At 40.0% G+C, this 65,257-nt stretch overlaps 2 protein-coding genes across 4 annotated transcripts; one reads left to right on the forward strand and one right to left on the reverse strand.

Moving 5' to 3' along the window:
* Positions 1–1,600: 1,600 nt before the first annotated feature.
* DNAJC10 (DnaJ heat shock protein family (Hsp40) member C10) lies at positions 1,601–38,167 on the forward strand. 3 transcript variants are annotated; one of them, XM_008178295.4, is made up of 23 exons: positions 1,601–1,737; positions 2,684–3,056; positions 5,666–5,831; positions 7,717–7,767; positions 11,848–11,930; positions 12,122–12,253; positions 13,387–13,480; positions 13,759–13,836; positions 16,089–16,132; positions 16,523–16,660; positions 17,647–17,736; positions 19,109–19,222; positions 20,667–20,781; positions 23,508–23,635; positions 23,941–24,057; positions 25,567–25,668; positions 26,255–26,410; positions 27,729–27,862; positions 30,075–30,128; positions 30,751–30,898; positions 32,507–32,626; positions 34,053–34,172; positions 35,288–38,167. In XM_008178295.4, exons 2-23 carry the CDS (start codon positions 2,853–2,855, stop codon positions 35,297–35,299), a joined length of 2,400 nt encoding a protein of 799 aa, XP_008176517.2. In that variant the 5' UTR covers positions 1,601–1,737; positions 2,684–2,852; the 3' UTR covers positions 35,300–38,167. The 3 variants fall into 3 exon arrangements, with proteins under 3 accessions (XP_008176517.2, XP_023970516.2, XP_042716586.2); XM_024114748.3 differs by having other exon boundaries at positions 1,683–2,218; XM_042860652.2 differs by having other exon boundaries at positions 1,685–2,145.
* A 10,991-nt stretch (positions 38,168–49,158) lies between these two features.
* Positions 49,159–51,443, reverse strand: LOC135974360 (uncharacterized). Its single transcript, XM_065561947.1, has 2 exons — positions 50,720–51,443; positions 49,159–49,725 (listed from the first exon to the last, which is right to left on the reverse strand). The coding sequence occupies exons 1-2, from the start codon at positions 51,294–51,296 to the stop codon at positions 49,250–49,252; spliced, it is 1,053 nt and encodes a 350-aa protein (XP_065418019.1). The 5' UTR covers positions 51,297–51,443; the 3' UTR covers positions 49,159–49,249.
* Positions 51,444–65,257: the final 13,814 nt, after the last annotated feature.

Here is a 65,257-nt window from a genome sequence, read left to right on the forward strand (position 1 = left end):
CTCCCCACACACCAGCATTAATGAAGATTTGGGAGGGATGGGTGGTGTTACTGGCTCTTGAACTTTATGGCTGCTCTGACCAAATACCCATACAGCAATCATGAGGCATTACTGAAGCCCTACAACTATAGTAATGACCCAACTTATTTATCTGACCTCTGTAATGAGAAGTGGATTTAGCTCTGAATAAATAGTCTATTCGGACAGATTGTAAACCCCTTCTATTGCTGAATAGTTATTCATATTAGCAATTCCAATGAAGTCACTGGAAATACTTGTGAAAATAACTATGCATCAATGAGAGTAAGAGGTTAATAATCTAGTCCCTCAATAATACAATACTGATTTTTTAATAACCAAATCCCATCTCATCCTCTCTGTCACTCTCGTCTTCATTCTCACTCATCTGGCATCTCTCTCTCACTCTTCAAGCACGATTCTGTATTACATAGCCTAGAAATGTCCCCTTGACTCCACTTACCTAACAGTGACTGCCCCTTCTTCTTCCTGCCCTTTGCCTCCATGTTTCATGAGTGCAATTTGCCTTCACTGAGTTACACCAGAACTGAATTTGGCCCTGCTGGTCACATCTCATGCAGCAGCACTGCTCCTAAACAGCATGACATTCTGAACGTGGCTAGGGTGTAGGACAGTCCTAGTTTTGCAGTAGGAATGGTTTTCATTTGTTTTGAGAAGTCTCCAAAAAGCAAGGAATCCCTGGGAAATTATTACTGCTGTATACAGTGTGGCAGCACTGATCAAGTAGGGAAACTAAAAATCAGAAACATCAAAGGGAAATTTAAAATAAACGGAAAGAAAATGAGCCCATGTGGTTTTGATTAAATGCTCTTGTCTGGAGGGGTTGTGTGGCTTATTTGCCCCCTGTTTTTAATATTATTGACTCCTGGGACCAAGGGGTTTGGTGGGTTGGAGGGGGATCAGGGCTGGGGCACGGAAGGGGTTCATTAAGATGAGCAATTATCAGCAGGAGGGGAAAAAAGTTTTGTAGTGATAATCAAGATGGCCCATTTCAGACAGTTGACAAAAAAGGTGTGAGGATACTTAACATCAAATTGGATCTATTTCCCCATGTTAAGTATCCTCACACCTTTTTGTCAACTCTCTGAAATGGGCCATCTTGATTATCACTACAAAACTTTTTTCCCCTCCTGCTGATAATTGCTCATCTTAATTAACTAGCCTCTTAGAGGTGGTTGGGCAACTCCCACCTTTCCATGTTCTCTGTATGTGTACATAACTTCTTACTGTCTGTTCCCTTCTATGCATCCGATGAAGTGGGCTGTAGCCCACGAACGCTTATGCTCAAATAAACGTGTTAGTCTCTAAGGTGCCACAAGTGCTCCTGTTCTTTTCACACCGCTTCTCTGAAGCCTGTTACACCAGACACCCAGCCCCGCGCGGCTCCCTGGGGCCGGGCCGCGCCCGCCCAGCCCGGCCCAGGGGCTAGCGCAGGAACAGCGCTGACAGGCCCGCTCGGGCCCTGCCCCCGCTCCGAGCCCGGCCCCGCCGCAGGAGCCGCGGCCACGTCAGCCCTCCCGGCCTGGTGACTCAGGAGCCGCCCGGCGCCACCTGCCTCCGGCTCAGAGCCGGATCCGGCTCCGCTACCCGCCTCGCTCCTCCCCCGTCCCATGCTGCTCCGCGCCGGCCCCTCCTCCGCCGCCGGCCCGCAGCCGGCCCCTGCGCACCCCGCCGGGGAGCCGAGCGCCGCACAGACCGGTAAGAGCGGCCTGCCTGGCCCGGAAACCCGCCTCGTCCCCGCGCTGCTCTGCCTGTGTCACCAGCGTCCTCCCTGGGCCGAGCATCCCGCCGCTCCAGCCCTGCCCTCAGCCACCCCTACCCCGCCTGGGCTGCCTCCCCTTCCTCAAGCAGCTTCCCTCTCCCCATCCCCGTACTCCTCCCCTCTGTTCCAGATCGCCTCCTCCACAGCATCCGCTCCCCATTTCTACCCTACCCTCCCAGCCCTCTGCCTTCCCCAGCCTGTCACACACTCATCTGCTGTATAAACTCCCCCCGGTTCAGGTGCTAAAGGAGCTATCTTTGTTCTTAGCCTGTTTCACACAACCTGCATAGCCCGCCTATGCTATGCACAGATAGACATCATCACCCACGGCTGCGTGCATCTAGGTACATGACAGGCTGCATGACTCTGAAGCCACTCTAGGCCAGCTGAAGCCATCTGAATGAGGGAGGTTTTTAGGTTCGTTTTGATTTTTAAGAGGTTTTAAATGTCTAACTGAAACACATTTCACTCCTGGGATGAAGGATTGTTTTAACATTGCACAATTACTTTTAAACTACTTGCTCCCACATGCAGAAATAGCTCCTCCTCTTGTCCTCAGTGAGTGAGACTAGGGGGAAAAATATTAGGCAGGAAAAGCAAGCAGAAGATAAATATATTCCTAACTGGTAACCATGTCTGGGCTTTAATGTCTGTCAGTGGGGGCTATTCACATGAGTAAAGCTTTGCAAAATTAGCCCATACCAGAGAAGGAGTTAATGACCATTAACACTTAAATTAAGTAGAAATATCAAGAAGTTGATCAATTTTTCCTGTTACTAATGTTAGGTGCATTCTGCTAAAGCTGTTAATACGTTTCTTAATAACTTATCAATGTAATATAGTGAAACCTCTACTAAATGGCTTTCCCCCCCTTCTTTACAGGTTGTAACTTTTGCAAGACAGTTATCATGTGACTGTGGATTATGACAACCAAAATCTTAGAAAACTCCTTGAATTAAACATCTATATCTTTTGAACATCTTGGAACTTATTGGACACTCTTTGAAGTCTGTCTGAATTGTAACTTGTATAACTTTTTAAAAGCTTCATAATGGAGTTCTTATTATCCAAAGGAGACTGCATTAGAGATTTGAAAAGAACTTTATTATTTTTAGTTTTAACATGTCTGGTAGCTCTTGTTTGCACTGATCAGGACTATTATAGTTTACTTGGAATATCCAAAGAAGCAAGTAATAGAGAAATAAGACAGGCTTTCAAAAAACTGGCATTAAAGTTACATCCTGATAAAAATCAGGTAAGTAAAATCTTTGTGTTCCTGTGAGCTAATTTGCCCAGTGTTAACTTGAAAATGGACTTTTATTTGCTTTTTTAACAAATTTGAAACTTTGCATCTTTGTGTCTTAGATTTTTGAAGTGATGTAATAACAGGATACTTAGTTTAGACTAGCTGACTGTCCTGCAAAGAAAAACAAAAGTAAAAGAGTGGATATATGGCTAAGTTGAACTGAAGTCATACTGAGCCATTGCAGCTGAAAGGCGTGATAGTTTATACAGTTTCTCCAGTGCTTTCTCTTATTTAGACTTACACTGCCTCTTTTGGTTTTAGCTATTAATTACTGTTCTTAATAAATATTGCTGAGCTATGTCATGTCAGTCCTGTTTGGAAACTGAGTAGGGGAAAGCAAAAATTCTGGGAGGGCCTGTGGATGAGAAGGGGAAATGGAGGGACCCCTGGAGAGACAGGAATCAGATCAAATTTTGAAGACATTACACTGGTTGAGAGAAGTCTGTTAGTGTAAATTCAAATACACTAAGGAAACATTTTTTATTTTTATTCTCCTATATGTTACTCAAGACTTACTGGAATAATTAGACTAAAAGTCTTGGAGTAGGACAATACAAATGCCCTGCTACTGATCCTGATCCTGCTACTTGTTACATGCATGTGGAGCCCGAATGATGTCAGTGAGGGTCCATGTGGACACAGGGATCTGCCTGCACAGAGCAAGCTGCAGGAGTGGGGCCTAAAATGCAAACGTTGATACTATACTGTTGAACTTGACATCAAGGAGAAGGACTTTCACCAAACATTTATAACTTGAGTCTAGGAAGCAAGTGTGTATTTGACTATATACTCGGTACTAACATCTCAATGGGGAAGAGAAGAGTGACTGAACATGGATTAACTGTTGAGGAATATGTTATCGTATATAGCCTCTAATTAAGAAGACTTAATTTTATTATGCCTTTCCCCCCCACAATAAAGATAAAAACGGATCAGCTGTAACCTACTATATGTGGCTGATTCTTGCTATCTCAAAGAGCAATTCAGGGATAACTGATATATCACTTGAAATAGAATTGCTTATTCTCAACAGTGTGTGAAATGCTCTCTCAGCTACTTTATAGGTTTTAACTGGACTCTCTACTTATACTTTCAAAAGTATTAAGATTCCTAAGTAGTATCTATAATTTCCATAAAATATGGAAATATTACTATGTAAGAAAGATTTCTCAACAGACTACCTTCTGCAGAATTAAACATACATTTTGTTTAGACTCTTAGGGCTTGTCTATACTTACGCGCTGGTTCGGTGGCAGGCAATCGAACTTCTGAGTTCGATTTATCGCGTCTTGTCTGGACTCGATAAATCGAACCCAGAAGTGCTCCCCGTCGACTCCAGTAATCCTGCTCGGTGCGACGAGTACGCGGAGTCGACGGGGGAGCCTGCCTGCTGCGTCTGGACCGCGGTAAGTTCGAACTAAGGTACGTTTACTTCAGCTACGTTATTCACGTAGCTGAAGTTGCGTACCTTAGTTCGAATTGGGGGGTTAGTGTAGACCAGGCCTTAGATTACACTGATTCATGCATGTAACTCCCGGTAATGTTAATAGCAGCTGTGCACGTGCATCAGGCAGAAAATAGTCCCTTTATAACTTATTTTTTAGTATTGCTGTACATTAATGTAGTAATTTAAGTCAAGTTTTTAAGTAATAATGGGAAAGGTGAGAGAATTAATATAATACTGGTGAGCTAGTTCTCTCAGTCAGCACAGGACCAAGAGAAGGGATGTAAAGTTAGTTGTAAACCACCTTTCCACTTTCCTGATTCTGGAGCTGACTAGAAGCCAAAATGGTCCTTGATGTAATTAAAGGAAGCCTAAGGATTGTTCTGAATTGTGCCAGCTACAGCATTTGGTCTGTCCCTAGAGGATCACTCGTCTCTAGCCAAGGACCACTGGAGAACATTATATTCCATCTCCACCCCAGGCTGCCCACTTTGTCTCCATCACTTCCCCTACACCTGAGTGGGGATGGGAAAGAGGAGTGGGAGGTAGAGATTGCTTCTGTGTCATGGGAGTTCCTAGCTGCAGTTGTTTTGTGCCACCAGACTGATGCAAATAAAGTAGAGCCAAAGGCCAGCGCGTGCCCAAGTTTTATTTCTATAGGAAAATGGTAAATCCTCAGAGGGCATGTAAGTGTTTTCTTAAGGGAAAATTGCACTGTAATAACATATTGCAATCACTACATCTAGTTCTAAAGAAGTAAATCACTAATATATTTAAGTGTAAAATAAACAGAATAAAAACCAAACAGAAAACTTGCTAGCTTGACAGTCTGGTGTAGAATTCAGCTCACATTTGAGTGATTAGAAAAGCAGAGACTTTCAAAGTTATTGTAAGATCTTCAAGTGTGAGTTGAACTCTCTGTGCTACTCTACCTTGTTATCAATACTGGTTGTCTTGCTTGGCGGCTTCTATCTGATAGCAACTTCCATTGAGAAACAATTTACAACATTCATAGTTATGGAGACATTGAAACAGATGTATTGCTGAAAGTTCATTTAATATTTTTAGTTATAGATTAGACAAATATTTAATAATTGTGGTTTTCCTTTGATAGAATGATCCAGATGCTCATGAAAACTTCTTGAAAATAAATAGAGCATATGAAGTATTAAAAGATGACGAGCTACGGAAGAAGTATGATAAATATGGAGAGAAAGGTCTTGAAGATCACCAACAAGGAGGTCGATACGAGAGCTGGAACTTTTATCGCTATGATTTTGGTAAGATGTGTGTTTGTAGTTTGCTTGTCTTTTACAGTCTTGAGTAAATGCAAAATTGTCATCTGTGCCAACTCTATGCACATACTGTCCTCTTGGACCCTCTCTTCCTCTTTCTAGCCTCCACAGCTTTTTTTTTTTTTTTTTTTTCTCTCTCCTTTCTCCCTACTGACTATGTTAGCCTTAAGGTATCTTGTTAAAATAATTCACCAAACAGCAGTAATAATACAGTCAGCTTGGTATGAAATCCACTCATTATACTAAGTATTTGCTTTTTTACTGTTCATTATCATTTACTGTGTATTATAGTGTGTGTGTATATATGTGCGTATTATATGTGATAAGTGATCTTTGTTCATTTGCAATCAAATACTAATATTGTGTCGTATTAACTTCTTAATACAAGGGGAGGGTTTTCTCTTTAATTCCTTCAGATGATTTTTCTATATTGGAAACCCATAACAAATATTTTCCCTAATTTACATTTTTTTATTTATTACACCTAATACATAAAGATCCCAATCCTGCAAAACAGTTAATTCCCATAGAGTCTTACTGGAGATCAATGTAACTATACCAGGAAGTAAGCATACACACCAGAGCAATAGGGTTACACCAAAAATGATTTTTAAATCAGTTCTTCAAACAAAAATTGTCCAGATATTTGCTGGGAATTAGACCGCCTTGTCATTTCAGAGCTATTGTGACACAGGTAGCTAACCTGGAAAATAGGCAACTGAGAGACTGCAATGATGATTTCTACCATGCCATAATGATTTCTACCATGCCATAAATATGGAAGCTGAAGTGAGCCCCTATTTTGGTTAATTGGATAAAAACCTCACAAGTGAAGGATAGAATTCCTACACTTGTATTTTGTTAAAGCAGTCTAACCCTGAAAAAACTCAGAATACAAAGGGAACATTTTATAAAACAAAAACCCTAAGAACTACTTTAATGTTTGTGTATACCTAAATTAAATAAACCAGAGACGTGCACATTGCATGAAATTGAGAGTGATTTCAAATTTCTTTAGAGGTTACAATAATTTAAAAATTTCATGTGTTTGAGTCTGCACTTCTTGACAAAAGTGGTTGATTTAAAATGTCAGATTTTTAACTTTTATTGAACATTCATTTTAAGTTTATGTACAGTTATGCTTATTTTCTTTTTGTTCTGGATTTTTATTTTATTGTGAATTTATTGCTTCTGTATGGCAGTGACTTGATAACACCGGAGGAGACTGAAGTTCTGTCTTATTTATTTGTATTACCTACAGGCCTCAACATTTGGGCTTATTGTGTTAGGCACTGTACAAACCATACTGAGACAATTCCAGCCCCCAAAGAACTGACAATCTGAATAGATAAGACAGACAAAGGGTCAGAGAGGTTTGGGGCACCAAGAGGGAAAGTGAGAAAGGTCAAACAAGCAGGCCAGTGACAGACCTGGGACTAGAACTTAGGTTTCAAAGGTCTCAGTGCTGTGCTCTATCAACTGAATCATGCTGCCTCTCAAACCCTCATCAGGCACTCAGTATTGTGTCTCATCTGTGACAAAGATGCACCACGTCTTTGTGTGTACAGCCAGTTCAGTCTCCTATGCCTACTTAATGATTGGTTTGTCTGCTGAAGATGCTAAAAGGTTCCCAGCTGTGATGATGGCTATTGTGATGTCTCCTGGGAATTTAACTGAGACCAAATGAATCTTATACATACCACTGAATTACATATCACATGGCAAAATCTTTCACCTTGCTAATATGCACCATCTTTTGTTTTCTACAAATTTCATTTTGTGCAAGCAGCACAGGAGTATTTCTGGATTCTTTTATGTAAAGATTGCAAAAGAAAAACATAGTTGCTGACTTTGTATTTTTTCTTACTAGGTATTTATGATGATGATCCTGAAATCATAACATTGGATAGAGGAGAATTTGGTATGTCTGTCAAGTCATATGGGTTCGCTAATATTTTAACATTGTGTAAATATTATTTTCAGACTGAATTTTTTCATGGTATACATAGATTATAAATTGTCAGAGAAATTGACCAGAGAAAATGTGCACATTATTTCCAAAGATAAAAATGTTTTTGAGCATCATGGGTCAATTAATAAATGCTATGCAGATCAATGCCAGTCAGCGTTTTAGATTGAATTTGAAAGTGTGTAATATCTGAAGGAAGGGGAAATTATTTACCTTGTAACTTTGTTTCTCCAGATTTATTATCCTGCAGAATTCTCACTCTTTGGTCTTTTGTCTTGAGCACACATCTCCCACTAGGCAGTTGATCTCCAAAACTAGCAATTCAGTCAGTTCTACTTACCCGCAATTCTGCTTGTTTGAAGATACCGTTTGACAGGATTCCTATTTTGACATTCCTAAATCTTGGCTCCCTAATGTCAAAAATAAAAAGTCTTAATCCAGACACCAGGAGAAAGCTCATACTGCTCAATGATGGGAGGGGGCTTTTGTTTTTCCCCTCTCATATTTATTGTCAGTGTTTACAGATATTTGATGTGTTTTCAAAATAAGATGCTGTGTGTACTCACAGACAATTAACAGTGTTCTACTCTTACTTTCTGGAAATTAGTAAATCTTAACTATCTTTTTTATACTTCAACATTATATTAATTCAGCAGTTTTCAGTCAAACATACTGACATCTTGTAGCACAAACAATAATTCTCAGGCAAAATAGAAGAGACAAAATACAAATGAATTAGAGCCAGGATGTGATAGTGATTTTTTTATACAGATACCTGAAGAGACAGCTTGTTTTTCTTAGATACGCTTTGGCTCAGATTCCTTAGATGTGCATGCAGTGTACTGCTGCTACTCTTTGTCAAACAAATGTGTAATAGATATAGTAGAATCTACATCTAGGATGAAACACACACATATACTCCAAAACAGTATGAGTTAGTGCCTGGAACTATATGAGGATTAATTATTTAAATTAAAGGGGAATTAAATCCATCCTCTAACCAAGATACAGAACAGCCCTATGCCCCCTCAGCATTCATTTTCACAGCAGCAGCCATCACTCTTGTACACCCCATACTTTGTGATCATTGGATTCAAGCAGTTACCAGTGATTCAGACCCCAGCCAATCCCCCAAATCCCTGCTATGACAGGCTTTGCAGAACCAGTACTGAGAGCCTTCTTGTGCCACCACCTTACTGCCCCTTCCCCATGCCACTGAACCACTGTTTCTGCTGTTCTGAGGACCTTTTGCACCCTCTTCTATGATGGGTGATGAATTAACCTTTGGTTAATGATAATCTAATGACAATTTATTTTATAACAAATGATAATTTATTTTATAATAAAACAATGTAATTTTCTATGTATAACAGCTTCCATGTTAAAATTCTGGATATATGAATTTAAACAAAGTTCTGTTTAAAAAAAATTAAAGGGAGATAGACTGTCATAGAAGTGAAATTAAGTTGGCTTTCTCCTCTTGTTAGAAGTAATACCTAAAGATAAACATAACTAATATAGAATGTTGGGGAAAAGTCATTGTTTTCCCACTTGTATATGTTTGACAGCATTTTGTGTATAGTTTTCCTTATATAGTCAGCTAGGCTTAGAACCTGCAAGCTGAACCACTAAGGTACACCATTATATCCACATAGAGCCTCATGAAGACAAAGAGGTTCCACAGGAGAACACTGGCCACCTGCAGAAACAGGACTGTAGTCAATTTCCCCTGTTCATTTAGGTGTTTCACACAGAAACAGCAGAGAGATTTTTAACATAGGAAAATGTGACTGAAAAACCCCACAAAAGTTAGGGACTCTGAGCCATGTGATTTGACTTCAGTGGTACCCCTTTAGTAATGAGTTTTCTAATATACATACATGCTTTGACAGGGTAACAAGCCTTGTGGATGGGGGAAGCGGTAGATGTGGTATATCTTGACTTTAGTAAGGCTTTTGATACTGTCTGGCATAACCTCCTCTTAAACAAACTAGGGAAATACAGCCTATATGGAGCTACCATAAGATAGGTACATAACTGGTTGAAAAAGCGGTCCCAGAGAGTACTTATCACTGTTTCACAGTCAAACTGGAAGGACATATTGAGTGGGGTCCCGCAGGGATCAGTCCTGGGTACAGTTCTGTTCAAGATCTTCATCAATGATTTAGATAATGGCATAGAGAGTACACTTATAAAGTCTGCAGACCATACCAAGCTGGGAAGGGTTGCAAGTGCTTTGGAGGATAGAATTAAAATTCAAAATGATCTGGACAAACTGGAGAAATGGTCTGAAGTATAGGTGATGAAATTCAATAAGGACAAATGTAAAGTACTCCACTTAGGAAGGAACAATCAATTGCGCACACACAAAATGGGAAATGACTGCCTAGGAAGGAGTACTGCGGAAAGGGTTCGGGGGTTATAGTGGATTGCAAGCTAAATATGAGTCAACAGTGTAACACTGTTGCAAAAAAAGCAAACATCGTTCTGGGATACATTAAGTGGTGCATTGTAAGCAAGACATGAGAAGTAATTCTTCCCCTCTATTCCATGCTGATAAGGCCTCAGCTGGAGTATTATGTCCAGTTCTGGGTGCCACGTTTCAGGAAAGTTGTGGACAAATTGGAGGAGTCCAGAGGAAAGCAACAAAAATTATTAAAGGTCTAGAAAACATGACCTATGAAGGAAGATTTTAAAAAATTAGGTTTATTTAGTCTGAAGAAGAGAAGACTGAGAGGGGATATGACAACAGTTTTCAAGTGCATAAAAGGTTGTTACGAGGAGGAGGGAGGTAAACTGTTCTCATTAACCTCTGAGAAAAGGACAAGAAGCAATGGGCTTAAATTGCAGAAAGAAGTTTAGGTTGGACATTAGGAAAAACTTCTTAACTGTCAGGGTGGTTAAGCACTGGAATAAATTACCTAGGAAGGTTGTGGAATCTCTGTCATTGGCAATTTTTAAGAACAAGTTAGACAAACACCTGTCAGGAATGATCTAGTTATTACATGGTCCTGCCTTGGGGCTGGACGAGATGAGACTCAAGGTCCCTTGCAGTCCTACACTTCTGTGATTCTATGCTCCCCTTTGAGACTAGTTATTAGGTAGTTGGCCTCTTACCTAAGCACATTAGATTGATTTGAGCCTGCAATTTAAATTGCATTTTCAGATGTAAAATTAAACCTCTCTTATTTGAAATAGATTTTTTTTATTCAATTCAGGTTTGAGCATTACTTACCATATGGCAAGAGTGCAAGTGATTGTCAGGAGATAACGTGTAGCTGATGAGTAGAGGTAGTGTTTGTATTTTGTTAATATAACTAAGTTTCTATAATCCTTCTGATATTTAACATATATATTTAATCTGTTGGAGTGTTTAAATTACTACTCTAGTGCAGGGGTCGGCAACGTTCGGCACGCGGCTCGCCAGGGTAAGCACCCTGGCGGGCCGGGCCAGTTTTATTTACCTGCTAACGTGGCAGGTTCGGCCGATCGCGGCCCCCACTGGCCGGGGTTTGCCGTCCCGGGCCAATGGGGGCGGCGAGAAGTGGCGCGGGCGAGCAATGTGCTGGCCACGGCTTCTTGAAGCCCCCATTGGCCTGGGACGGCGAACCCCGGCCAGTGGGGGCCGCGATCGGCCGAACCTGCCACGTTAGCAGGTAAATAAAACTGGCCCGGCCCGCCAGGGTGCTTACCCTGGCGAGCCGCGTGCCGAACGTTGCCGACCCCTGCTCTAGTGTGTTTACTAGCTCAATTAGATGTAAACAAAATTTCATAGTTAAGCAGGGGGTTTCACTTCAATTATGCCTTTCATGTGTCCTGCATATGTCAGTGTGAGTGTAAATGGAGTTGCAGTCATTACACTATTCTAGGTATTAATGATATCCACTGAATCAGGGAATTGAACTCGGGCCTTAAAATAGGTGTGTATTTATTCTCTCTTTCAGACTCTCACTCTATGTAGATGCACAACTTAAAAGGAAGCTTTTATCAATTCTTAACTTAAGTATATTTTTGTCTCCTCTTGTTAACCAGATGCTGCTATTAACTCTGGAGAACTCTGGTTCATCAATTTCTATTCCCCTCGATGTTCACACTGCCATGATTTAGCCCCTACGGTATGTATTTACAGTCAGCATCTTAATTCTGAAAATGTATTTCAAGTAGACACTTTTTTTTCATTCGAGTAAAACTTTTTGTCAAGTTTGATTTGCATGCTGAAGCTAAAGTCTAAAACAGCAGAAGAATTTTGAAAATTGTTTCAAAAGAAAATATCCCAAGTTTTCTTTTTTCCCCTCCTTCTTTTTAGTGGAGAGAATTTGCTAAAGAAATGGATGGACTAATACGCATTGGAGCTGTAAATTGTGGTGATAATAGAATGCTTTGTCGGATCAAAGGAATTAATAGTTATCCAAGTCTCTATGTTTTCAAAACTGGAATGGTGAGTAATTAAACTGTTTTGTTTTTTTTCCAAGTTTTATAAATAATGGACATTTATATGCTCTTTCTATCTTGTGCATGTATTTGTGTTTTATTATGTGTTTATATTTTATATAAAAATAATTAAAATAAAGTTAAAGAATTCTAAGGAAGAATACTAAACTAAAATACATTTTATCATTGATGCTATAGCAGTAAAGAATTTTTCTTTATAATAGTCTAATTTATTCTTCATCATTTATAAAAAAAATTATTTGGACTTTCATTCACCATGAACAGCCCAATTACACTAGACAATTTCAGTTTTGATCATGTTATATTACAACTAAATGAGGAAATAAATAAATACCTCTCAAACAGTTCTCTTCAGATCATTTTGCAACAGAGAGACTAAGTATCACTTCTTCCATTTTGGGGAAATTGAGACACTGAGGTTAAATGATTTTTTTAGGGCTGTACAATGAGTAAGTGATAGATCCAGGAATTGAATACAAGGCTTTGAACACCCAGACCAGTGCTCTCTCCACTGAGCCACACTGTCTCTATCACAGTTCTGTATTGGAGTTTCCAACAATGTAGGATGATATTTAAATATATGCAAAACTCTGCTTTAAGCTTAAGGAACTTTGACAGTATTCCTTTAAAAGACACCCGCCGGTTATTTTTTTACAAAATTTCTTCTACTGTAGCAATATGCTGTACTGCATGCTACTTAGTCTGGTTATTGAGCATTCAGCACATAATGCTACAGTGGAGAGAATGTGTAAACTTTTGAGGAAGTTAAAGTAGAGGAGATGTATATTAACAGAAGTCTGGCACAATACTCACTTCTTTTAAACAAACAAACATGACTATGGGAACTGATATTTCTGAGGTCTTATAATCCTTATATTTCTGGACTAAATGAAAGCCACATATAAATTAGACAAGGGCCTGAGTCACAAAATTCAAATTTAAGGTTGAACTCCAAACACACTAAAGTTTGGAATGGAGGGTAAAAGCATTTTGGATCTAGGATTTTGGTTAAGGTCCATCTGCAGCGTAAATAATAATTTCAATTATTAATTACTGTGTAATGATTTCTGTAAGTTAAATTTTGCGTTAACACTTTTTTTTTTTTTTTTTTTTTTTTAGAATCCAGTGAAATTTTACGGAGAGAGATCAAAGGAAAGTTTAATGAGTTTTGCCATGCAGTATGTCACAAGCACAGTGACAGAGTTATGGGCAGGTAATGTAATTTGTTTGGGCTATTGATCTTTTTATTTTGTTTTTTAAGACAAGGAGGTATTGCCAGTATTATATCTACATTTAATTGAGTGTGTGTACCCAGTATTTCTTACTCAAGGTTGAAATTTGTGCGTGTGCACACACACACAATACTTGAAATTAAAAAACTGTTTAATTATAATTGTGCTAATAAGCATGCTTGTTTCATAGTTTACATGAATATTTTTTCATATTTAAAACAAAACATCAAACAAATTGTATTTTGTGCTTTTTTTGTAGGAAATTTTGTTAATGCTATTCAAACTTCATTTGCCTCTGGTGTTGGCTGGCTGATCACTTTCTGTGCTGAGGGTGGAGGTAAATATATTAAATAAGGCAAACTGATTGAAGAGAAAACAATTCTCTTTTGTTTTTCACTGACAGCGACACAATTGCTGCTGCTTCTAATGAAGATATTAATGGGGTAAAATTCACCCATAGCGTGGAAGGCCAGCACAAGGCCATATGGACCACTTAAGCCCCATTATAGGGCTACTTGGGAAAGGGAACGTTAATGGAGGAACTGTAGAGTGGTGCTTGCGCACCCTATATGTGTCCCAGGATGGGCCTCTGTCCTGGGCCCACAATGGGGCCTGGCCATAGGATCCATACTTCTGCAGTAGCCCCCACATCCCATGCAACTGACACAGACAGGTTTTGGCTGCTGTTACAGCTCATAGGCTTCAACATCAGATACTAAAAAAGTACACAGCATCCCTGCTCATTGGCCCTGGATTGGTGGGAGTGGTGGACTTCCCTCTCCAATCATAATGCAAAAAAGATTGAATAATGATTAAATATTTTAGGCATTATGTAGCCCTTGCACAACCTAAGTTTGCATATCGCAAACTACAAATATGATGATCAAATAATTAAAAAAAAAAAAGGGGGATGGGGGTAATCTTTTTAAATAAATCAGTGGTGGTTTGGATTGGCACCCTTCCCAGAGCCCTCCCCATCTAGTGTCCCCTCTCCCGCCATTGGGGACATTTGTACTAGCAGTCACAGATGAGCCACGTGCCTTTGCAGGCAGTCATCACACCATCCTCTCCATAAATTTATCAAGCTCAATCTTGAAGCCAGTTAGCTTTTCTGCCCCCACTCTTCCCTTTAGAATGCTGTTCCAGAACTTCACTCCTCTGATGTTTAGAGACCTTTGTCTAATTTCAAGCATAAACTTGTTAATGGTCATTTGTTCTTGTGTCCACATTGGCGCTTAACTTAAATAACTCCCTTCTCCCTCCCTTGTATTTATCCCTCTGATGTATTTAGAGAGAGCAATCACATCTCTCCTCAGCCTTCATTTGGTTAGTCTAAACAAACCAAGATCTTTGAGGCTCCTCTCATAAGGAAGGTAGGTTTTCCATTCCTCTGATCCTCCTACTAGCCCTTCTCTACACCTCTTCCAGTTTGAATGAATCTTTCTTAACCATGGGAGACTAGAATTGCACACAGTATTCCAGACGAAGTCTCACTAGTGCCTTGTATAAAGGCAATAACACTTCCCTGTCTCTACTGAAAATACCTCGCCTAATGCATCCTAGGATCACATTAGCGGCCCATAGTCATCCTGTTATCAACCAATACACCCAGGTCTGCCTCCTCCTCTGATACTTCCAACTGATAAGTTCCCAGTTTATAGCAAAAATTCTTGTTGTTAGTCCCTAAGTGCGTAATCTTGCACTTTGCACTATTAAATTTCATCCCATTTCTATTACTCCAGTTTTCAAGGTCATCCAGATCTTCTTGTGTGACATTCCAGTCCTCCTCCATTTTGGCAATACCTCCCAACTTTGTCTCATCCACAAATTTTATTAGCACACTCCCACTTTTTGGGCCAAGGTCAGTAATGAAAATGTTAAATAAGAATAGTCTCAGGATCGATCCCTGAGAAACTCCACTAGTAACCTCCCTCCAGCCTGACAGTTCATCTTTCAGTATGATCCATTGTAGTCTCCTCTTTAACCTGTTCCTTATCCATCTTTTAATACTCATATCAATCCCCATCTTCTCCAATTTAACTAATAATTTCCCTTGCGGAACTGTATCAAGCACTGAAATCCAGGTAGACTAAATCTACTGCATTTCCTTTGTCAAAAAATCAGTTATCTTCTCAAGTTATTACTTTTCAGAAATGTTTGTGGGGTTTCTAATAATTCTAATGAAATCTCTTTCTATGACAATTTGATACATAGGTAGATATTTTTAAAACATTGCTCAGGCGAGAATCAGTTTACAAGGGCAGGAATCATAAGCCATGTAAAACACTGCTCATATTTCAAAATGAGAGAGGATTCTCTACTGATGAAGCCAATATAGAATATTTTAATTCACAATTGTCATCACATAGAAAGTAGCTTCTCAAGATTTTTCACTTGAAAAGCTACAAAAAAAAGTGTTTTTTTTGTTTTGTTTTTTTAAAAGCTAGCAAACATGCATTGTGAAACTGTAGCCTGCTTCCTCCTGGGATTTTTGGTGAGGAGAAGAAAAACTCTAAATTAGAGTAAGTTTAATGATTTGATCATTTAAGGCCTTGTGTTTACAGGTAAATCATTATTTTCATTTTCCAGATTGTTTGACTTCCCAGACGCGCCTTAAACTAGCTGGCATGTTGGTAAGCAGTATTTCATTTGAAGATGTTACCCATTATATTTAAATCAGAATTCCAAAAGGTGAAATCCTGATGCCATAGAAGTCAATGGCAAACTCTCACTGACTTCAGTGGGGCCAAGATTTCACGCAATAACTTTCAAACAGTTTGTTTTCAAATCACCTTTATGTTTGAGAGCCATCTCATCATTGAACATGATATAATGGAACCAAATGTTTAAAAGATTTCCTAAAATGGAGTACATGACTATCAAAGTATTGTTGTGCTTCCCTGTAAGTCTTCCTTTCCCCCCATCTCCTAAAAACTAACTAGTTGCCTCTTTTGTCGTTGCAGAAATTCTTCTGACCTTGAGTTTCAAAATAACACACTCAAATTGTTGCTTTTTTATTTCAGGAAGGCCTTGTTAATGTAGGCTGGATGGACTGTGCCACCCAGGGTGAGCTTTGTGATAATTTGGATATCTCATCTAGTACTACAGCATACTTTCCACCTGGAGCCACCTTAACTAATAAAGAGAAAGGAGGTGTTTTGGTATGAGTTATTTTTAAACAGTTTGTGTCTACATACAATATGGTGGTGGTGATGAGAAAGTGGATTATAAACATTCACCAATCAAACAAAATTGAATTTATTACACTGAGAAATGTTTGTTCCCAGTTTTACATTTAACTTATGTGCTAATGGTAAATTTGATATATATTGAGCTAGATACCCTTCTTAAAAATCTCAAAGAAACGTGATCTATATGCAATGAAAATGGACTTGCATTGCCTGTCACTATGGATATGTGCTGTGTTGTGCTATCCTCCTATTACCATATCACCTTAAACCTCTTGTTTCAGTTGTCTTGAGGTTAATATTCTTAATTTATGCAAGAAAATCACCAATCTGAAACGTGACACTCTCTCATATGCTATGGCCACCTAAGCCCTTCTGCAAAAGTGAACCTGAAGAGAAAGTAACAATCACTGGAGCTACATTAAATCCACCAGCATTGAGTTACTACTTCTTATGCACTTCCTGATGTTTGCAAAATTACAGAAATACAGTGATCTGAACTATACCAATAGTACAGTAAAATAGAGATATGTTGCCAAACAAAGTATTTTGTGAGTTGAGGCCATGTCTTTGTTTTAGCACTCATGTTGAGAAAGCATGTGGTATTTTGTGGTTTTAGTGTGGGTGATGGGGAAAAAAGCAGTGTGTGTGACAGTGGGATTTAGTCTCCTATGTGCCTAAATCACATTTAAAAATAAGACTCAGGCATCGCAACGCTGAGCACAGTGTGCCTAAATACATTTTAAAATCTGGGCCTGAAAGAGCAGACTGCTTAGAGTACAGTGTTCTTGTAATAGCAATTAAAGGGAAGTTTGAATCAAGTAACATATATTGATTAACAGCTTTTTTCAGTTGATGAATGGGGACTAATCAGGTTAATTCTGTTGAGGATTGCTAATCAACAATATGTTTAATGTTTATACATTTTATATAATTAGAGTGACTTTTTTCTCTTCTAGTTTCTTAACTCCTTGGATGCCAAAGAGATATATTTGGAAGTAATGCAGCATCTTCCAGATTTTGAAATGCTCTCTGCAGCCTCATTAGAGGTAACGTTTAATAAATAAATAAATAAATTTCAGATTTTAAGTTTAAAAGGCCATATTCAGCAAAATAGTCTCTTGTCTTTCTGAAAAGTTTTCACCTCCTATTGGTATAAACAATTCTTAAAATTACTATACCCAAAAAATATTTTTTTCTCTAGCTTACTGTTTGACAGCCCTTTTATCTGTATTGAGTTTCATTGTTTCCTCTATTTGCAATCGGGCCTTTCACACAGCAACTGGGGAAAAGAAGCATTTTTTTAAAACAGGAAAATATGACTAAAACCATAAAAGAACTCTGAATAGTGTAATAATTACAGTTTTTCTTTCTAATTGACTAAATTCCTAGTGGACTGTTTCAACAACTAAATCTAGTTTCATTGATATCCTAATCATTAAAGACTCAATTGAATGGGTTTATATGCCTTAGTGTATCCAAACTAAGGCCTGGTCTACACTAACAAGGTAAGTCTATCTGAATTACGCAAGATACCTAACATAAGTCGACGTAGCTTAGATCAACTTACAGCGGTGTCTACACCACGCTGTGTCGATGGGAGATGTTCTCTCGTCAATGTACCTTCCACCTCTCGGGGAGGTGGAGTACTGAAGTCGACAGGAGAGCATTCTCCCATTGACTTATGTTGTCTTCACCAGGACCGCTAAATTGATGCCTGCTGCATTGATCGAAGCAGCACTGATTTAGCCAATAATGAAGACAAGCCCTAAGCCTCAGTCTCCTTTCACTAAGCTAATAATATTGTTTGCTGCAAGTGGTTCTTTAATGTGTCGGCTCTTTGCAGCACATGATGTTTAATTATTAACCAATCAGGATGCTTTTAAACTGTGTTATTAACCAATTAAGTTATCAACTTGCACTAAGTTATTAACTTATTTGCTGTGAGAAAATAAATAAATAAATAAATATAAAAAAATAAATATTTCCTGTCATACTGTTCAATATGAATTGTACTATAGTAAATGAAACAATGAATTCACACTCCTGTGGCTCTTTTGGGTAATACTGATCACTACTTTGGCTCTTGAACAACTGAGGTCTGAGTATCACTGCTTTAAAGAGAGAGTGCAAAGTTTAGCAATTTTGATCTAGTAGGAGGGAGGCAAATTGTAAGCAAGATTAAAAAGATATAGAAAATAGTTTTTAGATTTTCTCTTTTAGGGTGGTGCTCTATTGAAAAGCTGTTAAATTTATATCATTTTGAAGGGCAATGCAATGTGTGTTGGAAACTGGTTTAGGTTCTGGTGAATTACTTAAAATTTGATTTACAGTATCATAACAGAAAACATGGATTTAACTTACATAACTGGCAGAAACTGGAAACTAAGCATTTCTCTCTCGTTGACTTCCCATTTTAAGGACCACGTGGCTCATCACCGGTGGCTGCTTTTCTTTCAATTTGGTGAGAGTGACAAGTCAAATGTGCATGAGTTTAAAAAACTGAATTTTCTGCTTAAAGATGAACATATTCAGGTAAGAATACTCATTTATGTAGCATTATGCCCCCTAGCTTCCCATTAACAAGCTGTTTCATGTTATCTTCTTTATCACCACCTATCAGTTGTAAGTACTGAGACAGATTTTGCTCTCACACCTGTCTACATCTGGGGTAACTCCACTGATTTCAGAACAAAATCTGGCCTCTTAAGTAGAACTTGAGTATGTTAAAACATGAAAGAACGGAAAATAATTACAACACAAATTCTCCTTAACCTTCCTTATTGTATCAGACTGTTGCATGGGATAGGTCAGGGGTCAGCAACCTTTGGCACGCGGCTCGCAAGGGTAAGCACCGGTTTGTTTACCTGCCATGTCTGCAGGTTCAGCTGATTGCAGCTCCCACTGGCTGCGGTTCGCCGCTCCAGGCCAATGGGGGCGGCGGGAAGCCGCGTGGGCCAAGGGATGTGCTGGCCGCTGCTTCCTGCCGCCCCCATTGGCCTAGAGCCAGGATGAGCCGCGTGCCAAAGGTTGCTGACCCCTGGGATAGAGGATTCCTGCTGTAGGCACCCAAGCCCTGAGTTGGATGTCTAAATCAAAGTGATTTTCACAGTACTGAGCACTTGCAGCTCCCATTGAATTCAATATCAAATATGCTGCACATTAACTAAACCAAAATGGACTTAGGTACTTACGTATGGGTTAGGCACTTGTGTTTGAAAACTGGTTATAGTCCATATTTGTCTCATTTCAACAGTTACATTTGATATGTCTGTGATAAACGTAATGCAGTTTTTTCTTTACAGAAGATGAAGACATACTTCAAACAAAAAAGTCTTGCAAAACTTGAACAGTATTTTAAATATTTACCCTATAAAGATTTTATAATTTTATTTGTGTGTGCTTGAGGCTGGAACTAAATTAACTTTCATTCTTAAAAGTAATTCAAAGTAGCTTTTGTGTAACCAGGGGAAGTTTGTATAATTAAAGACCATAGATCATACAGTTCTCTAATGTAAGTTCATAGTAATTTCCATGGACTTCAGTAGTTACTCTGAGAAGAGCAGAATTTGGTCCCCTAGTATTTATCTCAGATGCTATGTTCTCTCAACATTTTATTTGGAAGAAATTGGATTATTTTAGTTTCTATGCCCTATACCTGTCTTTGAGGTAAGAATTAGCAGTGATTAGCTGTGTTGCAATATTAAATTGTTTTGTTTTTATAAGCTTTTCTCTACCTAATTGTGCTTGCGGTACATAATACGTCTGTGTGAACTGAATTACACCTTAAACATTGTATCAGTCATAAAACTGGTCAAAGATCACTAGCACTTATAAAAGAATATTGCATTTATAACTGACAGGAAGTACCATTTTTGAAAAGCATCTTAATTTATGTCAACTTTCCAAATATACTAATATAAATAAATTAGATTCCCTTATTCAAAAAGAAAAAACATTATTGTTTGTTTAATAATAGGTTGGAAAGATTGACTGTCTTTCTGCACCAAGTGTCTGCAGTAATCTTTATGTCCATCAGCCATGTCTAGCAGTCTTTAAAGGAAAGGGAACTGAAGATTATGAAATTCATCATGGTAAGGCAAACTGACAGAAGTTTTAAGCTAATGTGTAATTTTTTTAGATGAAGTCTTTTGCAGACTGAATTTGTTTTTCAGAACAATTGTTTTCACAACTCTAATGATATTACATCATAATTTTGCTTTAACATTGCCTATTGTCTTGTTATATTATTCTGTATACTTTTTTCTTCTGTAAGCAATCCTCAAACACCAAAAGATTCTCCTCCTACTTATTCACTTTTTAGTACTCCCTCTATTTCAAAGACATCATTACAGCCTTGGAATAAGAATGGGAATTTCTGAAGCCAATCACTGTTGCTCTTTGCTTTGGCAAAGGTAGCTGAAAAATGACATAAGGCACACCCTTCCCCATATGCTGAACATGCTGCTTGCACAATGCTTTTGGCTTCAGAATCTTGGGACTTGATCTCTTATTTTACATGTGTCCATTTGCTAATTTCACATCCACCCACTGTTGTCACATTCTGGGGTGAAATCCACACCAGTGAAGAGTTGTATCACCTCTTTCCCTGTAACCCCAAGTGCCTCATAATGCCTTGTCACTGGCTCTCTGCCTGGAACTCCCACAGTTAGCAACAAGCATGTAAGTCTGTATTGGGCTGACTTGGACCAATGCCTGCAATACCACAGATTTTCACTGGCTTCACCTAGCCTTGGTTAACAACTGGGATGATGAGTCCACACTGTCCCCGGCCCTGAATTTTCCCAAAAACACACGTTTTGAAATGTCCAGCCCTGTCCTGGAACAATCAGAGGGATATTAAGGTTTGTTACCCTTTTAAGGAATCATATTCAACACTTTACTACTTTACCTGGAATTACAAAACAGTTCACACCATTGGGTTGGCTTAGATTTAAAAAAAAAAGGGGGGGGGGATTTCAAGTGAATTCAAGTATAAGACATAAAATTAGAAATGGTTACCAGCAAATAAAAGTGAAAACACGCATTTAAAACTTAATCTAGCAATTTTTAGTTCAAGGCTTTTTGTAAGACCTACAGTCTTCCAGCAAGATAGTGACTGACCCTCCCCGCGATCAGGATCTGTCCCAGAGGCCCAAAAGGTTTCTGGTGCTTTTGTCTTAGGTAAAAGAGAGAGAACTTGGGGTACCTGCCCCTTTCTTTTATAGGCCATTGAATCTTTGAAATGGATTCTTCTGAAGGATACCCCCTCGCCCCTCCAAAAAGTAAAGTTTATCCAAAGCAGCGGGAGGAAGGCGACTTGGTGTCTCATGATAAAGGAGGCTCCAGGCTCTTTCTTCCCCCATTTGTGTTTGCAAAAATGAAAATTGCTCTGTGTCCTGCCATCTTCTCCCCCTAGTATCTTGAGGACGCTGTTTACTACTAATATGTAAATTGAGATAAACACGCATTCCTTTGTTTAGGATAGACCTGTTTAACAATGTTTGTCTAGGCAGGTCTGTGTGGTTTTGAATATGTGCTAATAACATACAGCAGGAATTCATAACTTTACATATAATATTGCTGCATACATTTCACCATGATATTATTGACCAGTGAGTTATTAGTTTTACTACATTAGTGTGGAGTGTGAATACAGGGGTGCTCTCAGTCACAGCCACTTTTGCCATGTATGCTTAGGTCCTCCAATGCCCACCAGTAAATAATTCCAAACCTACAATGTTGAAGTGTCCCCTTGAAAGAATTCTGAAATGCTGTAAAAATGTAGGTATCAACTCAGGGCTGGAATTGCAGTTCATGTAAATCAGTATAGCTCCATCAAATTCAATTGAGTTATGCGTGGTTACACCAGCTGAAGATCTGGCTCAGGCTCTGAAGCATGAAGAGCATAGCACACAAAAGATCTCAACCAGAAACTTAGTCTGATAAAACCTCCTACTGAGCTAAAGCCATTGCTTTAGAAGGGACCAATAGAGCTCCTGTCAAATAGGTACGACGTTTTTGTAGCCAAATTCTATATAAGATGCAAACAACACAAAGAGAATTTATCTTATTTTTAATGCTGGTATGACTGCAATCAGTGCCGATTCATCTAACCTTTTTCTTGCAAGTTTTTAAAGATAGCTGTATCTTCTCTTAGGAATGACTCCTTTTAATTTGTACAGAATAGGTGGCATCTATAACCTTTGCCACAAATTGTACTTCTCCTAGTTATTAGTTTGGTTATGAGAGAATAATGTTGAGGGTCTCATCTATCTAAACTGAGTGAGAGCAATATTAAATTGCATCATCACTATGCTGTGACCTGAGACATTGCTACTTTGAGTTTCTTCAACTCAATCATTTTCAAAACAAAAAGCATTTTCCACAAAGAACACTAATTTTATATTTTATCCTGGCTAGACATTTTATGCATTAAGCATTTTCATATCCAAATGTCCAACATGAATTGCCATACTTGTTCCCTACACTGAGCAGACTAGTGAAATGATCCTTACATAAGTTGAGGTAAGATGATAGCTGTACAGTTTATTTAATAAGGCCTTGTTCAAAGACCTCTGAATTTAACTGAATAAGTCCCATTGACTTCAGTGGGTTTTGAATCAGGACCAGTGTGGCCAGTGACAAAGTTTGCATTTACCAGCTCTTCAGCCTGATCTCTGGTATAACATTCGTAATAAGACAAATCATACACTGTTAATGAAACGTGCTCCTGTTTCTGGTAAATAAATAGAGTAATCATAAGAATATAGATATTAAGAATAACAGTGAGTTGTTTTGGGGGGGGCGGTATTTTTAGGAAAGATGATCCTATATGACATAGTTGCATTCGCCAAGGAGAGTGTAAACTCTCATGTTATCACACTTGGGCCTCAGAATTTTCCTGGCACAGAGAAGGAACCATGGCTTGTTGACTTCTTTGCACCTGTAAGTATTTGATTGCTATATTTCTTTTCCTTTTTTTCTAAAATATGTAAATATTGTATTAAAATACCAGCATTGTTTTTGAAGATGATATTCTATAGCATGAAGTACCCTAATAATTCATTAATCCAAGGTTGCGACATTCCTACATTTATTGGAGTCTTGTTTGTCAAGACCACACACAAATTGCTCAGCATACTGTGAGACATCAATATATGTATTCACATTTCTGCAGAGAACTGTTTACAGGAGAGTTATATGTTCTTTGCTTTGTTTTAACAGTGATATTATGATTTGCATTTTTTTAGTGGTGTCCTCCATGTCGAGCTTTGTTGCCAGAGTTGAGAAAAGCATCAAAGCACCTTATTGGTCAGCTTAAATTTGGCACACTAGACTGCACAATCCATGAAGGGCTTTGCAACATGGTAAGCTGCAAGTATTAAAAGGTCTTATTCAATAAATGCTGTTTTCTTGTACTTAAAATTTCAAAACACATCCAAACATGGTGCTCCATTATCAAGGCTTTTTTCAAGAGAATAAACTATACAGGTCTCTTAAAAGAATCTGTAAACTTAAAATGTGTTCTGTGAGAAGATTAAAGTCTTTCCTGACCACTAAGGAGGTCGGACAAGATTTGAATTCCAGTGTTGGGTTATTCCCTTTTGAGAGAGAAATGAATGAGCACAGACTCAGTTACTTGTTCATAATCTAGTTACAAAATATACACTGGTCCTATTATTGCTTTGAACATGGAGAGATAAACAGCAAGAAGTTTCTGCTGATGGAGCACCATTTTCAGAATGCCACAAAGAGTTCAAGTTCCCAACCAGCCTACAGCTACTTTGTAATTTGCCAGTATAAATCAGGAATTTTGGAGGTCACAAGAAATACAGGACCAGTCCATGTATTTAAGAAGGCGCTTTCCTTAGCATTTTTGTCTTTTTATTGCTTAGGCCTTTCCTGTATCGGTGCACTGATTGAATTCAAGAACTGATTTTTAAAAAAAAAAATATATATATATATATATATATATAGTCAAACTGGTGGAATCTTCTAATGCAGTGTTTCCCAAACTTGAGACGCCGCTTGTTAAGGGAAAGCCCCTGGCGGGCCAGGCTGGTTTGTTTACCTGCTGCGTCTATAGGTCCGGCCGTTCGCAGCTCCCAGTGGCCGCGGTTTGCTGCTGCAGGCCAATGGGAGCTGCTGGAAGCGGCGCAGGCGTCCCAAGTTTGGGAAACACTGTCCTAACATATGCACAATTAACCAGGATATTTCTGGTGTTATAGTGAAAAATTTAAAGTCGTAAGATACATGGGGAAATTGGCATAGAATTGAAAGCCTTAAAGATAGAGGAGTTTCCAATGTACACGGATACTGAAGGACTTAAATCATTGAAGCAAAATTAATGTACAATTATTAGTACAGTACAAGCTATTTTACCTGAATGTTGGAGAGGGGGTACATCTGAAAACTTCAAATAAAGGTTTTTGATTGGTTTGTTTAGAGAATTAGGAGGGTCAGGTCAGAAGACTTAGAAAAGGCTGTAGTTTTGTTCCCTTAACCATGAGCACAGTGAAAGGAGTGTGGGATGGCTTTTAAACTCCAACAGTACAGCCTCTTAAACAAGCCAGCATCCTTTTCACTATGAATTAGGGTTTGGAGACCCCAGTCCATATTCTTTTCTAGGCCTTCCAAACTCCCATTTATCAAAATCCAACAAATCATAGAAATGTAGGGCTGGAAGGGATCTCAGTAGGTCATCTAGTCCATCCCCCCCACGCTAAGGCAAGATTAAGTATATTATCTAAACGTTTGAGGAGTTGTACTGTGCAAAGCAAACTGGCTAGCAAGAGTATGGATCATTAACGGTCCTTAATGGATTGGCAGCAAACAGGAACATTCTTTGCAATTTGTTTTGTTGTGTTTTTCAATAGCATAACATTAGAGCTTACCCAACAACAGTGGTGTTCAACCAGTCCAGTGTTCATGAATATGAAGGGCATCATTCTGCTGAACAGATCTTGGAGTTTATACAGGTATGTGACTCTCACATTATACACATGCTATTTTGGTGTAAAACATTCCAAGATATCTTTTCTAACCAGCTATCCTAGTATCACTACCTGATATTCTTAAAATAAGAAATTGTAGAGAAAGAGGAAGGATGGTCTCCTGAGTGCTAGTCTGGAAATTCAGAGACCTGAGTTCAGTTCCCTGCTCTGCTACACACTTTCTCTGTGACCTTGAGCAAGTCCTTTATGTCTCTATGCCTCAGTTCCCCGCCTGTAAAATGGGGTTAATAACACTTCCCAACTTTATAGGGAGGAGAAATACATTCATTATTGAGAGTGCTCAGAGACTGTGGTACCCAATATATGTACCTAAGATTGCAAGTAGTTTTATCACCTTTGTGAAATAAGGTGCAGATCTCTACACACTCAGTCCATTCTTCAAAGGCTGTTAACTTATAGGATTTATGAGTTATTGACACTTAAAGACAAACAAGCTTCCTTTGTGAGATGAGCATGGTAGTATTATGTAATCAGTTTGTATTTGATAGTACCGCATACAGGATAATGTCATTGTAGGTGAAATGTAAGTCTCATTATTTGTGTATTTTAGGATCTCATGAACCCTTCGGTGGTCTCCTTAACACCAGACACTTTCAGTGCACTAGTTAAACAAAGAAAGCGGAATGAAGTCTGGATGGTTGATTTCTATGCTCCGTGGTGTGGGCCTTGCCAGGCTTTAATGCCGGAATGGAAAAGGATGGCCAGGGTAAAGTGGAAATCACATTCTAAGTTTTAAAATGTCCTATTTAATTGAAGTATTAGACTGTTCAATAAATTGACTTGGAGGAGTTACCATAAGTGAAAAAGACTAGTGATTAATATAATGGACAAAATGATAAGTTCCTCCATGGTAGTTTTATGTTGTTCCAACTATGGTGATTTTTTTTTTTTTAAAGTTCCTGAACATTGCTAATGTCATCCTAAATGCCCATAATCAAGCTTTAGAATAATTTTCCTTGAAGTTTGATTAATTCCTTATGTATTGTGAATTACAAGGTGACTAGGTATGTGTGTTTAAAATAAAAAAAGGTAAAAAGACTCATTTATGTACACTGGATCAGAAATGGTTTTAAGTAACCATAGCCGTTTTCCCCCTCTAACTTCCTGAATGGGAATTATTATAATTATTTGTATTTAAAGTAGCACCTAGAATCCAATCAGGATCTGGTTCTGATTTCAAATTGATGTCTAAAATATGAATTAAAGGTTATTTATATTTAAAAAAAAAACCTAAAAATATTCTTTTTTGAGGGCTTTTTCAATTTGTGTTATTAAACAGTATTTCCAGGATGTTTTAAGTCTGATTTTCAGTGATCTGAACTATACACACTTCAGTATTCAGGTCTGTGCTTACTTTGCATGGCCATTGCTATATGTAGTCATTTGCATAATAGTATTGCAAATCCTTGATTTTTGTGCAGTCACATAGCCATTTGGTGCCAGTTAGCAGTGTGTTTAGACAAACCATGACTCTGGACATGAACAGTATAACTTTGATTTTCATGAACAACAGTCAGTTATATGAATGCTTTTCTCCAACCAGGGTGTGGGGGATCCCATAACAAAAGTGATGTCAATTAAGAACAAGTTGACATCCCTTCACATGCCAATGCCTTCAGTGCATTGGAAGTCGCTTTACAGTGCTTAGAGGGACCAAAAAAAGCAATTCCGAGCACCATACTGAAGCTTATGTACTGTACCTACTGTAATTTTGAGATGTCCAATTTTATGAACATTTATTATTATGAATGTCTCATCTCCAGTTTGTTTACAAAATAGGGGTTCTACTACATGCATAGTATTTCACGTGCAATGTATGTATGTAATTGCACACACAAAATTACCATTTAAAAAAAGGAAAGAAAAAAAAAAATCAGCCGTTTGCTTTTTACCTGCTGAATACTCCAGAGGTGAGGACTGCAATAAATGCTGATGTCTAAATTCTGAAGTATTCACCTCTGACAGATTCATATGCCATGAACTAACCTAAATGACTAGAAAGTGCAATATTTTTTCTTTTTCAGTTGTTAAATGGATTAATCACTGTTGGCAGTATGGATTGTCAAAAATATTTTTCTTTCTGTCACCAAGAAAATGTACAAGGATATCCTGAAATAAGACTCTTTCCTCAAAAATCAAATACAGGTCATCATTACTAGTAAGTAAATAACTGTTTACCTTTGGAAAATATTTCATGGTTTGTATTTCAAGAGTTATGCTGTCTTCAAAATGTATTAAGGAGGGTCTGGTAGGGAAAATAGTATCTTTCAGGTGGTAAGTCAAAGCCATTGGAAACTCATAAGTTTTATAAGTACTGTATGAATGATTTTATTCTCACACATTCTGAGATTTTCAGTTTTATAATACTAAAATAGTGCAAGAAATTAATTTAGTTTATCTAAATAATTGTTTGGGGTTCCTATGTTTTATTATTCAGTTTGCCAGAGGTTTTCATGAGCAGCGTATTCATTAGTAACATAAAAATGAATTACATAACTTCAAACAGTTAGTCCTTTGCTATGTCAGTGGCTAAATATGTAGTTAAGACAGAACAGTGCCATAGATCCTTAAATTTTCCAGTCCTTTGTCTTCTGCAGAAAATATCAATAACTCTGACTCACTGTGCATATTTTGGGGAGGGGTCGGCAACCTTTCAGAAGTGGTGTGCCAAGTCTTCCTTTATTCACTCTAATTTAAGGTTTCGCGTGCCAGTAATACATTTTAACCTTTTTAGAAGGTCTCTTTCTATAAGTCTATAATATATAACTAAACTATTGTTGTATGTAAAGTAAAGAAGATTTTTAAAATGTTTAAAGAAGCTTCCTTTAAAAATTAAATTAAAATGCAGAGTCCCCCAGACCGGTGGCCAGGACCTGGGCAGTGTGAGTGCCACTGAAAATCAGCTCGCGTGCCGCCTTCGGCCTGCGTGCCATAGGTTGCCTACCCCTGCTTTAGTGCAACCTGACCTTTAAAAATAGATCAGTATGGGTATAGATATTATATATAAATAACCTTCTTTGGCATGTGTCTGATATCAACATTATAGAACTTTTGATCTCACATGTCCAGTGAGCCCATTCACCATACCATTTCTTTGGGACAATGACAGAAAAATGCTTAATAGTGAAAATACTACTGCTATGGAAAGTGAAATCCGACCATTTAAAAATTTTTTGTAATCTCTGATTCTTTATGATACATGATAGCTTTGTAATATCAAACATTTTACATTTCTGACCCCAGCACCTCAGAGGAAATGGAATATTGAAGAAAGATTAAACTGAATTGGGAAAGACTAATGATTATTTATACAATTTAAGGGTTCCATCACACGCTCATTGATAGTAAATTATGTATACTATATTGAGGGCTGCCTAATAGGCTGTTGAAGCTTTGACTGTTGGACTGCCTTTGATGCAAGTTGATTTTATTCTTCTTCTTTTATATAAATCTCTCCCAAAGCACTAAAATTCCCCAGAAGAGGTATTTTATTTTCCTTTTTTGGGAAAAAAAATTATATCTTTAATAATATCAGATTTTGCAGGAAGCAGGATTTTGTAATTAAGAAATATGTTAAAATATACTCTGGGGATAAAGAGTACCCCTGGAAAGAAATGCCACTAAGAACTGTTGGATTAGATTTGACTATGAATTTATATTTTTGTGAAATAAACTCTCACACAGCCTAGGATTGTTAGTTTCACTAATTTGTGTGAAAATTCCATTGAGCAAACAATTGCCTACTGTATTTACAGTTATACTGTAAATAAATACATCTTTGGACTACTAATTAGCTTGTTTTCATAGTCTAAGCTGAGAGAAATGCAGAAGTTAATAGAATGAAAAGTAAAATTAATTGAAAATATTTCCATTGTAATAATAATATGTTCTCTTTAATATAGGTTCAAATTGTTTTTGGTTTTTTTACTTAATTGTGTTTTCCACTTGATCATGTGGTATTTTTTTGTCCCACCTATATAAGATGTAGCAAATTTAATCTGGAAATGTTACCAAAGACACAATGCTCACAAGCCTTTTTAGCTGACAAAAATTCAATTTGACTGAAGTACTAAATTTACCTTACTCTCCTTTAATTTAACATAACATAGGATCAATCTTTCCTTCTCTTCATGTTGCAGTACTTTACAATGTGTATCATTGACTTGTATTATTCAGATTTGAAATTAAAATAGCTTTTTCAATATCTAAATTATAGTAGAAATATATTCTAAAATGTATGTATTCAAATGAATTTTACACCAACCTTTGTGAATAGTTTGTCCTGGGTTCAGATTTAACACCGCTACAAAGTCTTTCAAACCTATTCAAGCTATTGTATAATTAGTATTTTCTTGTGTGTTCTCTCGTAGTAGTTACAATGGTTGGCACAGGGATTCGCATTCGTTAAGAAGCTGGGCACTTGGGTGAGTTGTTACATTAAAATTTGTTCACAAGCTAAGCCAATGGTTGTGTCTAGGAGAAGCTAGCACCCAGATGCCATGGAAACAAAGCATTAGAAATGCCTATATAGATGAATATGTTGCTTCACAAAACAGATGCAGGAATTTCTGTACTCTGTTGGATCAAGCCTTAAAAGCATTGTTTAAAGAAGGTATTCTTAGCTTCCTACAACAGTGAAGGTAGCGTCACCTTCCTGAACCCACAGTTAATATAAAGCATTATTGTAGTCTCGGAACACAGCTCTTTGACTTCCCAGATTCAGACTAAATACCAAGTTCAGGTTTTCTGAAGAAAGGAAGAAGATATTTCTATTGAGGAGAAAAGACCAATTATATTAAATGGACACATGTCTGCCCTCCCCACACTCAAATTAGACAACATCCTCAGTTTTTGGTTCAAGGAGGGATGAGATAATGCTTAGATGCCTATACCGCATGTAAACTAAAGGGCCTTTCAACATAATAGTCTTACGGTGTTTATCTACATTTCATTATAGCTGTTCCCTAATTTCTGGTAGTGTAACTGGAATTTTAAATATATTTAAGGTTTTTAATTTTATTATAAATGTTTTTCCCCTCTCCTCAGATATTTACCTCAAGTATCTGTAGATCTGACACCTCAGAGCTTCACAGAAAAAGTTTTGCATGGGAAAGATCATTGGGTCATTGATTTTTATGCTCCTTGGTGTGGCCCTTGCCAAAATTTTGCTCCAGAATTTGAGGTGCTAGCTAGGGTAAGTTTTTAACCTATTGACACCAGCAGTTAGTTTCCTTCTGATAAGTAATAATAATACCTATTTCTTATACAGCTTTTCATCAGTAGACATAGTAGCAGTTATATATGCCGCTGCCATGAAGTAAAATGTTTATTTCAAAACTATAAAACTTAGGGCATGTCTACACAGTGAGTTACCAGACAGCAAGCCGTGGTGTGAATCTACAGTGCACCAACTTCCCGCACAATAATTCATTATGTGGACAAGCCTTTTATTTCCTCATCTGTTTATTTCCTCAGCACCATTAGATACTTGCATATGTGATTGGAGAGAAGGTCTTCTCTAAACTTAGAAAAATCACGTCCCTCTTCCCTGTAACGGAAGGGAACCATAATTTCTGTAATTTAAGTATTTATTTACTTTAAATACTTAGAAATTATGGTCCCCTTCCTTTACAGAGAAGAGGGACATGTGATTTTTTAAATAGGCTTGCCAATTTTACTTCTCACCACAGTAACTAAGTGTTTCATGAACACTAATGAGTTTATCATCATTACCTCTGTGAGGTAGGCAAGTATCTTATTTTACAGATCAGAATCTGTGGCACAGGCAGATTCAGGGACTTGTCCAAGGTCAAAACAAAGAAGAAAATCCAGGTCTCTGTTCAGTGATTTTGCATTCCTTTGGTATATAAGAAAGATGTCCCAGTAGTTCATGTCTTCATAGGGAGACAAATTGGTGACAGCTGTGTCTAACTGAACTCCAAAAGACAGACACAGATTTGAAAGTTGTAGGGATGAGATTCTGTACTACACCTTTCAAAAGGAGCAGCACAGAACTTGCAGAGCAAGGCTAAGGAGAGGCTAAAGTGGCAGATGCAGGACTGCTGTAGGAGATGCAGCAACTCCAGCATAATTTCAACAGTTCTGGGGGGTCTGACTAATTTACAGTAATCTCCTGGGGCTGCCCTGTAGGCCGCAGCACTATGGACACATCTCTCCCATATCCCTGGCACACATTCCCCTGCATTGGGGCTTATTAAAGGGTACGCAGAAAGCAGCCTTTATGGATGTTTTTATGTGTCCGCAACTCTCATCCTAGATCTTTCCATTTGAAAAGTGTTAGTCAAACCTCTGTTTGTTTACGGTTTTTCTTCTTTCAGTCTGAAAATAAAAAGCAAAATCTTTATTCACTCTGTTTAGTACAGTTTTCAAAACTGTTAAATCACACCTCACCCCTTCTACAGCCATGCGGAAGCCTACACCACCACATTCTCATTCATATTTTTAGCATTCTAGGTAGATTAAAGTTTGCACTGGTACATTTACACAAACTGAAAATTACGCCCCTACTTGCAATGTAGATATACCCTAAGTCTCACTGAAAATCAAGGGGATTTAGGCTTCCAGGTGCCTACATTAATTTTAAAACTGGGACTTTAAGCATCTTTTTAAAATGTTACCCTTTATCTGCACTTGGTAGAATGAATGGACATATTTTATACCATCCTTCTTTGTTGTGTGTTTTTCCTACCATTCCAATTTATAAAAAGTTGTCTGAGTCATGTGGAAATTTTGAAGTTTGCTTATTCTAATGGGGTTTCTAGTAAACAATTTTCTTTTTTAGACTGTAAAAGGAAAAGTAAAAGCTGGAAAAGTTGACTGTCAAGCTTATGCTCATACTTGTCAGACGGCTGGCATCAGAGCCTACCCTACTGTTAAATTTTATCCCTACCAAGGAGCAAAGGTAAATATTAGTTTAAATATGGTTCACACAATGGGGACACATGAGGGGAAGTACTCTTGCTTAACTGGTCTAGCTCCAATACTGTTTAAGATTGTATTGTGCTTAATTTTGTATTGGAAATTAAATGTTGAAGTGTATTATAGTTCTTATTTTGGATTCTATCAATACTGATTCCCTAACCTAATCTATCTAAAGGAAATGAAATACTACAAATTGATGCTTTTTTAATGATACTTGGAATTTCTGTAGCAGGAAAACACTAGTGTAATGAGAGATAATAGTCATTGTGTCTGATGGGAAAGGAAGCTGCTATCTAGACAAATTGATAATGCAAAGTAAGGAAAAATTGTAGAGCTAAATGGGCACCATTTCATTTAGTGAGAAATGTCACAAGTTTTCGCTCCTAAGTGGAACAAAAGGAACAAATTTCAAAATTTCCTGCAAAACAAAATTTAAAACATTTTTGATCCAGTTGAAAATGCTTTGCTTCAGTAAAACAGAACATTTCATTCAGAGTTTGATTTTTATTTTGTGTTCTATAAAAAGTGAAACAAAATTGTGTCAAAACAGAAAATTGAAACGTTCTGTTTTGAGATGATTGAAATATTTTTTCAAATTTTCTTTCCAAACAAACTTCTGTCAAAAGTGACATTTCCACCAAAGATCATGCTTTTAACAAATTGTCATTTTTCAACAGGAAAAAAAGGCTTTCCATCACAAAGTTTCCAACCATCTCTAGAAAATTGCCTTTTTCATTAGAAATCATTGGATGTTATTAAACTTCCAAGCTATTGTATGGCAAGATCTATAATAATTTGTTTTCTTTAAGAAAAAGTGTTCACTTTTCAATACTTTCTAATGACAAAGCTGATTCTTTCAATTTTACTTTGCATTTGCAAACAGCCTCTATTGGGCAATACTAAGAACATGATTCTGCAAATCCTAACCCTGGAAACTAGTCTGTACTCACATAGTAATCCCATTCACTTCTATGGGATTTCTCTCTGAATGAGAGTTTGTTACCTACATTCAATAAATCTCTTACTGCAGGGTTGATCTGACAAAGTGATAGATACATTCTAAAATATGAATACATATTTTAGAATGTGAGTAAATATTTTATATGCATATCAAAAGTGTTATAGCTAAGCATTAGAGTTTTCCTTAATGTTCATGTTTTACACACACTGGAACTCTGTAGTAATTATTACTGAGGGAGTTGACATTTTATGAAGCACAAACTTAAATTCCTCTTTCTCGCTCTGAAGGGTGATATTCACCCCATTTGGGAGTTTGAGCACTGCATAGGGCCTTGCAATTGTTTCCAGAATGGGTGTGAATTTCACCCAGCAGTCACCAGATCCATTTCTCTTCAGTAGAGAAGGCATGAAGTGATAATAATATACTCTTCTCCCTGTTTTTAAAGAAAAATGTTCTTGGAGAGCATATAGACAGCAGAGATGCAAAAGGCATAGCTGATCTTCTGACTGAAAGATTAGCCGTCATTAAAAATAAAGGAAAGAGAAAAAAATCTTCTAGAAACAAGGTAGGAAACTTGTGGCCTTTGTGAAGACATGTATTAATGTAAAGAATGGCTATTTAAATAATCTTGATACATTTTATGGACATAAAGATGAAAGGCTATTTTTATATGCAGTCTTGGTCTAGTTACAGTATTTACTGAGTCAGCTTTTCTGCTTGTGTGGATGGGCACAGAACCAGTTACTTCATCCTCCCTGAGGCTATTTTTGCACCATTCCTGCCAAAGTTTAATTCAATAGAAAAAGAACCGTCCCAAGGGACCATTCATTAGCTGGGGTTAGTTGGAAAACTGTGTGCTTTAGCCAAGCCCCTTATACTGGGCATGCCTACTCTGCAACGTAATCCCTGGTTTAGTAGAACTAGAGTTACCAGACCCTGGGTTTGTTAACCTAGGGCTTGAACATCTACACTTATTTGTAAACCTAGATTAGAAATTGTTGAATCCTGGGTCCCAGCCTGGGGCTCCAGTATCTACACTGCATTTTGTGGGCCTGAGTCCAACCACTCATATCGCAGACTTCTTAGCACCTTCCCAAAATATGGCCTCTCTAGCCCTTTGCTAGTGGTGCAGTGAGGGAAAACTTGATTGTCCACCAGACTTGACTGTCCAGAGGACAAGGAAAGTCAGCTCATGGTATTCTGGGATATTTTTGGCAGGCTTCCAGAGTACAAGTCCAGTGGGGCTGTGTCTACACTGCAAAGCAATAGGGCTTGAACACTGGATTCCAGCTTCACTCAGGATCAGACCTTCCACCCCTATGGGGTCCTGGGACCATATGTCAATGTGATTTGTTTGTAGGTGGAAAGTGGGGGGGCAGAATTAGGCTTGAGCCTGAGTTTGAATCCTGGGTTTACACTGGAGGGTAGACTTACCTTGAGCCTGGCAGGCAAGGGGACATAGGTACAGAGACATATTAGCCCAAGACTAGTATTTCTGTGTTTCAGCAGGAAGGAGATAGCAAACTCAGATTTTGACATTTAATAATTTACTAAGTGTTTGTCCAGCTAAGTTACGGTGTTAAAGAGCTAGTGCAAGAAAATGTAAAATTACTGGTGTGAAGAAAAAAATGGAGTATCAGTGCTTTGGGATTGTAATTTTGTTAATTTTATTATTACCAGGATGAACTCTGATATTGAAGACGATAAATTTCAGAGTATACTGAAGCTGTGACAAATAGAAGGCACCATGATGAAAATATAAGTTAGACTAATTTCATGATAGGAAAAACAGAAATGAACCTTAGCTTGAATTCAGGGACACCTAGGCTTGTCCACATGAATTCTAGGGAGTTGCTCTATTTGTTGTGGAGGGATTCCAAGAATTTGGGAATAGGCTGTGCCTGCCCCACTTGCTGATTAGGAGACACAAACTTCAAGGGCTTAGACAATAGTGGGGGCTATCTGGTTTTCATCTACCCGCTGGTATTCCATCTCTTGTGTGGAGTGTGTAGGAAATGCGCATTCAACCTGTGGACGAGCGTGCAATCAAGCCAGCCAAATTTGTATTTTCACACAGCAGAGTGCACTATCCCTTCCTGAACACTGAGGAATCATCTGACATCAATGTGAAGGAAAAATAATCTTATCTCATGATGGAAGTTTAGTTTTGGGTTTTTAATTTTGTAGTAATTCACCAAGCAACCAGTAGTTGGATAGGTTTATAGAATCAACAGATCAACTTCCTTGTAGTATATTGCTATATCTTACCAACGGAGGTGACGAAAGTTTTGAAGAGCTGTTTTTTTGTTGTTTTTTTTTAATTCATCTCACCACATTAGGATTTCAAAACTCAATGTTTAACTCAAATACAAATGTGTTATACCACTGAAGTATCCTGTACAGAATTCTCAGCTTGTTTCATAGTAAAGTTTTCCAGTTTATCTTTAACTCCGATGAATACATGGGGCACATCTTTTAACTTGTTTTGGTACAACCACTGTCAAACCCTACGCTCCCAGCCACCCTTGAAAATCTTCATCATGAAATATGGACCTGGTCCACAGTGCATTTGCCCCTTTTTGTACAAGTGCCTTCTGAATTTTGACTATTTCATAATGGACATTTAACATTGTTCATGTAGACACTGAGGTCATTCTTTGAGGTTATGTTTTTAAAAAATTGTGTATGTGACAAAGGATTCTATATGCACCATTTGCACTTAGCAACGTTTAAATCATTTTACATTTTCGTTTTACTGGAGTCCACAAAAACTGTCTACTGTGAGTCAGACTTCTTTGAAAGATCACTGTATCTTTTAAATGATTTACTCTTTAATAAAATGTAGATTAGCCATTGCCAGATGAGCTTTTCTCCCCGTTTCCACCCACCCAGCTTTGGCACAATTGAACCTACTGCAGTTACCATAATGATGAGTACATCAGAAATTCCTAGAGGTCCTGCCCTCACTGAGTAATTTATATTATAAATTAGAGTGTGAGACACATGAAAACAAAAAGTGACTCTAGCCAACCTGAGGCACCCAAACTCAAATACTTTTACCCTATGTTTACAGTTACAATTGCTTGCAGGATATTTAATATATATTACCAGTCCCCAAATAATATATATTCCCCCCCCCCCCCCCAAAAAAAAAAAAAAAGGTAATACATCTGCTTCTTTTATCAAGGAGACTCTTCCACACTCAGGAAAGTGTTAAAATTGATGTGACTTTAAAACAAACTCTTTTGTCTTAGTCAGTGCCTGTTTAACCGCAACCTCATTTCTCACATTCCATCACTTTCTACCTTTTCTCCAGGGGATGATGTCATAGTTATACGTTCTTGGATAATACTTTTGGAAATTCATTCCAGCAGAAATACAAACACTAAGAGGTGTTTGGACAGTCTTCCTTGACTTGCAATTAATAGTTATAGAAATTCTAGGACAATAAGTATGAAGAATTCACAGCATTCTTCTTGATTAAAGTAATAGGAGCATAAGAACCTACTAGCTTAGTTGGACTGTAGCCCTTCTAACACTTAAGTTTTTCTTAAATGAACATACAGATTCAATAATATCCCCTCCCATGTTAGTCCTTCCAAACTTGTACTGATAGTATGGAAATAGGACACTGTTGTGCCCATCAGAAGTGTCCAGTTCACAGAATACCAGTATTTGGCAGCCCAAGAAGTCTATAGATATGAGACCTCACCTTGTAGAAGAGAAGAAATACAAAATGGGCTACGAGGAGGGAATTTTGTCCAAGTAAAGTTAAAAAAATGGTTTAAGATTTAATTTGATGTGAAGGAGCTTGTGTAGAAGTCTGTAGTCTGGAAAGATTCTTGCCATTTTCCACACCTCTGAAATAGCATAATTTCAAGACATGAAATGAAAAAAGTTATATTGTATAAAGTGTATTTTAAATTTTTAGAGATTTGGTATTGAAGTTTTTTCTTCTACCCTCCAACACATCTCCTTATGCTTATGGTTAGAAAAATTACTATAGGATGCTGTATGTTTTCAAAGACTTTTGCAAGATTTTATTTGCCAACTGCTTTGTCTGCCAATTCTTACTGTCACAAAGCCTAGACTTAATTTCTAGCTGTGCAAAACATTATTCTTACATTATTTTACTTCTTTTTTAAGGTACATTTACTTTGTTGCTAATATTACAGGTATGATTCTATGCTAGTAATCTGTAATTTAATCAATAGTTTAAATGCACTGTCCAGGACACCTGCAATAGCAAGATCACTAAATAAGAAGATCCTGATTCTGCAAGCTGTAGGATAAATTGCATGATATTGGCTCTCAAAGTAGCACCAGGGAAGTATCAGTACCAGTCGCTCTGCTGTCAGAGTGAAAATAAATGGAGATGCTGAAGAACTCCTCTAAAATAATGGAAACATGGAAAAATTTTCCATGGAGAATTAAACTGACAATTTGAAATACCACATGGTCTCGAATACAGAAAAAGCAGGCATTTCAAAATAAACGGTGTGTAACTGCTGTTTTGATATTTTAAAGTAGTGTTTACATTAAAAACATTCTTCAAAATAACATACTTAATAGCCTGTTTGTATATGCAATAAACTACCTGGAAGATAAATCATGATTCGTATATAAACTGGATGCTCTGATTTAAGAAGTGATGTTCAATGGTTCCTTATTTCCTCTCCTCTGAAGAAACAGATACAATAAAGCTTGAATCTTATCCATCCCTACCAGCAACATTATTCCACCAACACCATAGCATTCTCCCTTCTCTGTGGAAATGTTAGGACACCCAGCCCTGATGATTCTTCAACTGTTTCCCCTCTAAACAATATTCAACACCCCTTCTCCCACTCTCAATCCACCACTCATGCTCCATAGGATGGAGAAATACCTGCAGTGCAAAGGATTTCTTTGGCTGGAGTCCATGGAATGTCTCAGTCATGCCAGAGCACAACGTGAGCACTCTCCAGGGCTTCAGCTGCTGAAGACAGTCAGGGTATTAAGGCAACAATGTCAAGCCAGCCAAATTTCTCACATTACACACAGCAAACTAATATAGCTGGGCTTCTTCCCTCCCCTACCCCACATGGAAGTGGATGTGCATGAAACAAAGGTTATCCAGCACGTAGTGCAAGGGTGAGACATATGTAAGATTTGCATGAGTTGTCCTGACAGATTTGGAGGTTTTGGAAATGGGCCTTTGGCTCTTTGAATTATGTTTGCTTTAAATCAGAATAGGGGTTTACCAAAGTTAGGACCACAGAGCTAGTTAGCTGCAGAAAAGTAAACAGTCATCTCTGACTAATTGAACAAACTGGTCAGCCATGTTTTGCTCCTTGAATCTTTACTGCTGATCTGATGTATAAAGCAAGAAGGATCACAGGTTGATTTCAGGCATGAGTTGACTTAGTAGCACATCTGGTTGAAAGACTTGGTTTTGACTGCTAAACAGAATAAGTTTAATACTTATCCAAACTAACCTTAAGTTTGTTTTCTAACATAAGCACATTTCAAGTTTGATTAATTTTGGAAGCCCTATATTTTTCAGAAGTTGTAAAATCAACCATAATTTATAATAAAATCTAAAACATCTTTATGTTTCAGAGTTTGGAAATTGGGAGTGGGGGTTAATTTTCTGCTCAAACCATTTGGAAAAAAAAAAAAAAAAACCACCATACTTTGCCTCCTACGTCAGAAACTTGTCAAGTCCTAATAGTCTCAGCCTTATGCCCGCTAGCAATACATCAAGTCATCTATGTTGGAATCCATTCTTACCAAATTTGTTTCCTTCCTTTCTTTCTAAAGCATGAAGCACTTGAACTGAACAAGTGATGCTAAGATTGAAGTCCAGATTTACAAAAAGATATTAGGTGTTTTCCAAGGGGAATTAGGCACCTACCCTGGTTAAGTGCTTTTGTGAATCCCACCACACATTTATCTGTCTTTAGGCACCTAAATGCCTTTGTAAATCTGGCCCATTATACCATTCACTTTTAAATTTCTTCCGCACTCCCTACTTGCTCACAAAAAGGAGTTTATACATCAATTTTATTTATAGATTCTTTACTTAAACACCTTACATATCTGAGTCAAGTCCATTACATCTTGTGCATATTCTCCAACTCCCAGATGCCAAGTTTTTTAAGTATACACATAGAACATCAGTAAGTCGTCATAATTAAAATGATACATAAATATTCATTGCTGAAACAAATAGGTCTTAAAATGTTACCGGAAAAGCATATGAAACGAAGTAAAAGCTTGTTCAGTTAAGATCATGAAATTGAGCATTTGGCAGCCTGAACATGCTGGTAGGATAGCATGCAAAGTTACTTCTTTTCCTTGAATAATTTGACACAAGAAGTATTTTTAACTTGAACATGGAAAAGTGATGAGGAAAACATTTTCAGAACATTTTCCCACACGGGGAGAGGGAGCTGTACTGAAGCACAGATTATAGGTACACAGTATTGCAATACTTTTCTATGGACAATAGATGCATTTGAAGTACTACTATTAAAGCTAATCACCAGTAGTGATATTGTTGGCTGGAAGATTTCAAAAGGATGTGGAGGAAGAAAATGAAATATCCAGTTGAGAATGTGTTGATTATAGTATTCTGGGTTGCATACACTATAATAAAGGTGCCCCAACCATTATCATTACATCTGGTTTAACTCATCATTAGTAAGAGAAAGTATTATATAGGTGCAGTGTAGGTGAGATAAAGTTGATGAGAACCTTATTTTGTATTTTCTGATACTTCTGTTTACATTTACAAACTGAATCAAATTGTGATCCCACTCAAGTGAGTGGGCCAGGACTTGGTTCAGATCATATTATATATATATATAAAAGATGTGGCCATATGTGTGCACAATGGTTCTTGCCATGTGTATGCCCGACTTTCAAATTTTTTTTCATACACAACCATTAGTAGAGTGCAGGAGCCCAAACTCGTTAAAACTAAAGAAGAACGTGCCCCTAGCTGGGTGATTGTTGCTGAATGAGTTTAGATCAGCTGTAGTGAAAATACAGGAATAAGCATAATCCCTACTAATAGAATTTACAGATAATACAGTTCTTTCCTTCTGTGCTAGTGCAAATGCTCTTGAACACCAAATACTTTGGGCAGATGTTAGATTCAGTTTTGCCTCTGAACTTTTTTTCCAGTAAAAACAAGACAATGCCAACAATGTCATTGAACTTGCAGAACAAGTTCGCTCTAATGGAAAAAAAAATATTACATGGAAGGGTGATAGATATTTTTGTTCTTTGATAAAATGGAGTAAGGGGCTATGCATGTGAATATCAGGTTCTATCTATATTCTAATCCAGTCCCCAACACCATGATATCTGAGTGCACGGGAAAAGGTTCCCCACCACCACCATTGTGCTGAATAGGAAAGTGTGGGATTACTTTAAGGTAGAGACATCCAGACTTTGCCCCACTGAGGGTTAGTGATCTGCATTGATCCATAGAAAAAAGTATCATATGCTGGGACCTGCTTTATCAGCAGACTGTGGGCCAGATTCTCCCCATACCACAGCAACTGTGAACTGCTCTACTGGTGCAAAGCTAATGCCAGATTAGCACGCCATAGGAGGATCACCCAAATAAAAGACTATCTTTGAGTGGCATATATCCCTTTAGCTGGCATAGGGGGCCAGAGTTGGGTAAGAGGATATAGCCCCATTGTCCTTATGCCTTGGAGACTGCCAACTGCTGTGGGCAGTTGGCACATATTAGAGCTGTCCTCAAATTGTCCTAACACACCAATGAACTGGGCCAGTGCAGGGCAGCCCCAGGATTGGGGAAGTGCAGAAGTAGCTTTACACCATCTCAACACCTCTGGACTTTCACAGAGTGCTCCTCAGCCAGAGGCAAGGATCGGCATCTATATCTCCACCTGAAATACCACATGCGTGACTGTCAGTGATATTGTAGATCTCTGTGGAGATCATTTGACCACACCCAGTTTACAAAGAAAACTGGAGCTGTAGCTAATGGAAGAGGGTGAATAAATTTAAGTTAATTAAAATGTGTCTCATCAACACTACGCTCACAATCTTATTGACTCTTTCTTTTGGCAGGGTGGTCTCATGCCTTGCTGCTAAAGTTTGTTTTGTTTTTTAAATGGGTTTTCCTTTTGTCTCTCTGACAAGGGAAAACCCAGAGATAAAGTCCTGACAGAACGAAAGGAAGTATGCAGACTCTGGAGGAAAACAGAATGGAACTCTTAGCACATTCCCTGACACCTTCACAAGCCAAATTATCATTTGCTGTTGATTTAAAACTGGAATAAACTCCGGATGCTTCAATGGACAGCAGTAAACAGGACAGATGGAGTGCCGTGTTTCCCCAACCTTTTTGAATGTGGAGAGTGTCTTAAAAAAAAAAAAAAAATACACACCTGACAAAGAGACTGGGACAAACCTAGATGCATCAGAAGCCACTAAGTCCCTGTGTAGGATAGGAAAGTGACCCATTTGTAGACAGTGCACGTTGCTAACTTGATCTCTTTCCTACCAAGGTGGAAAACACTTTGGCTGTTGGTGTAGTCAGTGCCAAATTGTTTTCAAGACCCATTTTAGAACTCAGTCGAGACATCTGGTGTTTTGATCAGATGTGGAACATCTTTAAAAACACTCCAAGTGAATTGCCTTCACAGTGTAAACACAGCTTGATATTATCCCAAAGTACCACAGTTGCCCTCAGGTGTCACAGTGCTGTGGAATCAGCTCCTTTTGCCAAAACTCTGATGCTGACACCACTTCAACCATTTTCACTTTAAAATGCCTTGGCTTGCTGCACATTCTGTTGCTAGCCATGGATGCATTGAAACCACAGAATAAAAGCCTGTCGTGTGGGGGTTATAAAATATGAATTGACTTGTTCATTTTTAAGGCATTGGTCTCAATGCTGCCATTCTCAAGGAGGTAAAACTGTTATTGCTTCAAGAGAAGCATGGGACACAGTTGACTCCCTCTACTGAAGGGAGGAGGGGCACTACCTGTTTTCATGACTCACTAAAACGACATTATACAAGAAAGCTTTATCTAAGAGCTGCTGAAGGAAACCTGAAGCAGATAAACTTTCTAAGAACTAAGCCAGATCAATCACAGGGAGGGAGGGAGAGGGGTGAGTGTGTGTGTGTGTGTGTAATCCTCAAAAAAATAAACTCCTTTGGCCAACAGCCTTCAGCAATCAAGTGGAAACAAAAAATGGGGAGTGAGTTCCAGGGCCCTGATAATGCCCTGCTGGACTCCCCCTCTTTACAGTGAAGGAAATCAAGCGCCAGCATCACTGCAGCTGGATGTCAACAGGAGAGAGGGAATCTTGCAAGTAGGTAGATGCCAAGCTAGTTAGGGCTTTATGAATCACACACCAAGAGACAAACTGGCAGCCAGTGCAGATCCCTTACTAATACTATATTTTCCTTCTCTGTTTTTCAGTCCTGGTGTGGGAGGTAACAAATACAGATAAATTTCAGAGTAGCAGCCGTGTTAATCTGTATCTGCAAAAAGAACAGGAGTACTTGTGGCACCTTAGAGACTAACAAATTTATTAGAGCATATGCATCCGAAGAAGTGGGCTGTAGTCCACGAAAGCTTATGCTCTAATAAATTTGTTAGTCTCTAAGGTACCACAAGTACTCCTGTTCTTTTTGCAAATACAGATAAAGTGGTTGTCAGCAGGTGGCAGTAAAGATTCAGGATATGGTCCTCATGTGAGTCACTTGAAGACATGCTTACAGTCTCAGGACAAAAAGACAAAGTGTGTAACCTTTTGTTCTTAAGTAATACTAAAATAGTTTTCTCCTGCCTTCACACTCAAATTTGTCTTTAGAGCCCAGGAGCAGCCTCATGTCTACACAGTACTTCTAATCCTCAGTCCATATGCTGAATGACATTGGTTTCTGATCGTTTATTCTTAGCTACTGTTCTGAGATGAGCTGAAATTTACACTGTTGTAGTTTGAAGATAATGAAAATTCATGAGTACTGACTCAAATCTCAAGCTACCTAAATAATCAACTTGAGTTTATAAAAGAGAAGAACACACCACGTGATCACCCAGTTTTCTATAACCCCCTAACAAGTGCTCCCAGGATCAATTTGAGAACATCCAATAAAAGCTAAGTGAAATAACATTTCTCCATTGCCCATTTGAGTTCATCCTTCCACCCTTGCCACTCCCATGCCCCCAGCAAAAAAATAATAAATAAATCCAATTCGCTAAATCCCTTTAAGTATGGACATGAATCAACAAAAGCATTAACCACAATAAATTGAGAGAAACTGACAGTTCCTATTGGGCCTGGATCTGCAAATTGTTACATGAACAGTCCTAGCGGAGTCACTGGGACTGCTTCTGGGAGTAAGAATTTGCAGGATAAGTCCCACTGGAAAGGCAAAAAGTAGGAATTTTTACAATTATTACCCTCACTTCCTGCCTCTTTGCCTTCATTATGGGCCTCATCCTGCAAGGTGCTGTGCACCTTTGACTCCCAATGTCATCAAGGGATGTTGAGAGGGCTCAGAACATCATAGAATTGGGCCTACATGTAAAGTGATGGCTTCTAAACGTGATTCAGAAGAGCCATAAGGTCGGTGAGGTAATACCTTTTATTGGACCAACTTCTGTTGGTGAGAGACACAAACCACCTTGTCTTTCTAATATCCTGGAACCAGCATGGCTACTACTACACTGCCTACAACACCAGAAGAGAGATGGCTGTCAGAAGCCAAAAAGCTAGTCGTAATGACTACTTAATTTCACTGCACTAAACTGCCATTTTCACAACAGTCACTTAGCATATTACTTTGTTGTTAAAGTCACAGAACCTCCAACAGAAGGTTATTTTTTCCCCCACTTCCTCACAAGGAATATTCCTGATTTTTCTGCTTTAGTTATACCCTTGATTTGCTCTCCCAATGTTTTTGTTAATTGTAAAGTTGCTCAGACTTCTCCTTTCCCCAGCTTTTTAATTGTTATGATTATTAATAAATAATTTAGGGCTATATTCTGTTGTGTACATCTCAAATAACTTTCTGTAGTCATTCAAGGGAGAATTTGGCCCTTTGTTTTATGGAAATTTTCTCTTGATAGTACAAATTCTATAAATTGAATTATTTAAAACAAGTAAACACTTAGATTATAACAAAATAATTCTAAGGTGCAGTTTAATGCTAGCCTACAGATCCAGCAGTAAGATTCTATTTGATTGAAACATTAGGATTTGTACAAAAGTCACACGAATGCTATTTCATGAATAAACAAAGCGGTGCTCTGAAATTAATAGCACCTAATAATTTAGAATCTTCCTTTCTGGGTTTCCTACAACATAACGACCTCCTAGCATGGCACCAAGTCAAACAGTAATTATATAATATAAGCAGACATCCTATTACATTAGAACTTGTTCAGTTTGGACAAAGTAAAAACTGCCCCTAAAGCTTAAATCAACCCCTCCACCCCCTTTTTTATGTCTGATAAGTTTAGTCAGTCATGTGACCCGGCTCTTCTGGTTTCACATGCGAATAGAGCCTATTTATGCATAATGTCCAGTTCAACTCTCGGATCAAAGAAACAGTGAAAAAGCCAGTGAGTTTTAGGGGGGTTATCTGAATTGAACCTCTGACCACCACTCTCCAGTGAAATTTACAGAATATATTAATACTTAGCAAAAACTATTGATATTCAGTGGTTGCATTATTTAATATTTGTCACCTAGTGGTCCCAACCCAGATCAGGGCCCCACTGTGCCAGACTTTGTACATACAATGTAAGGAATGGTCCTTTTCCCAAAGAGTACCATCTCAGGCCCCAATCCGGAAAGATCTTGTGTGCAGGTGGACTGCTGTGCCCACACGGAGACCTATTGACTTTGGGGCTCTGTGTAAATGCAGCAATCTGCTCCCAGTTTTAATAGATGAGACAGATGAAATGTTGGAGAAAGGGATGCTAAGATTTTTAAAGTTTTCTTTGTGTTGAAAAAATTCTACTAACTTGATATACCCTGAATCTATACTGAGGAATAGTGTTGGTTTGGTAATCCCTATCAACATGCTAGAAGAGACATCAGAGTATCTGTCATTTCAAATTAAAGGAAAATACAATTTCTCAGTAGCATCATTTATAGAATAGCATCACAAAATGTTTCATGGCTGATTACAGTCTGTACATGCAAACTATGAGTGTATTGGATATAAATCAACTACAGTGTGGTTTGGTAATGTACCCTAAATCTCTGTAGGGCACAGGTAAGAAGTGATACAATGGCCATCTTTCAGAGTGAACAAGTTATTTCTGGTATGGGGGGAAAACAGGAGTGGATAGATGTATTAGACAATCATAAGACAGAAAGAAGAGATTCAATTTGGAAAGAATAAGGTCATTAAATACAAAGAGATAGGGAGAGTGTTCCAGATTTTGGGAGAAGCATAGATCCATGGGAAACATGGGAGAAGCATAGATCCATCATCCAGTAGTTGACTACAAAGAAAACAAGAAAGGCAGGAGGGAAAGCGAAGACAGACAAGGTGGATTTTGGTCTAGACTTTGAAATGGATAAGAAGCCAGCAGAGAATTGATGTTCTGGTTTTGGATACCAGTGAAGAGTTGAGAGTTCTGGTTCTCCATACTTAGGAAGACCATAAAGAAGGAAGTTACAGTAGTTGGCACAAGAGCAGACATGAAAGTACAAATATCTTCTGATATGTTAACAGAGGTGCCTAAAATGATGGATTTAGGTTAAATATTTTCTGCATGTTTACATACCATATCTCTCCCAAATACTTCAAAGGCATCTATGACCTTAGCATATAAGGGTAGATAACAGCGCTAAATGCTTGGTTCCATGTTTTTATAAGTAAATGCTTTCAAGTGAATTTCTGAATAAAGTGTCTGCTTAGTAGGTTTCCTTGCCAATGCATCTGCATCCTGTTGTGAGGGGGAAGTGTTCCAGCATCCTGATACGGAATGGATGTAAGAAATGTTAGGGGGAAAGCTTAATAAAATAAGAGAAACTTGCTTCCACAGTTCTGTTATTTTCTGCTGGGTGTCTGTGTGGTAGTGGTTTAATTACATTATCTCAGAAATACTACAGAGTCCCATTTTATCTTCTATCTCTATGTAAATAGCTGAAATTCCATAGAATGGTCCCATCAAAAAAGCAATAGGCCACTTCTTTTCTGGATAAAAGTGAAAGCTGTAGATCTTCAAAGACTGTGGCCTTGTCTACACTACGAGAGTAGTTCGATTTTACTTGCATCGAATTTTTGTAATCGATATTGCAAAGTCGAACGTGTGTGTCCACACTAAGGACAGTAATTCGACTTTGTGCGTCCACACTAACGGTGATAGCGTCGACATTCGAAGCGGTGCACTGTGGTCAGCTATCCCACAGTTCCCGCAGTCCCCTCTGCCCATTGGAATTCTGGGTGTAGCCGGCAATGCCTTCTGGGTAACAAAATGAGTCGAGGGTGCTTTTGGGAAACTGTCGTCATCCGTCCATCACTCCCGCCCTCCCTCCCTGAAAGCGCCGGCGGGAAAACAGTTCGCGCGCTTTTCCAGTCATTGACAGCGCGGACGCCACTGTACTCCGAGCATGGAGCCCGCTGCGACCATCGCTGCAGTTGTGGCCGCTCTCAACGTCTCGCAGCTTATCATAAAGGTTTCCCTGAGGCAGATGCAGAAAAGTCAGGCAAGGAGGCTACGGCACCGCGGTGATGTCCTGAAGTCTGAGAGTAGCACAGACCTGTCAGAAAGCAGGCGACCCAGCGCCGAGGACATCACAGTGGCAATGGGTCATGTTGATGCCGTGGAACGGCGATTCTGGGCACGGGAGACAAGCACTGAGTGGTGGGACCGCATAGTGCTGCAGGTCTGGGATGAATCCCAGTGGCTGCGAAACTTTCGCATGCGGAAGGGAACTTTCCTGGAACTTTGTGAGTTGCTGTCCCCTGCCCTGAAGCGCAGTGACACCCGGTTGCGAGCTGCACTGAGTGTACAGAAGCGAGTGGCCATAGCCCTGTGGAAGCTTGCAACGCCAGACAGCTACCGGTCAGTCGCGAACCAGTTTGGGGTGGGCAAATCTACCGTGGGGGTTGTTGTGATGCAAGTAGCGAAGGCAATCGTTGATGTACTGCTGCCAAAGGTAGTGACCCTGGGAAACGTGGAGGCGATCATAGATGGCTTCGCAGCGATGGGATTCCCAAACTGCGGTGGGGCCATAGATGGAACTCACATCCCTATCCTGGCACCGGACCACCAGGCCACCCAGTACATTAACCGAAAGGGATACTTTTCCATGGTGCTGCAAGCACTGGTGGACCACAGGGGACGTTTTACCAACATCTACGTGGGATGGCCGGGCAAGGTTCATGACGCTCGTGTTTTCAGGAACTCTGGTCTGTTTAGACGGCTGCAACAAGGTATTTACTTCCCGGACCACAAAATAACTGTTGGGGATGTGGAGATGCCTATAGTCATCCTCGGGGACCCAGCCTACCCGCTAATGCCCTGGCTCATGAAGCCCTATACTGGCGCCCTGGACACTGAAAAAGAACTCTTCAACTACCGGCTGAGCAAGTGCAGAATGGTGGTGGAGTGTGCTTTTGGCCGTCTCAAGGGGAGATGGAGAAGCTTACTGACTCGCTGTGATCTCAGCGAAACCAATATCCCCATTGTTATAGCAGCTTGCTGTGTGCTCCACAATCTCTGTGAGAGCAAGGGGGAGACCTTTATGGCGGGGTGGGAGGTTGAGGAAAATAGCCTGGCTGGTGATTACTCACAGCCAGACAGCCGGGCGATTAGAAGAGACCAGCGGGAAGCGCTGTGCATCCGGGAGGCTTTGAAAGCAAAGTTCCTGAGTGAGCAGGGTAACCTGTGATTTTATAGTTTGTGTACTGAGAAGCTAAACCTGCCCCCGTTTCTTTACCCAGGTAATGTTGACTATCCTATCCAGTTACATACCCCCTTCACCCCCCCTCCAACACACGTGTCGAAATAAAAATAGTTCTACTTTGTTAAAGCACACCGTTTTCTTTAATACTGTTTTAGCGGGAATTTTTTAAAACTGGGACGCAGACTGTGGTGCGGGGCGGGTCTAGTGTTGTGATGCGAATGCAGCTTCTAAACTCAAGGATTGACAGGCTCCGCTGCGGTGGGATGCTTGTTTCAACGGAGCCTGTCACCCCTCCTGATCGGGACTGTGTGTATGGGAGGTCTATTTGACTTTGTGGCAGGGGGAGGACGGTTACAGATCCCATGCTGTGTGGCTCTGTGATCCTGTCTAAGGACCGGCGCTTAAGATCTGTAACTGCCCTCCCCCGCCACAAAGTCACAGAGCAACCCACCCCCCCCAACATTACATCAAAACAACCTCCCAGACTAACCGGGGCAACTAGTCACTGCATCACTGCACTGTGTATGTGCCCTGCTGCTGTGCCTGCCCCCGACTATGTACCCTGCCAAAGGAGACTGTCCTGTCCAATTTCCAACCCCCTTTCCCCTCCTCCTCCAAAAGAACATGATTGAAACAGTAGTTAACAGAAACGAATTTTTTATTATCAACTACACATGGCATTGGGAGGTGAAACTTGGACGTGGGCTTGTGTCAGGCGGGAAGGAAAGAACTTTTCAAATTTTGGGAAATGAGAGCCTTCTGCTACTAGAGCTCTCTGCAGGGGTGGAGTGAGAGTTAGCAGGGACTCTGCCGCCTCTCCTTCTTTGCACTTTGGGTGAGGTGGGTATGGGACTTGGTGGCGGGGGAGGGCGGTTAGAGATGGACTGCAGCGGGGCTCTGTCCTCCTGCCTCCGTTCCTGCAGAACATCCACAAGGCGCCGGAGCGTGTCCGTTTGCTCCCTCAGTAGTCCAAGCAGCGTTTGAGTCGCCTGCTGGTCTTCCTGCCGCCACCTCTCCTCCCGATCCATGTTGGCTTGGTGCATTCGGGTCAAGTTCTCCCGCCACTGGGTCTGCTGTGCTGCCTGGGCTTGGGAAGAGGCCATAAGCTCAGAGAACATGTCCTCCCGTGTCCTCTTCTTCCTACGCCTAATCCGCGCTAGCCTCTGGGAGTGTGATTCCAGGCTAGGTTGTGAGACAGTCGCAGACGGGGCTGTGGAAATGGGAAAAAGGGAGTGAATTCCTCTGAAAGATAAATGTAGTTGTGAACAAAGAACATAGTCTTTCTCTGTGAACAAGACCATGCACAGCACCTTTCACATGCGCACTCAGCACAAGGTCGAATTCTCGGCCTTCGCATTCTGTGCCTGGGGTCTTGAACAGCACATTTGAGAAGCGAGGCAGCACAACGGAATTTCTGTTGCAGGCAGACATGGTAAGCCGTACACTTGTGGCAGTTTAAAACTTTTATATTACCACTGGCCTCATTTCACATTTAAATCAATGTCAGTCCCTGCTGCCAGCAATCCGGCAAGCGGGAACTCTGCCCCTGTCCCACCCCCTCGCGGCTGTCCCCGGGAATGATCCCTTTCGGCTGCCCCTCTCCCGCCTCCACCGCGTGGCTGCAAACCAGCGGTGACAGTTCTATAAAGGAACGGGAAAGCAGTCCCAACACTAACATTCCCCTACCTAATTAAAAGCAGGTCACCATGGCCGACATCACCCTGATGAGGATCTCCGAGAGCGACAAAGAGAGAATGCTCCGGGAAAGCCTCCAAAGACCAGGGCCGTATGCCGCCCTGCTGTGCAGAGCAATGATCCCCGAGTACCTGATAATCTCGTGGCGCGGCAACGTGTCGTACTTCGGAGGACCCAATAAGGCCGCTCTCCCCAAGAACCTCATGCAACGGCTTTCAAGTTACCTCCAGGAGAGCTTCATCGAGATGTCCCAGGAGGATTACTGCTCTATCCCCGCACATATAGACCGCATTTTACTGTAGCTGCAGTAGCAGGGAATACACAGTAGAGCGGCTTGTGCAGGACAATCACTGAAAACCGGACATTGCTAGATTTCTTTTCAAAACTTGCACTGCCCCTTACTAAACCGTTAAGCGCCTAGGGCACACTAATCATGAACAACCCATTCTTTTAATTGTTAATATTCCTGTTTTGTTAAAAATAAATGTTTAGATGTTTACAACACTTACTGGCTGATCCTTCACCAGATTCTGTGTCCGGGGTAATGGCTGGGGACGCTTCGTAGGGGATCTCTGTAAGGGTGATGAAGAGATCCTGGCTGTCGGGGAAATCAGCGTTGTGAGAGCTGCCAACTGCCTCGCCCTCCTCATCTCCTTCCTCATCTTCCCCGTCCCCTAACATGTCTGAGGAACCGGCCGTGGACAGTATCCCATCCTCAGAGTCCACGGTCACTGGTGGGGTAGTGGTGGCGGCAGCACCGAGGATGGAATGCAGTGCCTCGTAGAAACGGGATGTCTGGGGATGGGATCCGGAGCGTCCGTTTGCCTCTTTGGTCTTCTGGTAGCCTTGTCTCAGCTCCTTGATTTTCACGCGGCACTGCGTTGCATCCCGGCTGTATCCTCTCTCTGCCATGTCTTTAGAGATCTTCTCGTAGATCTTTGCATTCCTTCTTTTGGATCGCAGCTCGGAAAGCACGGACTCATCGCCCCACACAGCGATGAGATCCAAGACTTCACGATCAGTCCATGCTGGGGCTCTCTTTCTATTCCCAGACTGCACGGCCATCACTGCTGGAGAGCTCTGCATCGTTGCCAGTGCTGCTGTGCTCGCCACGATGTCCAGACAGGAAATGAGATTCAAACTGGCCAGACAGGAAAAGGAATTCAAATTCAAATTTTCCCGGGGCTTTTCCTGTGTGGCTGGTCAGAGCATCCGAGCTCGCACTGCTGTCCAGAGCGTCAACAGAGTGGTGCACTGTGGGATAGCTCCCGGAGCTATTAGCGTCGATTTCCATCCACACCTAGCCTAATTCGACATGGCCATGTCGAATTTAGCGCTACTCCCCTCGTCGGGGAGGAGTACAGAAGTCGAATTAAAGAGACCTCTATGTCGAACTAAATAGCATCGCAGTGTGGACGGGTGCAGGGTTAATTCGATTTAACGGCGCTAACTTCGACATAAACGCCTAGTGTAGACCAGGCCTGTGTAACAACAAACTCCTTCTATAGCATGTTATGTCTCATCATCATTAAGTGTGACTCATAAGAAAGCTTGATTGATCACTGTTGCCCTCGAGCAGTCCGAATATTATCTCAGTGTGTCTTTTAGGATAAAACATGGGGGAGGAGTGTGTGTGATTTTTACATTTTTACATATTTAAGGTAATCGGTATCACTTAAGTCATATGATAGGAATGCTGGTCATGCTGCTTTAAAAGATCTGTCAGATTTTACCATTATTAATCCTGTTCTTCTGTCCTTTGACATTCAAATGTAACTTCAGTCACTTCAGGCAGAAACTTGGCATATAAATGTGCCAACAAGTGATTCTCAAATTTAGTTTGATTTATTCTTTTATGCCAGCATTTGGTGCTCGTTGCCTATAAAGGACACACTGAAATGTCTACATTGCAGAGTTAAAATCAGTTTGATAGATTATAGTAATAGGAGACCACAGAGAATGTCATTTTTATGGTTTCAGACATTTGTGGAGTTCCCAAAACTTGAAAAATAGTTTTGCAGAGGATTAGTCCAGAATATAGAATCGTACTTTTGTATAAAAAGAACAAAAGAAACCTGAAATCCTAAACCGTCTTTGCTATTCAGATTTTTAAAAGGGGGAAGCTGGACATGTGCATTAACTCCTGTTTCAGAAGAGGTTGAGTATTCATACTTCTTTTAAATACACAGTACAGTATGCTGACGACACAGCATATTTTTTAATAATACAATTGGCACAATAGAATGGTACAGCTCTAGAGGAGCCTGCCTATTGTGTCAATTGTCTGCAGATTAAGAGTCCCTAACAGAGTGCATAGACGGTAGTTGTTATGGTCTGTCAAGTCAGCGAGCCACAGATTAAGGACCACTGAGATCACAGCAGCTCCAAAGCAGTTACCACAACCTGAATAGAAGACCCAGGATGATTCCAGTGGGACTGTTGCAGCTCAAGCAGCCAATGTTGTTTTCACAGACTCTTACATATGATCCCAGTGATTTCTGGGGGGGGCTAAAAATAAATAAAAAGGGGAAGTTAAATGCATGACGTTTGTGAAAACGTTAAATATCCCTTTCACCTCAACTCTCCATCCCCTAGTCAAGAAAATGTGGGCAAAATTCACATGCCTTGATGCAGAGGGCAGGCAAAATGAGAAGTTTCCTCTCCTTTCTTTCCCCCACCCCTACCTCAAACCTATCCAGAGACAGAGAGTGAAATTATGGTCCCATTGAAGTCAATGGGAGATTTAACTTCAGTAGGGCCAGCATTTTACTTAGAACATCAAATTCTGTTGCAAATGCGTGCAGCTCCATTGCGGTCAGTGGATTTTCACTCATTTACACCAGCAAAGAATTGGGGGTAGTGTGCGGGGAACCACTGTGCTTGGCCATAGACTCATTACAACACCCATTAGGTACAGGGAGGTTACAGTCAGAAAGCCTGTGCAACTTGTGGACCCACTGGCTATACCTTCACCACAACACTGATTCACTCACAATCCCTTATCCTTAGCACCACTGTGGAGAGAAACATGCCATAGTTTCACTCAACAGCATGCAGAAGGTTGCAGAGTCCCTCTGAGTGGCCGCTCTTCTCCTTCACTTTTTCAGGCTGCAGAGGTGCTGCCCGGCTTTGGCCTGCCCAAAGCTATGAAGAGGGCTTGAGGATTTAACCCTTTGTTCTCAATTGATACTGTCCCATTTAGCTTCAGGCACAACAGGGTGAGTTAACAACAATATAAAAGCACTAGGGAATGCCCATTCACATGGATCCCTTGATTGTCTGAACATTTCTAGCTATATCTGTGCAGTGAAATGCCGCCCGTACCTCCCAAATGTCCATTTGCAGGGATTATAGGGTGATTTATTCATGTTTTGGAAACGAGATTTATGACCCTGTAGTCCAGCGTTTCTCAAATGCGGCCACCGTGGCCACATACGGCCACCAGGGGCTTTGCTTGCGGCCACAGGCTTCTGGGCAGTGACTGGGGAGGCTGGGAGGGGAGGGAAGCATCGGCCCCTCCCCCAGAGTCACCAGCAGGGGTTGCACCCTGCTCCCCTCTGGAGCCAGAAACACTGGAAGAGCAGGCAGCTGATGTGAGTTCTCCACCTTCCTGGGACCTGTGGAGCTCAGGCTTCTGGCTTCAGCCATGGGGAGGCAGGTGGCAGGCTCCAGCCCTCCAGGGCTTTGGCCTGCACCCGCTGGCCCCCACTGCCTCTCCTAGCCCATCACCCCTGACCCCACTGCCTCCTCTAGCCCCCATCCTTTGCCCTGGCCTCCACTGTCTCACTACCCACCACCCCATCCAGGGCTTAATTTGTCCCCCAGATTGCTGGGCGTTGTACATTTGCTGTGAAAAGTGATATTTATATGTTTGTTAATATCACTTTTCACTGCCTCCCGGCTAGCTAGCAAGTCTGCTGCTGGGAAAAATGATATTAACATACAAACAAACATCACTTTTCATAGCAGCAGACTTACTAGCTAGCAAGTCTTTAAAAAAGAAACCAAAAAAGCAAAAAACAACAACAAAAGACAAGAACATGCAAAGCACCTTATTTTTGTTTCTACTCTGTTTAGGTCCAGTAAAGAATAGAGACAACTGTACATTGTTTGTATTATTGAGTTTAAAAAAAAAACTTACATAAGTAAATTACAATGATTTGGACATGTATATGTACATATTTATTTGTTTTTCAAAAAGTTAATTAAATATTTTGGGAAAAATTGTCAGAGCAGCCACCAGCAAGAGTTGATGGCCACTCTCTGAGGCCACCAAAAAATGTGTTGTGAGAACCCCTGCTCTAGTCAGACATCTCTATATCTCTTCCCCTGGTTCCAATAAAGGGAAACTTGAATCAGTCCATAAACTTACAGAACTGAGAATCTTTTGGACTATGTATTTCCTGACTTGCGTGTCTTTGTCAGATTCTTAACCACTGTATCAATTTGTGCTTAGTGATGCCAAAAACCCCAGCATGTTTAAATGTAATAACCAATACACTAGCCCAGCCCTGTCGCATGTCCAAGCAGAAGGTCAGAGTTCAAGTTTTTAAAAGGCACTTTATTCAAAAACAGTATTGAGCATATCAGCATAATGCTATGTCCCAATCATCTTCTCTGCTCAGAATAGTTAGAAATACAGCTGGGCTGATTGGGTTTGTGTCAGAACGACTGCATTGCAGACCTCTCTCTGTTAAACAGGAAAACCTGGACTAGTGCTATATACCTTTCCTTGTAGGTGCATATAAAAAGAGACTATTTGTTCTTAGTAACACTTACCAACACTATAGAACTGGTTACTTAAGTGTAACTGGATGAAGAAAGTTCATGTAGGTCTTGACTTACATCCTAGCCACCGAATTATTGGATAATGGTCTGGTGTATGCTCTCTCTCTCTCATTTTTTCCAATGACAATTTTTGAAAGGTCTTGGTTTTGTTTTGATGTGGAACACAAATTTTAAAACCTCGAAATTGTTGAAAAAGGGGAATTATTTTCCAGCCACCCCAATTTATAATGTAATGAATGCAACTGAAATTCATATTGGCCATTTTAATCTATACAACAGATAGCTGAGTTGTTTTCATACCAAATGTTTTGCTATCAATTTGGCTTCTTACAAGCAATTGGACTCTGGGCTTAATCTAAATCCCACTGAAGTCATAAAAAGTCGTTGCATTTATTTCAGTGGACTTTGCATCAAGTTCTTTGAGAAGTTTGACAGTACACAAAAGAAGCAATGTAAATAACTTCATTTAAACCCTTTTTAAAATATGATCTAATTTAAAAAAAAAAAGTTAATTTCTTGAGAATTTGGTGGTTCCCCTCAAACCCAACCATCAAGGGTGAGAAACACAAAATATAAACTCCCTGCGGCACATCCTCAGCTAGTGTAAATATGTGTAGCTCTTCTGATTTCAGTGGAGCTATACCAACTCAAAACAGTGAAGGATCTGGTCCTGTGTCCTTAAAATGATTCTGAAAGTAGTATTTCATCCCTCTTATGGGAAATAAATCAGATTATATCTAAATAGCAAAGGCCTGGCTTTCCTGTGTCATCTTACATCACCACACGGCTCCCGGAAGCCAAGGCATGGCCCCACTCCAGCTCCTACACACTCCAATGGGAGCTGCAGGGGAGGTGCTTGCGGATGGGGCAGCGTGCAGAGCCCTCTGGCCACGCCTCTGCATAGGACCCGGAGAAGGGACATGCCAACTGCTTCTGGGAGCCGCTTGAGGTAAGCGCCGCTTGGAGTCTGCACCCCTGAGCCTCTCCCTGCCCCACGCCCCAACCCCCTGTCCCAGCCCCGATCCCCCTCCTGCTCTCCAAACCCCTCGATCCCAGCCCGGAGCACAATCCTGCACTCCAAACCTCTCATCCCCAGCCCAACCCCAGAGCCCGCACCCCCAACCAGAGCCCTCACCCTCTCCCACAACCCAACCCCAATTTTGTGAGCATTCATGGCCCGCCATACAATTTCTATTCCCCGATGTGACTCTCAGGCCAAAAAGTTTGCCCCCCCCTGCCCTATCTAATGATCTTTGGAATATCATCTGAACTTTCAGAATCCCCATGAAAAGACTACTGCACTCATCAAGATAGACTTCATTTGCAGATTAAGAGAAACATCTTGCTTCTACATTCTCAGAGAAATAAGCTATTTTAAAAATATTGTGTATTTCTAGCTTCTACTACAGAGTTCAGAAGAAAGAAATCCAGAAATCCATGAGTTTGTTGGGATGTTATGGGGGGGGGGGGGAGGGGGAGGGAGGAATCCATGGTAAATTTTTAAAGTTCTTCCACTGGCTATTTCAATTTATTTTGGAGTTTTCCTGTTAGAACTAAGTTAATGATTTTTAAAGCCAAACTGTCATAACATTTGTTATATATATTCTTGCCAAAACATACAATAAATTATCAAAGGCTTTCTAGAGATCAATTGGGCCATCAGGTATATAACTAAAATTTTTGACTAATTTATACGAGAAAATTGCTTGACTAAAAAAACCCAGTGCAGCTTAATTATTATAGCATAAGGCAAGCAATGTAACTTTGAGCTTCTTCAACCATGCCCTGCATTGTAAAGCTCTTTCCAGTATTCCTTATATTCCTTCAAGTATTTTTTATATAAATATAAAATATAATATATATAGCGCTTTGAGGATGGTCCTTTGCCGCAGCAGCGCTTTAATGTTGCTGCACTCCCCCCCACCCACCCCCGTTGGTGGGGCCGCCAACGGGGTCGGGGGGGGGCACAGCAACATTAAAGCGCTACTGCAGCAAAGGACCCTGCAGCACTTTAACGTCACTCCCCTTTTGCTCCCCTGGCCGCTGATGGGCAGGGGGGCAAAAGGAGCAGCTGCCCTGGGGCCAGCGATTTAAAAGGGCCTGGGGTTCCGGACGCCGCTGCCCCTACTGCAGCAGTGGCGTCCAGAGCTCTGGGCCCTTTAAATCAACATAGGAGCCCCAGGCAGCGCAGTCCAAGGGCTAACTGGGGGATGCTGACCCCCCCAGCCCCGCCAGAGCCACCCCCCATACCAGTAAGTGTCCTCAGTTACTTTCACCCCTGCCTCTAACTGATACACCAGACCAGCATCCCCTGGGCCACTTCCTACCTTCCACATTCTCATCATTTTAGCACATTGTCACAGCCTCTGCTTACCTCTCAGTAAAGGGTTGCTCACACAGTCTCAACAACAATTCAGATGTCTGTTGGGGCTTCCCAACTCACTTTTCAGTGTCCAGCTGTTTCCTCTTGTCGGAGAGATGCGGGGGAGAAAAAGGATCAGGCCTCTGACCTCCTGGTTGGTCTTACTCACAATCTAGAGACCGTAGATCCCTCTATCCCAGAAGCTGCAAAGTGGCTTCCTTCCTGAAGACAGCCTCTCCTTCACTCTCCCCCTGCTTGACTATCAGTGTCCTCTTTTAAGCAGGTCCTCCATTTGGACCATGCTCTGCAGTTGCTGAGAGGTGGGGCCTTCTTGGCCCTCTACTGCCCATCATGCTCTTAGCCTTGGTGTGAGGTCTCTAAATCCCATCATACCCTCTATAGCCACAACAAGAAGAGCAGAAGAAGTGGCATTGCAAGCTTCCTCTCACAGGCCTGGATTACAGTTCTCTTCGGCTCAAGTCCCACTCTAAATTCCAAGGGTCCGAGTGACCTTTTTTGGTTTTACATCATTATCTTGCACTGCTTTCGCCAAGACTCCCTTCCCCACTACTTCATCTTACTTTTCTTAACAGCTGAATATATTTTGTCATGATGCTGTCATTATATGCGTCATGCTGCCTCATTTTCTATTTGAGAATTAAATGAAAAACAATTATGACATTAAACAATAAGGTACAACAAAAGCAGATGGTGTTTATTCTAGCTCTTTTAGACCCTGCTCCAAAACCCACTCAAGTTAATGGGTGTCTTAGCACTGACTCCACTGGGCATTGACTTGTATCTAGAGAAGCTATTTAAATTTAGAAACTAGTGCCTGCAAGTTCCCTTAATGAGAGTCTTAGGGCTTGTCTGCATGAACAACTGGACCATAGCAAACTGGGGTTTGAATCTACCCTGCAGTTCATTGATCTAGTCCTCTTTGAAACAAGACTAGCTCAAGTGCTCTAATATGAGCTGTTACTCTCGTATCAGCAGGGTGCACATGAACAGTTGGACTGCAGCAGATTTAAACCTCAGCTTGTTGCAGTCTAATTATTCATATAGATAAGCCCTGAGAGTAATTAACCAACTTTAGTAGTGCCTACCCTGTTGTCCAACCAACTGATATTCGTTAATATAGAGAAAATAAGCTTTGCTGCAGTAACCCTAAATGGGTGCCAGAAAGTGTTACTAGGATTAATCCAAGACGAATTTTGATTTGTTCCACCCCGTACGCTGCCTGATTCCCACCTGTCATTTTGGAGACAGAAGTCTGTCCATTTACACAGTATTTGCCATACACATTTACAGTAAAAACATCCAAAAATGTGCCCACGCTGAACAGACATACAGGTGTGAATTTTTAGAAGTCATGCAGGCAAATATTCAGAGTGTGTATCAAAACCAAACTTAGGCTATGGCTACACTTGGAGCTAGAGGCAACACTACTTTCAGTGCACTAGCTCGATGAGAGCTAGAGCAAGTCTACACAAGCTGGGAATCACACCCCAGCTCCAAGTGTAGACGTAACCTTAATTGAGAATATGCACGGCTGTAATTTATTCCTAAATGAAATCTCTCCAACAGGCCCCTGGCTACATTAAATTCATCTGGAGGTTGAATTAATTAAAAAAAACCAACAACCCTGTTTGTATTTATAGTAGAAAAAGTGCATTAGAAATCACTTAAGTGGTTTAAAAAATAAACTTGAAATGTAACTTAAAAACCTGCAATCTAATCAAATCTTCCCAAGTAAATCAAAAACACATTCATCTGCCAACTGAGAATAAATGGGGAATTTCAGCCCCAAAGTAAGTGGGTTAGAAGGGATAAGAAATTAGAAAATGGGGCCCATATTGGAGGTACTGTGTGTGTAACGCCACAATCAGCCTCAACCCAACATGTTCATTGTAAGAAGTGAAAGCCAGCAAAGGGGATAATTCCCACTTTCTGCATTATTTGCTTTCCTTCACTACAGGACAATAAGGAAATAATGGTTCTCAAACTTTTCCATAATGGATACGTCTACATGGCCCAGTGCAGCAAACCTGTGAACCTGGGGGCAACTATGTAGACATTGTGGCTTGGGCTGGAGCTCAGGCTCTGAAGCCTCTCCAGCCTGAGCTGCAATTTAAAAGCACTGTCTACACTGCTATTGCTAGCATGGGAACATAAGCCCGGAGAGCCGGAGTCTGTCAACCGAGGCTCGGCGGCTCATTGCCACTGGCTGTGGAGATATACCCACTCAGACCCGCTCCCCTGCCATCTAACTGGGACCTCCTCCCATTTAGCAATATGGGATGGATAGACAAGAGGATTGAGACCCCCGACACCTAGTAAAGACCCCCCCAGGTTAAGAACCCCTGCTTTATTAAATGCCAAGAATACATAAATGTTACATTACATTTGATATTTTAAAATCAAGGGGGGGGGGGGGAGATCAGGAAAGTTGTAGTAATGGGGTCAGATCCTCAGCTTATGTAAATCAGCATAGATCCATCAAAGCTAGGATGGCCAGATGTCCCATTTTTAAAGGGACAGTCCTGTTTTTTGGGACTTTTTCTTATATAGACACCTATTACCCCCTCACCCCCATCCCGTTTTTTCACAATTGCCATCTGGTAACCCTAATCAAAGCTGATTTTCACCAGCTGAGGATCTGGCCCATGCTTTCTGCAGCAACCATAGTGTTGTATTAATGTAGCTTAAGAGAAAGAAAAATGGTATTTAACCTGTTTGGGCCTAGTCCTCCAGAGATACAGCAAAAAATACACTCCATATGAGATTCCCGTGCACACCTCCCTTCTCCCAGGACCAGCAGTAATGGACAGGCAGCAGGAGGTGGAGACCAGGGGATGCACCATGATCAAACTTGGGCACAGAAAGGAGAGAGAAATGTTGTAAACATGGCCCCACTGATAATGGGAGTTAGTAATCAACCCTAAGATCACTGTGCAGGTGCAGAGATGGTGACAACTGCAGTACCTGATCTGCTGGTGAGAGACACATAGCAACAACTGCCCATAGCTGAGCGATGCTCTAACCAGGGTGGTGTGACACAGGAATATGGAAAATACTCTGATTAACCACCCAGATAAACTTATCCCTTGAAGAAGAAAAAAAAAATCACATTTGCAGGAAAGATGGAAGATACCAGCAGAATCCCCACATTGTGATGAAATCCCATGAAGTTTAATGGGAGAAAGATCAGGGCCCTGGTTGAGACTCACCCACCACTCACAGTGTGAAAGCCTGGCCCCACTGAAGTCAATGGGTGTTTGGCCACTGACTTCAGAAGATCCAGGATTTCACCCATTGTATTCATAAAAATAAAAAATATTTGTGAAATAAGAGAAAAATCTAAAGTCTATTAAACTTTCACAGCCCTATTGCTTGTGCACATAAGCCATTTTACTTTGAATACAGCTTAGTATTAAGGGTGGGAGAGCAGTTAAAGAAGTGAAATCAAGATGTTACCTAATTGTTAACTAATCCTGCTGCTTTTTATGAGACTAGACATTTCTACTGGCATTTATTCCTGAGTATTCATTCAGGAAAGATATTTTGCAAGCTCAGTAAAATGTTTACGATTCCTATGACAAACAATTCCTATTTTTGTACAGAGCTTTAACACAGATTGAAACACATGACCCAACAGAATATAAAGAACAGAGCATGCAGAAACTAAGTATATGCCATTATAATGTAAGATAATACCTTAAAATGTTATTGCAGTCAGTGCAACATATTCATGCCATACTAATATATTTTACCAAATTACTGTGATTACTACTTTTTTTAAATTACCATTGGGAGGCCCAGTAATTGGTCACAGCTGGTAGTATTTAATGTTACACTGAACCCAGCAGCCAGAGCACTGGCTCAATCTTGGACAAGACTTTAATTAGCTGAAATATTTTAGGTATAATTTCTGCTTACTGCTGACTTCCCTCCCTTCCGTCCCTGATTTTTTATTTGAATATTTTTAGAATTACTGAGTGGTCCTCTCTGCTTCATTTAACAAGAAACTTGGATTCTAAAAATCAGACAAATTAAGAAAGGTAACCAATGTAAAATAAAACAAATCCTACATTTCTGGGAGATTGATACTGCTGCTGTTCAGATCTGTAACAAATGGCATGGCACATCACATTGATAAAATAATCTTAATGAAAGACTCCATAAATTAACCAAATATGAGGGTCAGTATAACAGTAATGTTATTCTTGCAAGTATCCTCAGTGAAGTCAAATGGGAACTACAGGCATGAGTAAGGATGAATAAGTTTGCAGGATCAGAACTTTGATGTTCAAAATGTAAATCAAGAATTGTACCTTTCCACAGTTCTCTGTTTCATACGTTTGCAAAGTGGTAAAATACTTATGCTCGATACCAGCCAGCTTAAACCCACAAAATAAAACCTGTTTCTAAAGATCCGACTTATAATTACTAACACATCCTGGAAATTTTTTAAAAAAAATACTGTTGCAATAGTGCCTTTATCATTGTAACAGTGTTATGCAAAATACTTCCAATCCTGAGCAACCTTACCGTTTGAATCAACATGTTGTTTGACCAAGACTTTAACTACGCTGAAGACATTTTGATCTAACTGGTTACTTTAAGAAAGACAGAAACTGACTGTAGCAGGCATTTCAGAGGATATATCCTTGAGTTACTAAAAATAGGGGCATGCAGGAAAACGTCCAATCTTGTTACAGTTGCTTTTTGGGTGGATGGAACAAAGAATGCTGCTGTCTACAATGAAGTTACCAAGGTCTGCCCTTGGAATGGCATAAATAACTCTCTTAACATGAATTAGCCATTTTGTACTTTACTGAAAAGGTACAATCAGGAGGTAGCAGTGTAATATTGGCAAAAGTGCTTATACCTTATAAAACCCAGATTCCTGCTGCACCCAATGTCCAGTTAAAATTTAAAAATGTTTATGAAAAGTTACTAAACTGGTTTCTTTGTATTTTGAATATATTTGGATTAAATTAGCAAACGGTTTTCTTAGCAAAAGGAAGTGTTATGAAATTCACTTTCAAATTCAGAATAAATGGCTTCTGTTCTCAGTAGTGTTTATTAAAGCATCTGTTTCATAGGCCATCACTATGCAAGGGTCCAATCTTTCAGATACTTCTGGGCAAAGAATATGAATAATCTCACTGAAGTCAACTCATATGTGTTTTTCTGAATAGAGATACTTTCCTGAATCAGAGCCTAAGAGTCCCACTGAAGTGCTCTCCTGAATACATATAGAATTGGGCCTTTACATTTCAGGTTTATGTGTAGTATATTCAAGCCTATTAGAATTCCCAGACAAAAAGCTTTATTAAGATGAAGTTCAAGTTGAGAGTCCAAAACTTAAGGGTAAAATAAATTACAAAAACAAGCACGAGGAACTGCAGAATTATGGGTAAACTTAAAAGAAACCCCAATGTGGTCAAGTGTGGGACTGAATAATTGGGGTACCCAGACAACTTCAGCTCTGCCCTGCAGTGACATCAGGCAGTAACTATACAGTTATGATTTCATTGTTCATGGTCCCAGAGAAGATAAAACAACTCTATAAAGAGACTATTTTTTCCCCTTATGGCTTCACGACGGGGCAGAAGCAGCCCAGCGCTGGACAAAGAGGGAGGCTGGCTCCCCTTGTGCTCCTGTCTCCCTTCCCCCGGCAGCGCTGCCTCAGGACACAGCGAAGCCAAGGCAGCAGTGCCAGAGTGAACAGTTCAAGTACCGATGCCCAAAGTTACCGTGCGACAGAAAGCCTGAGGAGCAGTGACGACTGGGTCAAGCAATCTACCGAGGGGGCAGGCAATAAGCCATATCAGACATTTAACAGCGTAATGCAGTGTGAGAGGCCTGCTCTTCTAGCCTTGTTGTGATGGGCATCTTCCTTCATACACCCTGCATGCACTCTCCCCTAAAATCCATCTCATTTCACTTTCAAAGATCACCTTAACGCTTCTTCTCTCAATCCCCCTTCCAAGAGGCTTTTGTCCTTCTGTGTTTTACTGTCCCTTTTCTAAACTGGATCCCCCACATTTGGTTTGTGTGTGTTAGTCTTTTACAGGGTGGTCCATATTTTCTTATGTTGCATTTGTCTTCATTCTGTAGTTTAGCACTCAGAAAACTTAACATGGTGAAGAAGGGTAAGTGAAATCATTGTATAGTATAGGTGCAGCAATTACACTGGGGAATAGAGTCCTCTTAAAATAAAAAGCTAGAGCAAATCTATCTATACTTTCTTGTTATAAAAGGAAGCTGTTGTGCTGGTGGGTAATACATTCCCCCAAGAAGTGTTACTAGGCCTTTTGTGCTATCATGTGGGAATCTAGTAACCTTTTCACAACCACAGCCAGAGATATGACAAAGAGGTACGTATTCATTCAGTATAAATTCTTAGCATTAATACTTGACCCAGGATTGGTAAAGTTATCAGGCTGGTTCATATCCACTTCATTGTGTTCTTGTCTTGGTAAAACAAGTATTCAGCAAGGGTTCTCATGCTTAAGGCAAGACACCAGTTTATAGGGCAAAAGGCAACAGGACAATATAACTTTTCAGTTAAGTGCTTTTCCATTAATTGGGCCACACATTGTTACAAGCACAATCCCACACAGTTTTGTCCTGAGAAGATTTGCAGGGGTTTTGTGCGTCTTTTGTCAGTTCACGACATACAGATTATTCTTGAGTTAGCAGACTGCAGGGTTATGCAGGACTTTTCCTAATTGCTTCTCATGCATACTTGGACGAAACAGCAGGTAGCCTCCAACTAAGATTCTGTAGTTTAAAGTCGTAGCTTAAAGTGTCTGCCTTCCTTTGTTTATTGTTGACAGTTCAATTAGCATGCAGAAGCAGGCTGTACAGATTGAAATGACTTAGAAGGAAGGGTCAACTGTGCCATATAGATAAGACTAACTTTATTAGCATATAAAAACCACTAGGAGTGGAAAAACAGGAAAGCCCTTTACTGGTTGCATTTATTAAAATAGATTAATGAGAAGGGGGGGGAGGAGCATCCCTGGTCTTCATCGGAATTACAAGGTTTAATTTGCATTTTTCACTAATTTAAAAATTAAGTCTTTGACCTGTATATGTTTAACATGAGCATAATAACCTCCTCCAAAGCACAGGTGCAGCTCCTATTGGTCTTAATGGGGACAGATGACTTGACAGGAGAATACATCCTTTGGAGTTGGCTCTGCTAAATGAAGCCCTGTCAGACAGATGCTCCACTTCTAAATGCATTTCATACACATTAATTTACCTATGTACAGAACTCAAATATTACTTCAATCCACTCCAAAGGATAAATATATATATATAGGACCGTCAGCATAGACATCTTTTACGCTGTTCCTCTGGTTTCTATGTCTTGATTTCAGTAAACTGGGTTGGTAGGCCCAAATTCCAAACTAATGGGACTGCTCAAAGTGCTACCAGGACACTTCGTCAAACCGAGAAATAGTAACCATTTAAGCACCAAATAGAGTGGGCATTGCAAAGTTAGTTTCTAAAACACAGCATCTCAGATACCAGTTACTTCTCTGTAATTAGAAGAAATAATGTTGTGGTCTCTTGTCATATACTTAGGCTTGGTCCATAAGTTTTGCAGCATAGCTATGTTGGTTAGGGATGTGATTTTTTGCCATCATAGCTCTGCCAGCAAAAGGATTTTTTTGCAGGTATAGATTGTGCAGAGAGATTCTTTTTTAATTGGGTGTGTACGGTGTCTGACCCTGTACCTGAACCTACTGTGAGATGGGTGTAGTCAAACCATCTTCAACACAGAGTTGCAGTATATCCTATAAGGGAACTCCTGAGATGAACCAATTTCAGGATCAGAGCCCAAATAAACACTCCTGAGATATGAACAGATTCAGTT

The sequence above is a fragment of the Chrysemys picta genome, chromosome 11, assembly GCF_011386835.1.
Source record: "Chrysemys picta bellii isolate R12L10 chromosome 11, ASM1138683v2, whole genome shotgun sequence".
Taxonomy (NCBI): domain Eukaryota; kingdom Metazoa; phylum Chordata; order Testudines; family Emydidae; genus Chrysemys; species Chrysemys picta.

Coding starts and splice junctions, on each gene's coding strand:
- DNAJC10 (XM_008178295.4), top strand. CDS start 2,853: ATGGAGTTCTTATTATCCAAAGGAGACTGCATTAGAGATTTGAAAAGA. Junction 7,768..11,847: donor ATTGGATAGAGGAGAATTTG/GTATGTCTGTCA, acceptor CTTGTTAACCAG/ATGCTGCTATTAACTCTGGA. Junction 30,129..30,750: donor TTAAGAAGCTGGGCACTTGG/GTGAGTTGTTAC, acceptor CCCTCTCCTCAG/ATATTTACCTCAAGTATCTG.
- LOC135974360 (XM_065561947.1), bottom strand. CDS start 51,296: ATGCAGAGCTCTCCAGCAGTGATGGCCGTGCAGTCTGGGAATAGAAAG. Junction 49,726..50,719: donor ATCTGGTGAAGGATCAGCCA/GTAAGTGTTGTA, acceptor CCATTTCCACAG/CCCCGTCTGCGACTGTCTCA.